The sequence below is a fragment of the Miniopterus natalensis genome, chromosome 7 (genome assembly GCF_054644295.1).
Source record: "Miniopterus natalensis isolate mMinNat1 chromosome 7, mMinNat1.hap1, whole genome shotgun sequence".
NCBI classification, from domain to species: domain Eukaryota; kingdom Metazoa; phylum Chordata; class Mammalia; order Chiroptera; family Miniopteridae; genus Miniopterus; species Miniopterus natalensis.
In genome coordinates, this window is record NC_142087.1 from 80932344 (window position 1) to 81003194 (window position 70851).

Consider the following 70851-nt stretch of genomic DNA (forward strand, 5'->3'; position numbering starts at 1 on the left):
GGTAGGTGCCCTTGACTGGGAATCGAACCCAAGACCCTTTGGTCCACAGGCTGACACTCTAACCATTGAGTCAAACTGGGCAGAGCAGCTCATTTCTTTTTAGTACTGCATAATATTCCATTGTCTGGATGGACCACAGTTTATTTATCCATCACTGACTGAAGGATATCTTGGTTGCTTCCAAGTTTCAGCACTTATGAATACAGCTGCTATAAATATCTGTGTGCAGGAGTTTCTATAAATGTAAGTTTTCAGTTCACTGGGTAATGATATGTTTCCTTCCCTCCCTTTGTTTTACTTTTTAAAAGTTGTAAAATATACATGACATAAACTATCATTTTAACTATGTTTAGGTGGTTGAGTAGTGCTGAGGACATCCACAGTGTAGTGCATAGAAGTCCCTTCTGAAGTGACAACATTTCAGCAAAACAGCCCTCAGGTCCCCAGGGATGCCAGGAAGAAATGGCCTGAGGGACCCCACACGGGCACAACAGGTGCCGGGTACAGGATGGACTAAAGCTTGGGGAACTTGTCACTAAAGCATTTCAGCACCCAAGTTGTTTCTGAGAAATTTTGTTTAATACATTTAAAACATTTCTCCACGGCCACCTCCTTCAGGACCTCAAATGTGAATTTTAAAACCTATTCCTTTCTTTGCCCAGGCCCCTTAATTTATTTTTGAAAATGAGGGCTTTGGAAATACTTGCTTCTGTCCCTCCAGGTTCTTCTGCCTCTCCGTAAGGAGCTGCACACTCACACTCAGAATGTTACTGGCTTGGGGGTCAGGGGAGGTATGATGGAGGAAGCCAGGGGTCCATCAAGCCCCCCACATTGTGGGCCCTCAAGATGGCAAGGAGTGAGCACTTGACAATGAGTCTAGCTGACCAGGTGGTCTCCCAAGAATCTTCCCCGACACGCCTTTCCAACCCTGTCCCTCAGTTTCCCCACCTGTGCAATGCGGACACTCCGATCTGCCACCTCCTTGATTCAGAGCGAGAAGAATAAGCAGCGGCCCTTTGAGGTTTCCCTGAGGAAAGTGCCGTCTCCCCAGAGGAAGGCGTTAGTTGGCTCGTCTTGCCAGCAGGGATCAGCTGCGACTCAAAGGCATCGCTTTTGCTGTGATCACAGAACAGGCTGCAGAGAGAACAAAATAATAACCGTGGCGGGTGTGTCAGCAACGTGCTTCTCTTCCTGGCGCTTCCATTTTCAAGCCCTGTGCCTCCCCCTGAGGCAGTCAGTTCTGGACTTCTTTTCTTTTTCCCCTCAAGGTTGGGCTTATTTCAGGACATGTAGGGTGCAGTTCTCAGCTCCCTGAGCAAGCCCCACACTGAACCCCCTTCTCCTGGTCTCCCTGGGCCCCTCTCTGGTGCTAGGGAACTCATTCTGGGGCTGCCTAACTCTGGGGGCTGAAACCAGTCTGTCCCTCCTGCCTGGACACATGCTGTGACCTGGGCCTCCCCTGGTTGCCCCTGGGATTGGGGTCCAGGTCAGCCCTATACCCAACTCCCCACTGAAGCCAAAGTTAGAGGGTCCTCCCTCCCGCCTCCTCCCTGGGGACTGGGAAGACTGCTCATCCTTGCATTTCCTCCTTAGGGTTTAGGCTGCGGTGTCCAGAAGTCTCTATCCTGTTTCTGCCACAGGAGCTCCAATAGAAGCCTTAGCCATCTCCCTACTTCCACACTTACCTTCTGGAGCCAGCTGCAGGCAACATGGCTGTGCTTGGTGGCTTTCTGGGGTCACCAGGGCTGGCACATGCATCCACTTGACTGGCTGGACCTGCCAGCGGTGGCCCCCAAAGCATGCTGGCTCTCTCCCCTGGGTGGGGTAACTGAGATGCGTTCTGTATGATCTCTGGGTGTTGCCCAGCCCGATGAAGCTCCAGCTGCCCATGGTGGGGCTTGCTTCATAGCTCTGTCACTCTGCTTTCCCACTTCCCTGTGACTGACTCTTGGGGTCACCTCCCAAAATAAGATCCTTGTAATGAAATCCTTTTCTTGGGAACCCATCCTGAGACAGCAACCCTTCCCAGAGGCAGCAGGGGAGCCTGTTGCCCTGATTTCTGGGGGAAGAAAAAGAGGATGATAGGAGGCATGATAAAACAGGGGAGGAATTGCTTGATAATAGTTCAAAATATTATGGAGGATGGTTGAAAACTCAAGTGAGTCAAGCTCTTACTCCATGCCTGGCACTGCATTCTGGGTTGTGACATACATCATTCACCCAGTCCTCCAGGAGCTCTGCCTGGGTGACCTGCTCTCAGAGCTGAGGGAACTGGGTCCAGAGGACTCCCCAGAAAGCTGGATAAGCAGGGTCAGGAACTCAGGTCCGACAGGTCTCAGGGAACATCATGAAATTCCTTGAGGTCAGACACGGTCTTCCACTATGTCAGTGCCACCTACTAATCTTTGAAGATGTGTTATTAAGTCTTTCCTTATGAGATCTCGATTTTTTTTTTTTTGAGGCAAGTGACATGGTACTGTGAGATCCATAATGTTAGATGGGCTTTTGAGGAACAGAGAATAGGAGAGATGGTCTCAGGATAAAAGAAAAGGGAAACCCATTTGACACCTGCCAATTGCAGTGGTGTAAATACTCCCCCTATGGCCAGTTCCAAGCTATGAATAGAACATTACAGAACCAAAAGTTGGGAAGAAGTGCTACACCATTAGATGGCAGTTCCACTATACTGATGCAGTCAAAGTAAATAATCTCAAGAGTGTTGAGAATGGTAAGATGTAATAAAATAATTAGTAAGTGATGAGCTTTGAGTTTCATGCCTTTTTACTGAGGTAAAATTCATATAACATTAAATTCGCCATTTGAATGATTTAAAGTGTACAATTGAGTGGCATTTAGTGCATTCACAGTGTGCCACCACCACTTCTGTCTAGCTCCTGAACATTTAATCACCCCACAGGAAGCCCTGTGCTCAATGGAGCAGCAGTGCCGTATTCTCTCTTTCCACCCCTATCAACCACCAGCACCTATTTTTTGTGTCTATATATTTGCCTGTTTCGGGTTTTTCATATAAGTGGAATTACACAAATGTGGCCTTTTGCGTCTGGCTGCTTTCACTCAGCATAATGTTAGCAAGGTTCATCCATGTTGTAGTGTGTTTTTAAGGTTTATTCCCTTTTTTATGGCAGAATAATATCCCACTCTTTGGATGTACTGGATTTTGTTTATTTATTCATCTGCTGATGGACATTTGGGTTGTTTTCAACTTTTGGCTATTTTGAGTTATGCTGCTGTAAGCATTCATATACAAGTTATTATTTGACTACCTATTTTCAATTATTTTGGGTATATCCCTAAAAGTGGGATTGCTTAGTCATGTAGTAGTTCTATGTTTAACTTCTTCAGGAGCTGCCAAATAGTTTTCATGAGTGTGCACCATTTGCATTCCTGCTAGCAGCATGTGAGGGTTCCCCTTTCTCCACATCCTCCCCAGCGCTTGTTTATTTTCAGTGTATTATCATGGTTACCTCAGCCATGCTAGTTGGTGCAACGTCACAGCTCACTGTGTTTTTGATTCACATTTTTCTAATGACTCGTGACATTGAACATCTTACCTGTGCTTTTGGCCATTTGCATATTTTCCTTGGAGAAATGTCTCTTTAAGTCTTTTGCTCAGTTTTAAATTGAGTTGTCTGTCTTTTTGTTATTGAGTCATAAGAGTTCTTTATATATTTGGATATATCAGATATATGATTCACAAATATTTTTCACTCATTCTGTGGATTTTTTTTTTTTTCATTTTCTTGATGTGTCTTTTGATGCATAGAAGTTTTTAATTTTGATTAAGTCTAATTTATCTTTTTTTTTTTAATTGCTTATTCTTTCCTGGTCATATCTAAGAATTCATTGCAAAACCCAAAGTCATGGATATTTATTCCTGTGCTTTCTTCTAAGAGTTTTGAGGTTTTAGCTCTTACATTTAGGTCTTTGATAAATTTTGAGTTCGTTTTTGTATATGGTGTGAGGTAGGGGTTTAACTTCATTCTTCTGCATGTGATATTGTTGTGGTATTTTTTTAATATGTTATTTAATTGTAAGATTATATAATTTAACTTTTAATTATGGCCATGTTTAACACCTGGCTTGCAAAATTCCTGAAAATTTAACCATCAATTCTCACAAGCCAGTATGAGCTGGTCTGAGCTTGCCACTACCTTTGCCATGTATCAGCTGCATAAGTCACTCCTACTCTATGAGCCTCAGTTTCCTCTTTCCTAACATGAGGATAAGAGTGCTTTTCTTGGGGGACTGTTGTCAGGCTTCAGTGGGGTGATGAATGCCTAGTAGGAGGCAGGAGGAGAGAGTGCTGTGTGATGGAAAGACAGGTGCCCAGGGTAAAGTCTGGCTTTGCATGCAGGTTACCGAGCATCCTGGGACGCCCAGATGATGTAGGATGGAGGTGCCAGAACAGACCTGCCCTGCCTCACATGCCAGGAATCAGCCAGCTCCTGCCCCTGGACTCCCAGGGACTCCAGGTCGGCAGGCATCATCACCACACATGACCCTGGGCCCTGTCATTCTGCCGCCGGAGCAGGGCCTGGCCCCTACCATGTTCTTGAAGGCGCTGCCCATCCCACTGTACCACACTGTGCCTCCCGGGGGCCTCCAGCCACGTGCCCCCCTGGTGACGGGCAGCCTGGACGGGGGCAGTGTGCCCTTCATTCTCAGCCCCCTGCTGCAGCCTGAAGGACCTGGCTGTGCCCAGCTCGGGAAGCCAGCCACCCCAACGCTCACCGTGAACATCGTGGGCACTCTGCCAGTCCTGTCCCCAGGCCTGGGACCTGTGACGGGTGGCCCGGGGAAGGCCCGTAACTCAGGCAAGTACCTGTGCCCACACTGTGGCCGGGACTGCCTGAAACCCAGTGTTTTGGAGAAGCACATTCGGTCCCACACGGGAGAGAGGCCCTTCCCATGCGCCACCTGCGGCATCGCCTTTAAGACCCAGAGCAACCTCTACAAGCACCGCCGCACCCAGACACACCTCAACAACTCTCGGCTGTCCTCGGAGTCTGAAGGCACAGGGGGCAGCCTCCTGGAGGAGGGGGACAAGGCTGGAGAGACCTCCAGAGCGGCTGGCAAGGGGGACAGCTGGAGCCCGGGTGGGGGTGATGGGGCTCCATCAGAGAGATCCCTTTCTCCAGGCCTTCCCACACATCTGTCCCCAACTGCCAAGAACTTAGATCTGAAGTTGGAAGCTGTTTCCTGTCCAGCGTCCACATTAGCTGACAAAGAGGTCCCTGTGTACTCTACTTACACTGCCTCCGCGGGGCTCCCCCTGGCCGGCTCGCAGCCCAGACGTAAGCTGCCGGAGCAGAAGTCCCCGACGGCCAGCAGGGTGTGCTCCCTGCAGCAGCAGGTGACATCCTCAGAGAAGCCCTGGGACACGAAGGCCTCGGAGAGCCGGCTGAGGAAGTGTGAGAGCACTGACTCGGGGTACCTGTCCCGCTCTGACAGCGCGGAGCAGCCGCTTGCCCCGGGCAGCCCCCTGCACAGCCTGTCGGAGCACAGCGCAGGGTCCGAGGGGGAGGGGGTTCTGGGGCCTGGGGGCACCAGGGCCGAGCCAGGAGGGCGGGGGCCCAGCCTGGAGCTGGAGAAGCGGCAGCTGGAGGAACGCATCGCCTGGCTCATCTCACACAACCAGGCCGTGGTGGACGACCCCCAGCTGGACCATGTGCGGCCCCGCAAGACGGTCCTGTCCAAGCAGGGCAGCATTGACCTGCCCATGCCCTACACCTACAAGGACTCCTTCCATTTCGAGATCCGGGCCCCGGAGCCCGTCCGGAGGAGGCACGGGGCCCTCTGCCCCACCCGCTCCACCTGCGTGGGCCTGGACAAGGCTCGGCCTCTCTTCTTCCACTCCGTCCCCACTCAGCTCTCCACCACCGTGGAATGTGTCCCTATCACCAGGAGCAACTCGCTGCCCTTTGTCGAGGGCCCCAGGATGTGGCAGGAGCCGAGGGACCCCCAGGACACCTGTCCTGGGAGGCAGAAGCCTCTAAGCCCCAGGTCTGCCCCTGCCCAACTGGTGGATGTCCCTAGCAGTCACCCCCGGGCCCTGGTCAGACAGGCTGCAGTGGAGGACCTGCCGGGCCCCCCCACTGGAGACACCGTGGCATCTACAGAGGACCCGGATGGAAAGAGAGCTGTGGCGGGGGAAGAGGCAACCATCAAGGGCAAAGCGGCCGGGAGGAAGCCCAGCCAGAGGAAGGCAAAGATGTTCTCCCAGGAGAAGTGGCAGGTGTATGGGAACGAGACCTTTCAGAGAATCTACCAGAAGATGCACGCAAGCCACCAGGGCAGCAGGAAGGCGAGGGAGTGGAGGGTGGGCCATGGCACAGAGCTGGGCCATCCTCTGCAGGAACAGGCAGTGGGGGGTGGGGGCGCAGCTCAGGCACAGATCAGAAGGACCCCTGTCTGTGGGGACACTTCTGTGGGGGCCAAGCCAGGGCCTTGGGGAAGTCCACCGGCCATGGAAGGCATCTTAGTGATCGAGTGTCCCAAGCAGAGGGAGGCAGTGGCCAGAGCAGGAGGCAGTGACCAGCCCAGGGCAGGCAGGGTTACATCACCTCCCACCCTTAGCTGCGGAGCACCCCCGTGTCTGGGCAGCAAGAGCCCTGTGCTTCCTCCAAATGGGAGGCTGGAACTGGGGTGTCAGCTGCCCTCAGCACCTGGTCCCCTCAAAGGTGGGGACCTAGAGGTTCCCAAGTTGGTTTTGCCACACCCCAAGCTGGAAGGAGGCACCCAGGGTGGTGGGGACACAAAGGAACCCTGTCAGCAGGACCAAATCATCCCAAGAAGGCCCAGTGGTAGCTTTGGGGAGCCCCAGTCTGTGGAGGACAAGCTGCCCTCGGAGAGGAAGAAGCTGAGGGTGGAGGAGCTGAGCTGTCCCGAGCATTCGGGGCCTCTGGGAGCAAGAAGCCAGAACCCAGGGGGCCCGGCTCAGGCCACCTCCCTGCCATCCCAGAACCAGGACAGTGACTCTGGGGACAGGCCAGGGGGGCTGTACAGGAGTGCTGACTGCGTGGAGACGTCTGGCGCACCTTTCTCTACTTGCTCGGTGGCTCTGAGGCCGGCAGGGCCAAGGGCCAAGGAGCCTGTACTTGGTCCTGCAGCTGAAGCCCGCGGGGCTCAGGCCCAGCCGGCCGCCCAGCCTCGGGCTCCCGGTGTCCTGGAGGCCCTGACAGACACTGCCTTCCCCCCCAAGTACCTGCTCAGGTTACCGAAGGGAGAGACCCTTCTGCCACGGCAAGGCCAGGACCCTCTCTGCGGGAGCGGGCTGCCTGAGGAACTGGACTCCTCTGCTGGGCCAGGGCTAGGGGCCCTCCTCCCTCCCCACCCAGCCACAGGCCTGGCCCCGGGGAGAGACGACAACTTTGGCGAGGGTCCCAGCTGGTCCAGGCCGTGGGGCAGGAGAAAGGAAGTACCGGGAGAAGGGGAGAGAGCCTTGGACACCAGCACCTCGGCAGCCAAGGAGTCTCACCGCTGGAGCGCTGGGGCCCCCAGGGAGACAGCCTCCGCCCTGCCCACCCCACCCTGTGACTCCTGGAGGAGGGAGACCGGTGGCACGTGGGCGGGGGCCCGGCCCTGTGAGGGTGTCCTGAGTCCCTGGGCACTCAACAGGGACACTGAGGGGCCTCCTGAGAATGCCCAGGAAGACCCTCCTCCAGGATCCCTGGCAGGACACAGTCCCTGCTGCTCCCTTCGGCCCAGCCCCGCCCTCTCGGCCCTCCCGCCCAGGGGCTGGCCCGAGCTCACCGCAAGCACCCATCCAGGGAGTCCCGGCTGCTGCGGGCCCCAGGGCCCCTTCCCCTCGCTGAGGGCCGAGCCCCGGCTCACCTGGTGTTGCCTGAGCCGCAGCGTGCCTCTGCCCACGGAGCAGAAGGAGAAGGCCGCCTCCGTGTACTGGGCGCTGCACGGCCCTGGGGGCAGCGCCCCGGACCAGGGTGCGGGTGCCCAGCCAGTGAGCAAGGCAGTGTCGGGACCATGGACCGGGACCAGCCCAGCAGAAGGAGGGGAGGCGCAGCCATGGAAGGTAACACAGCGCTGCCGGGCCCCGGGCTGAGGGAGCTGGCTCGGCAGGTAGGATGCTCCCTGATGGGTGGGAAGCACGAAACAGTCCCGTGGCGTCTGCTGTGCATTAGAGCATCTTCCCAGCCTGTCCCCCAGGGGAGTGGGGCTGCCACATACAGGGCAGGAGAGATTAAAGGCCCAAAAGGACATCATGAAAACATGTTTCAACGGAGGAATTACTATACCCAAGACTCTGGGTGAGGTATTTTCCTAACTAGACACAGAATTTAACTCTGAGCTTCCTGGTAACAGAGGCAAAAAGTGAAATGAATGCTGCCTAGGAGGCTTCTCTGGGTCATCTGAGATTATAAGCCTGGCAGGCTTGTTCTCCCAGATGGGGGAGGGCCGGAGGGGGCGGTAGCACCGTCTTCATCCGGAGACTGGTGGTTAATAAAGAAGGCACTGGGCCTGAGAGAGGGGTGTTCAAGGTCTGGGGTAGCCCTCCTCCAACAAAGGCAGCAAAGTGTTGAGTGTGGGGGTTCCTGGAGAGGGAGGGTTGGAGGGTGGAGAAGGACTGGCCACGCTGTTCACTAGGCCTCCAGTTAACTCCAAACATCTGGCCTTTCCTCTGTGGATCCAGCCCAGGCAGTTCCAGAAGGTTCCTCCCTGGAATGCTTAGATCGTTTGGCGATGCAGCATTTCCGTGCCTTGATTTCCCCAGATAGCCATCCTGTCTGCAGAGAGAGATCGCTTCTGTGTTGTCCCCACCATGAGGCTTTGAGCAATACGATGCCAACATGCCTGGTATTTTCAGCTCTCCTACCCAACAGCCCCAGGGATGACGTCCCGGGACCCGGGGCCCGAGCCAGGGTGGAAGAGAGGACCGCCTCGGAGGAGGGCGAAGATGCCCCGTGGGAGCAGCAAGCAGAAGAAACTGAGAAGGTAGGCGTCTGGCCACCGCTGTCCTTTCTGCGTGTGCCTGTTGGGTTGGTAACTACAGACCGAGGTCTCACTGAACCCCAGGAAAGGCTTCACACGGGGTTCAAAAGGCATCTCTGTGCTCCAGAGAAAGGGCTCCTGCTTCGGGACCTGGGTCTGGAGTTTCACGGTCAAAGGACTGAGCCTGTCCCCCTGGGTGCACCCTGCATGGCCCCTCTAGCTGTGTAGTTTTCAGTGGCACCTTTCTATGGCCAGGGATCCAGCGAATATTTGAAATAACAGAGTTGGAAACACATCCATCCAGTTTAAGTCCTGAAGAGAGAGTGTGTTAATTATTTACAGCTCTTATTGCTTTTTTAATTATGCAAATGATGCATGTCCTTTGCAGAAAAATTAGAAGAAGCAGATGAGCAAAGAGAAGACAATAAACATCCTAGTAGCCTCCCACCAGAGGTGTCAGCGCTGGCATTAGGTGCGTGCCCTTCCAGACTTTCCTCTGCAGTGTGTGCGCGCACGTAGTATCCGGCGACACGCGGGGGCATTTGGACTTTAATGTCATTCTTTGATTGTCTTGCTCCTGTGCTCATAACTCTTTGGGCTGCCAACGGCATACAAGTTATAAAGCAAGCTCTTTATCCAGCCCCTGCCCTCTCCAGGCCCCCATGAAGATTTCTGTCTCCTTTCCCCACAGTCTCCTCCTTTCCAACTGAGGTGACTTGGTGCTGTGTCCCTGGCCCACTCCCACTCTCTAAGAGGACTCTGGCCCCACGTGTCTGAGACCCTCCAGCTTCCCCGTGCACCCCGGGCCCCCAGCAGCCTCCCCCCACCACAGTCAGTGTCTGATCCGAAGCCTGGATGTGCTTCGAGAGGCAGCGCAGATTCCTGCGCCAACCCTGCAGCTGCCCAGCCCTCGCTGGCTGCAGGTGATGCTCCCCGAGGCCCCGGCCCCTGTGCTAATTGTCCGCCAGGACTGGTGTCCAGAGCTGCCTCCCCCAGGGCTGCTCTGTGGGGCGCCGCACCTGCCTCTCCACCCTTCTCAGGAGGGGACCGAGACGCGAGAGGCAGGCGACCTCCCCAGGGACCGGGCTTTGCACCAAGTCTTGCTCCAGCGCCTCTGTGCCATACAGCGGCTTAGCCCGGGTCCCCCTGCCTGCAGTAGGCATCAGATTTGCCTGGAGTTTTCTGGAGTTTTCCTGTGATGCCGGGTGGAATTCGGTGGGTCTGGGGTGGGCCTGCGAGCCTGCTTTCCTAACATCCTTGGTGAGGCTGAGCTGGGGCGGGCCTGCGAGCCTGCTTTCCTAACATCCTTGGTGAGGCTGAGCTGGGGCGGGCCTGCGAGCCTGCTTTCCTAACATCCTTGGTGAGGCTGAGCTGGGGTGGGCCTGCGAGCCTGCTTTCCTATCATCCTTGGTGAGGCTGAGCTGGGGCGGGCCTGCGAGCCTGCTTTCCTAACATCCTTGGTGAGGCTGAGCTGGGGTGGGCCTGCGAGCCTGCTTTCCTATCATCCTTGGTGAGGCTGAGCTGGGGCGGGCCTGCGAGCCTGCTTTCCTATCATCCTTGGTGAGGCTGAGCTGGGGCGGGCCTGTGAGCCTGCTTTCCTATCATCCTTGGTGAGGCTGAGCTGGGGCGGGCCTGCGAGCCTGCTTTCCTATCATCCTTGGTGAGGCTGAGCTTGCTGGCTCAGGGAGCCTCCTGGAGGAGCGATGCCTTGTTCTGCCCCAAACCGCATCCCATCCTTCCCTCGCCCATCATTGCCCGTCATCTCTCTGACCCAACCCTCCGCGGCTTCTTTCCTTTTTAAAGACTCGGGTGTTACATGGGGCTCACCCCAATAATCTCATCACCTTACCATACCCACAATTACACCTGCGAAGCCCTTTTTGCCATGAAGGTAACATACTCACAAGTTACCTTGGGGATTAGGGGCTGGGCATCACTGCCTGCCACCCTGTCCGTCCACCCTCCATGCACCCACCGAACACACACCACTGTGTACATGCATATGTGTCTTGGCTTAGATGCCCCCCTCCCCGCATCGGTTTGCGGCCTCTCTGCCCCCCTGTCAGCCTGGGCGCCCTCTCCCGGAAAGGAGCCCAACGCTTCTCTTCATTTCCCATTTCACCTGAGTTGTCTTAACGAGCTACAGAAAATGAAATCCTGTAGCCGAGGTGCGCCCCCCCCCCCAGGCCCTAGCTCACAGAGGATGGCGAGATTCATGTATTAGAGTATCCATTCTTTCTCTCTTGTTTTGAAAAATAAAACATTAAAAAATACATGAAAGATCAGAAAATATATAACAGACTTCTGGGTAATGATCCAGAATGAACAAATATTAACATTTTATCTTATTTGCTTCTGAGCCTTTAAAAAATAAAACACATAAACTGTTACTTTTTATATTATGTGTTATGCAAAATAAAATAAATATAACACAAAAAATAATTATGTAGTTTTATGTATTTGGCACTAATTGTTTCAAACCATGCTTTCATACTTTGCAAATCGACGTAACCACTAATAATATATAATAATACTGATTTCTGTCTTTAAAATATGTACGTAAATATCACGCTAAATTTACTCTTCTCCAGTCAGAGTTTTTATTTTTTAATCCTCACTTGAGGATACTTTTTCCATTGCTTCTCAGAGAGAGTGTAAGGGGGGCGGGAGGAGAGAAACATCGATATGAGAGACACGTCGATTGGTTGCCTCCTGCACTCGCCCCAGCTGTGGCCGGGGATCGAGCCTGCAACCAAGGTATGTGCCCTTGGCTGGAATTGAACCCAGGACCCTTCAGTTCTCAGGCTGACACTAACTACTGAGCCAAACCAGCCAGGGCTCCAGTCTGACTTTTAAACTCAATGTCATGTTTCTGAAGACCTGGCCATGTCGTTACATACGGATCAAATTAATTCCCTTCATTGCCGTGGAGTGTTCATCCCACAAGTATAACACAATTTATTTTCTATTCCCTTATTTAGAGTCATTTAATTTATTTCCAAAATTTTTTGCCTTATTTTGCAATGTGCATGGGTATACATGACTCCTTAGGCACGGTGCGAGAGACGTGTTCTAAGAAATACACCTGAAAGTGGACTTGCTAGATAAGATGATGACACTCCGAACCCTCGAGTTATTAGCAAGTCCCCCTGCACAGTGGCCCTGTCTGTCCACATTTCCTCCGCTGGAGCAAGAGGCGGCCCTGCACCCATATTCTCACTGACACGTGTTACGAGCAGGTTTTTAGGTGTTTCGCCCATCCACAGTTTATGGGATTCTGTACATATTCCAGATTCGCCTATATTCTTCGCCTGCTATATCTGCTGCAAATATTTCCAAGTCTGCTGTTTGTGTGTCCGAGCCATTCCCCCCCACGTCCCCCCTCTCTGCAGGCATCTTGCATCGTAATTCTTCCCCACGGCAGCCCTTCCTTCTGGGGTCGCTTTCTTCCGTCTAAGCATATTCTTGAGAATTTCCTTTCGAGACAAGAAATCTCATTTAAAAAAATCAGTCTGATAATACGTTTATTTCTAAAACACCCTGTTGAGAAATGTTTCTGCTGTTATCAGTCCTAGGCCGGCCTCTTCTCCAGCATGTAAAGCTGCTACCTTGCTCTCCTGTGGCCTCTCTGCCTTGTGGTGGGGAAGGCAGCTCTTAGTCCACTTATCTGTCCTCGGAAGGTCTTTTATCTCTGGCTACTTTCCAGGCCTCCTTTTAATCTTTGGTGTTCCGCACTTTTCCTCCGATGTAGAGAGGGATGCGTTACTTTTACTCATTCCGTTAGGAATCCATTGGGTTTTATGACTATGGATTGATGTGTACCTAGAAAATTCTCAGGCCTCACTCCTCGAACAATGCCTCTGCCGTGTCCTCTGTCTTTTCGTTCTGGAAACTGAAGCAATGTATCACAGATGTTCTGGGTCTTCCACTTCCTTAACTTCTATTTTCAATAACTTTGTCTCTCTGTGCTATCATCTCAATACTTTGTTCAGATCTATCATTAAGATTTTACTAATTAACTTAATCCACTGACTTATTTTTTGAAAAGCTCTGTTGAGGTACATTGAATTTCAATACAGTGCACATTTAAAGTATGCAACTTAACAAGTTTTTGACATCTGTGCACAACTGGCTTGTTCTCAGATTTTGGAGGTGAGCTGAGATTTTTGGAACTTTGAGGCTTGGGTTGGAGGTGGGGTTCTTCAGTGGTTTCACATATGTGAAACCAACACCATGAGGGTAATGAATGTCTCCATATCCCCAAAGTTTCCACGTGCCCTATTGTGATTCCTGCCTCTTGCCCATCTGCCGCTCTCCCATCCCCAGGTAACCACTGATGTGCCCTCTGTCACTACAGTTCAGTTCACTTCTTCTAGAATCTTATAGAAATAGAATCATACAATTTGTGTTCTGTTTCTTTTGGGGGGGGGGGTGGATTTTTTCAGTCAGCATGACTATTTCGAGGTCCATTCATGTTGTGTGTATGAATAGTTCATTCCTTTAATTGCTAAGTAGATATATCAGAATTTGGATATCTATTCACTTGTCAATAGACATTTGGTTTGTTTCAGTTTGGGGCTGATACAAATAAAAACGATGATAACTATTTCTCTACATGTCTTTGTATGGATATATGCTTTCAATTTTCTTGGGTACAAACCTAACAGTAGGATGGATGGATCATATGGTAGGTGCATAACTGATTTTTTAAGAAGCTTCCAAACTATTTTCCAAAGTGGCTGTATTGTTTTTCAGCTCTCCTAGCAGGGCAGAGGGCGTCCGTTTCCCACACCCTTGTCAGCACTTAGTGTGGCCATTCTTTTAGATCTTTACTCGGATTTTCATCTTTTCAAAAACTACACTTGCTAGTTTGCATCTGACGACGCCCACCGGGGAGGTGGCGGCGCCGGGCCTGCCGTGTCCCGCGCTGGCCTCGCTAAGGGAGCTGGCGTCCGGGCTTGTTCTCGGGTTTTGGAGGTGAGCTGAGATTCTGGAACTTTGAGGCTTGGGTTGGAGGTGGGGTTCTTCAGTGGTGACATGTTTCACTTCTGCTGGGAGCCTGGGGGCACCCTCTGGTCACTTACTTTAAGTAAAAGCCTTGGTTTTAGGTTTCCTCATGCCACTGAGTAGTGGATTAAAACTGCAAACCCCGGAGAAGATGGTCTGATTGTTAGGAAATCAGCAGGAGAGACTTTTCTGCCTCCTCCCTCAGTGAGAAGGTTGGCGTTCTGAGGGTGCATTCTTTCTGATTCACCCGTATGCTGAGGGCGTGACCGCCTGAGGTGTCAGCTTGTGTGGGAGTGGAGGTTGACCCTCCCACTGGACTCTCACCTGGGACGGGGTCTGGGTTTGAATCCTGCGCCCCACACCCCAGCCCACCATGCAAATGAAAGACCAAACTCACCTCAAATGCCCCCAAAATGAAAAAAGCTCTCTTTCCTTCTCAGGTTTTAGTTTTCACTGTGTTTTTTTTACTTTAAGTGTATCTTACCTTCTAATCAGAACACCAATACATTTCAGTGTGTTAAACATTTTTACATTTTAACTGCATTTGAGTTGCACTCAGGGCGAGGGTGGGTGTGGCGGTCGTCGCTCAGGGAACTGCTGGCGGGAAGGCTTCCGAGTTTCTACCCATGTTTATGATTCTCTTGTAGTCAAGAAGTGATCATTTTGATGTAGGCAAGTGGAGCTCCCTTTTCCTTTATAATGATTACTTTTTGGTCTTGTTTAAGAAATCAATCCTTACTCTCAATCACAAATGCAAAAATATATCCTTTTATGTTCTCCCTGTGTAATGTGAGGAAGGATTTATTTTGTCCCTATAAAAAACTGTGCATGGGTAAATTTGGCTTTTGACCTGTTTTTGTATGCCCTTGTGAGCTAGGCCTTGTGGCATCTTTACATTTTGAAAGGACACACACACACACACACACACACACACACATACACTCATATATGTATACTCATATATATGTATAAAGAATATGTGTCAGAGAGTGTATGAGACTTGCAAAGTCTAAAATATTTATGGTATTTATTATCTGGCCCTTTATACAAAAAGCTGGTGGACTCCTGGATTAAGCACTTTTTTTCCCTGCTTATTTGAGATATTTTAACTCCCCGTTTATACTTGGAGTTTCTTGGGGGGCCCTCCATTCTATTTCATCTGTCTCTTTGTTGTCAACTCCAAATACCACACTGTCATGAAAATGGCTGTTTTCATGAATGAAAGTACCTGAGTCGAAGGAGAGGAGTGGAACACACGCTACATTTTCAGAGGGGACCTGGGAAAATGTGGAAAGCTCAGACTCAGAGGCCCCAGTGCCCTGATGTTAACTGCAGGTGGAGAGATGCAGAGAGCTCATGGATGTGTCTCTGCCATGCCCAGAGCAAGCACTGGACCATGGAATTGGATTTCATTCAATTTGGATTTCATTCTAATTTGCTACTTTTAGCTAGTGCATATCATGGCTTACTTTTTTTTTTTTTTAAACATAAGCTGCCGTTTAAGGTCCAGGTTTTAAGTACAGCTCCTGCACTAGGCCGGCCTCTGCTCCTCGGCCTCTCCCCGCAGGTCTCCAGCTGGGAGCCCCATGACGGACACTGGGGTAAGGCCACTCGGTACCTCTTGATAGACCTCACGGGAGAGCGGGCAGAAAAAAGCCTAAACATACTTTGACCCTAAACATACTTTCGTCATTGAAGAGGAGAGCAGGAGGGAGCGCTGGGTTTGCGGCCACCGTTCTCTGCGTGGAGGGTGTCGCCTCGCAGAGTGATGCTTCTCTGGGTGAGGCGGTGTCTGCTCACTTGGTCATGACACACTCGACTTGTTTGATGAGATCGCAGCCTCGGTAATGAAAGCACAGCTTATGAAGTGAGGTGGAGACACACACCTGGAGATGTGACAGCCACCAGTGTGGGCCCCAGGCTCTGCTTTCAGCAGGATCCCAGGCTCTGCTTAGTGGGATCCGAGGGCCCGCCTCACATCTGCTCCAGTCCTTTGCTTCATGACTCTCTGTGGGGTCAAGAGAGGAGAGAGGGAGATCCGAGAACAGCTTCTTTCCCCAGGATGAGCATGTGAGAGGCTGGCCTGTAACCCCGCGAGACCCTCTACTTGGAGGAGGGCAGGGTGGGTTGAGCAGGGAGGATAGTGGCTTTCAGGGAGCATCAGGGTACTTGATGAAAACCTCTCCCTGCTGCGCCTGTGAGCTTCCCACTGGACTCCAGTCAACACTAGTGTCCCCTGAGCTCTTGACCTTGGCCAACGAGCCATCAGTGTCCTTGCTGGAGCGGACGTGGGGTAGGAAGGCTTTTTTCTGATTGCTCTCCCATGAGGTCTATCAAGAGGTACCGAGTGGCCTTACCCCAGTGTCCATCATGGAGGCTCCCAGCTGGAGACCTGCGGAGAGAGGCCGAGGCACCAGAGGCCGGCCTAGTGCAGGAGCTGTACTTAAAACCTGGACCTTAAATGGCAGCTTATGTTTAAAAAAAAAAAAAAGTAAGCCATGATATGGGCTAGCTAAAAGTAGCCAGTTAGATATAAATACAGAAATCGAGATTGATCTCATAAACATAGCCTCGAGTGAAAATACAGCGAGGAGAAGGCGTCTGTGGTACAAGTGCACCCACAAGAGCGCAGCATTTTCAGAAGGATGCGTGCCTGTTGAAGGGGGCTCCTCCAACATCCCGCGGCGCGCCCGGGAAGCCGGCGAATGGGAGGCAGAAGGGAAGAAGGGAAAACACTCGAATCGTGCCTGAGGCTGGGCTCCCTAGAAGCAGAACCTGAGATGGGGATTGTTGTACAAGTGATTTGTGGAGGGAGGGCCCTCAAGAGGCTGGCGAGTGAGGGCAGCCGACCAGGGCAAGGGAACAACCAAGTGAGGATGTGCTGTGGGGTGTCCTGTCCTGCCTGACTCCAGGGGAGCTCTGGAGTATGAAATGCACCATAGAGACTGTCCTGCTCAGGGGCGAAGGGACTGACCTGTCAGCCTGTGACCAGCAGTCAATGGCTAAGGGCCTTTCCTGGTGACCTGTCAGCCTGTGACCAGCAGTCAATGGCTAAGGGCCTTTCCTGGGTGGGGTGTGTGTGTGTGCACATTCCCCCAGGCTTCTCCAGGCAAGACTGCTCCCATCTGCCAAGGGAGGGAGGGAGTGTGAGTCATTAGTAGCCAACACTGCAGCAGCCAGGCATCGTGTGCAGCCTGGCAAAGGCGAGAGGCATCTGCTAGACTGCAAGAGGTCTGCGCAGCTGGTGATGGCGAGCTTGCAGACCCTGCCTCACCCTGGCTGCTCATTTCTAGGGTGATGCTGCTCCAGGAGCGGCTTCTAGAGAATGTTCTGGAAGAAGCCAGGAGAGAAGGAAACAGACCTTGCCAGTTACTATGCAAAATAGTGTTTGAAGACAATGCCAAGACCCACTTGGGCTCCCCCTAAGGGCAAAGGGCCCACATTCCACCCTAATGAGATCTGAAGTCAGGGGCCGGCCCCTCCCAGCAGGCTCCCAGCTATTTTCATTGAGGGGAGTGCTGCTCCTACATTTTCCAAAAGCAAAACCACCCTGCAGCTCAAGCTGTGCCACTCTTAACACCTGCGAGCTCGAGGCAGCCACCTGTTGACTTGGGAGCAGAGGTGACCGCAGCTCAGCTCAAAGAAGATGAATTCTCCCTGTCACCCCACACCTTCCTTCCTTCCTTTGTCTCTACACTTTGAAATCACGCTTGGCCTCCGGCCAGCTGGAGCCCCCGCTGGTTCAAGGGCTGTGATGATTGAAACCGCAGCCCTGTTGCTTCCCGTCCTGGCTCAGATAGCAATTTCAGCAACTGCAATCTTGACAAGCAGCTCCCCACTGCTGCAAAGAACAAGGCAGGCACCCCTGGGGAATGACGGGTCCTGCCCGAGGCCAGGGAGGCAACTGGGCCCAGCAAGTGACACTTCTCCCAAACCCAGATGCCAGAAAAGATGAACAGAAAGTCCCTCTCTCACTGTCGCTGCCATCAAAATCAGTGCCAGAGGACACCGCATTCACTCTGCAGACCTGATTTAAAATTCTGCCAGCACCCTGGCGCGGGGGACTGCGGCTGGATGCCGGCAGAGGCTCAGACAAATGAGAAAGCGAAATGGCCAAGCAGGTTCCCTAGCCAGGTGGTTCTGAAGAGTGTCATGGGAACAGGATTCTTGTAAACTGAGATTTATAAAGGGAACGAGTCCTTGTGGCTCAATCAGGCAGCTAGAAGCAGAGCGACCACTGATGGTGACCTCTGCAAAACTGTATGGAGCCCTGGGCCAAGAGACTAGCTCCCGACTGGCCACCTCGTCTGTGCTTCCCTGGGCACCTGGCAAGGGCTCTGCATCTTAGTCCTTCCACCTGCAACATGGGGAGCTAGACCAGCTTGCTTTTACTTGCACGTTCCTATTAGTAACGTTTTGAGCCTGCACCCTAAAGAATGCAGAGTTGTTCTGTTCACTTACAAGTGCTACATATGTTTATTCCACAATGTGTCACATCCGTTACAAAGGGCACGCGGCAATAGACGTAAGAATGTCTAGATGAAAAGAACCTTACGGAGAAGCTCTGGGATTCTCCTTCCCTACAGTTCCTGGGCCCTCTCCTCTGTTTTGGAGATTAGCCCAGATGATATGGAAAGAATTCTCTAGATGCAATGTCTGTGATGCCCATTTTTTCAAAGAAGACCCTTTAGACCCTCACTGTCCAATACGGTAGCCAACGAGCCACGTGTGGTTACATAAATTCATTAAAATGAAGTAAAATGTAAAACACAGTTTCTCGGACACACTAACTACACTTCAAATGCACAATGGTTTCGTGGTCAGTGGCTACTGCCTGGGTCAATGCAGGTTCCAGGCTATTTCTGTCACCGAGGGCATTCCTGTTGGGCAGCCTGTTTCCCGAGGAATCAAGACCACACCGGCCAGCCTCTAACCACAGACATGCCGTGCGCTGCGCCGAAGCGAGAGCGCTTTATAAACACTATCTCATTTAGTCCCTGCAATGGCCTCAGGAATTAGGTCCTGTTATTGTCCCCGTCATGGAGAACAAAAGAAAAGAGTGATGAGGAGTTTCCAGGAGCCGACAAACTACTTAGGGGCCCAGCCTCTGTGTCCCCCCAGGCACCCCAGGCACTTGGGTCTGTGGCCTGAGCACCACTGTTCGGGGACGTTGTGCGTATGAGCTTCGGGACACATGCTCCCAAGGCTGGTCACTGCACGTGTGTTTCTCTGCCCACAGGTACAGAGGGAGTTTCTCGCAGGGTCGCGTCCAGCTCAGAGCGAGTAGACTACGCAAGCCACTCTGGGCTCTGAGAAAAGGCTGCCACCCTGCCCCGCTCGAGGGGCTGGGCCCACGCAGGAGCCTCGGGCACGCTTCTTCGGAAACCGAAACCGCAGGTAATGCTCTCCTTGAAGTTGAATCCATATGGGGCACCAAAAGGCACCGAGCTGCTGGGGATGCAGGGTGAGCAGGACACAGCCACCCTTGCCTTCAGGAGCCCAGCGTCCAGCAGGGACACAGATGACGTCACAAAGGTGTGACATCTGCGGGACAGTCGAGACCCTAAACTAGTGGAGGGGATGCTGGGAGAGAACACCCAGTGAGATGGATTGAGAAGCCAATATTGAGAAGTCGGCAGGCTTCCTTGAGCACTGGCCACGCATACTAGGTACAGGTTCCCCTCAGGACCTAGAAAAGGGAGTCAGGTTTTGGTGCATCTATAAGAAAATCCACTTGACTCTTGCCGTGGGACCATTGTGAGGCTGCCACAGGTCAGTGGACGGCCTCGGGCGCCCGTGTGAAATAGAAATGTAAGTAGTTATTATGTGCTGAGAGCTGCAGGGAACAGTGCTTACATGTGAAGTGGTAAGAGGTCCGCTCTTCACGTCCGGAAATAAATGAAGGATGAACGAATGGAGGCCGCTTCCTGGAACATGGGCTATTTTAAGTTGCACTCACTGGGCAACCAGCACAAATTGCTTAACTTCTCTGGACCTCCATTTTCCCTCCTTCCTCCCCTCTCCCCTGCGGTAATGAGCCCGGCCTTAGCCTTGCTCGCAGGGTGTTGACTGGGAAAAATGAAGGCCATCTGTGGAAAGGCTGCAGGGTCCCATCTGGCCAGCAGTGACTGAATTGCCATCCTTTTGTGTCTGATTCGTGTCTGTTTGGCTCAAGGGCCGACCCTGGGCTCTGTCTGGTGGCGGAGGTTTTACTCCCTGGGGAACCGTCCTCTGCCTTTGTGTAGCTCCAGTGCCCCCTACAGGCAGGTGGCACCTTCCCGCTTCCCCCCACTCCCAGCCCCAACCCCAAAGCCCTCTCCAGTGGGCAAGGACAAGATTGGTTTCTCAGTGAGAACTGAAATCTGGGTGGGCATTTGCTCAACTGGATGGCCAATTGCGGAAGGAAAAACGTTGTGTTTGTGCACGTGGAGGGTTAAGATCATGGGAGAGGGGCTGGGAGGAGGTGGGGTGGGGGAGGCAGAAATACGACCAGGGAACCCAGCTTCGCCCTTTCTTCATTGTCTGTGCCCCTTGTCCTCAGCTCCATTCCCTTCCTCTTTCCCCAATAGATATAGCAAATGGAGCTGCCCGTTGGGGTATGCTTGGATGGTACGACCCCCCAAACAACCCAACAGAACCCACCAGTTGTTCCCAATGCCGCAGCTTTCCCGCCAGCCCCCTTCCAAGCACTCGAATGGGGCCGCGCAGGCCGCGCCTGGAAACTCGCCGGGCTTCGGTGTTTCTGTCCCTGAGGTCCGGGCCAGGCGCTGGGGGGAGGGAGAGGAAAAGCCGTGCTCCTGATAGGTGTACAGGGTGCCCACAGGCAGGCTTTGCTCGGGCCTTGTTGGGAAAGGCCTGGCGGGTCGGTCAGCTTCCTCCTGGGGGTCGTCCGTCTGGGTGACTAGGCTGTTGGTGTAGGTCTTCCTGCGCAACGGCTCAGTGTCAGGGTCAAGTGAGCTCCTGTGTGTGGCGAGTGTTTTGCAGACTCTAAGCAGATGGGTGTTGGCTGTTACTATCTAAGGAGCAGGAGTGCATACAAATTGGCATATGCCATATGCCGAGTCCCAGGTGCGTGGGGGACACGTGGTCTCTGTGCTCTAGTGAAGGACAAGGTCAGTGTTAAGGGAGGAGCCCAAAGGGGGAGTGTTCTTGGGAGAGATAGGACTTCTTCTGGAAGTTTGGATGCGGGGAGAATAGAACAGAGGCTTTCTAGACTGGGGAGTGGTGAGTAAAGGCTCAGGGGTGAGAACAGGGCACATTGAGCAGGCTGGTGTGCCCTCCTATCCATGGAGGATGTGGGGAGCCACTGAAGTCACTGTTCCTATTTGGGTAACACTATGCTAATTTCCTGGGGCTGCTGAAGGAATTGCCAGAAACTTGGTGGCTTGAAACAACCAAAACCTATTCTCTTATGGCTCTAGGGGGTCAGGAGTCTCCTACTCCCACCAAAGACGCTGGGGGAGGAGCCTTCCTGCCTCTTCCAGCTTCTGGTAGCTCCAGGCATCCTTGGCTTGTGGTAGCATCACTCCAGTCTCTGCTTCTGTCTTCACATGACTTCTCTTCTGTGTTTCTGTGGATCAGATCTGCCTCTGTCTTTCTAAGGACACTTGTCATGGGATTTAGAGCCAACCCTAAATCCAGGATCATCTTATCTTGAGATTCTTCATTTAATTCCATTTGCAAGGACCCCCTTTTTAAGGTCACAGTCACAGGTTCTGTGGGTTATATATTTTATCTTGGAAATATATTTTGGGGGGCCACAACTCACCCACTACAGCACTTTTACAACTTTTCCCCTATCTGTAAACTGACAGAAGTGATCCCAACATGTGTTTCTAAGTGAGGAGGGCTGAGGCGCACACATTCAGTGGGCAACGATGCATATTATCCGGGCTCTTATTGTGTGCAGTTTGGGTGGGAAAGTGTATTTTAAACCTAAATCAAGATGTAATCATGAAAACGGAATCACTCAGCCACCACCAGCAGGCCATACTCCACACTTAGGGAAAGAGCTGTCCAAGTGGTGCAGGTGGCCCCCATCCTAAGATGGGCGCGCTGGGCCATGGGATGGTTTAGCTTCCTTTATGGAAGAAGGCCCCGGCAGGCTGAATAGGGGCAGGCAGAACCTCCGTGTGTGGTTCTGCGGACTGTGTCCATAGGGGCTGATGTCTAGCCACCAGCCAGTTTGTCTGGCCTTCTGCTTTGGTTGAGGGGTTGCGTCAGCCCAAAGCCAGAGTGCCAGCTCCTCTGCCCTACTCCCACAGGGGGTGCCCTTCCACACATCCTCCAGTGGAAGCGGGCGCCCCTTCCCAAAATGCCTGGGATGCTCACGGGGACCCAGAGAGACTAGTGCAAAACCCTCTGAATTTCACTGCCCCTTCACCCCTGCTTCCCTTTCAAAGCTTCTCTCAGCCTTGGGGAGTGGTCCTGCTCCCCCCCCCCCCCCCCCGCCATGGACCACCCAGACAGATCTTAAGGCTCCCTCCACACTAGGAGAAGCTCCACTTCTGTACACTTCTTACCCTAACACGAGCTTTCATACCGAAGTCCCAAGTGCAAATGGGGGCTCCAATGAATGAGGGATGAAACTGGACCCAAACAGAAGAAGAAAATCAGAAACAAGGTCTGAAGGTGGAGCTAAGAAATGAGAGGCCATCCATAGCTCAAATTCTCCCTGGGAACATAGTCCACCCCCCCACCCCCACCCCAGGGGGAGATGATAATGTCACAGCAGGGCTGGAGTGGTGACAAATGCCTCCACTTTCATGGTGAGTATTTCAGCAGGGGGTTGAGCCAGAGGGTTGGGTCACTGGTGCCCATTTTCAAAGGGCTCCCTCGGCCGCAATTAGGAAGAACACAGAGGACGTCCGCTTCGTGCAGGTGTGAGCCTGCGGGATGTGGCCTGAGCGCTGGCCCATGGAGTATTAATCAGCCCTGCTCCTCATTGAAGTGTCAGGGGGACAGGGATGGCTGGTTGGTAAACCAGCAAGCCCGGTGGACAGGTCAGGATGGACACCATCACTTGGGGGGCGTGTAGAATGCATTAGAATCAGTCCTGCCTTGAAATCAAAGGGGCTTGGGGATTTTATTGCCAGCATCAGCCAATGCCAAAATTTCACAGTGGAGTGACAGGCACCCTGAGAGTGCGGGGTATTTGAAGACAGAGTGCTGTGACTTCAAAGGCCCTGGAAGGTGGGCCTTGGTTGTCGGCCATTTACAAACAACTTTCTTGTCTCCTTTGACCTGGCAGGAGAGATCAGAGCTGGCTTCTCAACGTGGGAGCTGACCTCACCCTGCGTGTGTGCGAGTGTGCTTGTGAGTGCATGCAAGTGTGTATATTTTTCCGGGGGGGAGGGGACTTGCTTCCTATGGCAGGATAATGGTAGGGTGATCTGTTTGGGATGACCTGAGGGGCTGTAACTTGGAGGAACATATTGAAATCCAACAAATAAATTGAGAATGATCTTTTGGGTCGGGAGGATTTTCCAATCAAAAAGTGGGGAAAACTTTTGGCCCTGGTCCTCATAGGTCAACTAAAATCAGTAAAAGATTAAAAAAAAAAAGTAATCAGGAATACTGGTGTCCAGGGGCTGAAATAAGATGTTATAACTGATTCCCTGTCCTCTTTATTTTTGGAGAAACTTCCTGTCACTAACTCATGAGGATGAGAGAGAGGAGATATTATTGAAAAATATTTTTCAAAAAGATGCTTAATTTTCCTCTCTTTTAAACTATTCTGATAACTCGGTACTAATCATCTGCATAACAGATGGCCTGGCAGTGAAGTGATAAGCAAGCAGAAGGCCAGAGGAGTTTCGAACGATGAAGACCTAATTTATAACATTTTAGAGTAGTTGGAGTCTCAGATTCTCCTGAGAACTAGATCTTTTTTTCAAACCTAAATTGAGTTGTCCATCCCATCCAAGTTTCCAGCAAGGGGGTGGGGGAAACTGAAAGCTTCTTTCCAGAGATCACATAGAGTTGACTTACCAGACACCCCAGGATAAGAATAAATGTGGGTGGGCAGGCGTATTGATGTTTCAGAGAACAGCTTTCCTTACCCACATTCCCTTCAGGATCAGGGCTGAGGTATGGCCTTAGGTAGATTTAAACCCAGAAACTCAAGGTTCTTAGATACCAAATACTGAATGTGCCAAGGACAGCAAACATCTACTTGAGGGAAAACCTTATAACCCAAACATTCTTTATGGGACACACCCAGTGAGAGGTTGCCTGGGGACACTATGATTGTCATGAGGTAAGGACCTTCCCTAATAAATTGCTGATAAATTAATAAATTTAGTCTCTCTCCCCTCTCTCTCTCACCCTCTCTTCTCTCTCTCCTATTGGCATCCATCCCTGCCCCTCAAGGTAATTTTCATAATATCATGTACAGTGATTGTCAAGTGAAACTAGAAATCATGCTCAAGATATAGAATTCATGAAGCTGACGGATGTGACAATCAGGTTGATTCACACTCATTGGCAGAATCAGACCAGGTGACCAGTAAACTAGAGAAAATGGGTGAGAATAGCTTCTGGTTTCTTTGTTTTTCAAGATAAAGTCTCAAAGTCCTTCATTCTTCACTATTTACCGTGACATTTCGGCCCTGTTGTGAATGAATTTGTTTTTGGTGGCCTTTCCCTGGTGGCAAAGATTTCAGTTAATAAGGACTCTGTTTACTGAGCTGACAGTCACCTCCACCTTTGTACCAGATCCTGGCACCATGGCAGGTCCTCAGGACCTGTGTTTTTCTTTCATGAACAGCTCAGTGAGCGGAAGTAAGACTCTTACCTTGAACGTCCTTGACAGTCAGCCTCAGATGGAAGGACAGTGACATCAGCCCCCAAACCTGCCTTGGGGATGAAGGAAGGTGTGTGCAACCTGGGAATTTTGTTTCTGTTTGTTATGGAGATGCACTGGTAACAGAAGGGTCCAGAGGTCGTCTAGGTAGGATGGCAATCGGTTAACCAGTGTAAAAGAAACTTCTTATTTCTTCATAAAGGAAACGTTTCACCTAAAAGGAAACTTTCAGCTTCCCCTACCCTGTTGATGGATGCAGTTTTGTGGAACTGCCATCTTCAACCTTAAGGGTTATCTATCTAAGACCACCTCGGTTTTGCAGATGAAAGCTCTGTAAAGACACATAAAGACAGTGACTTTGAACCTGAAGATGTGCATTTGATGTCTTTGAACCTGGATCCTCTCTTATTCTCTAGTGGGACCAAGTCTTAACTGGGGGATTCATTTCCAAAGCCAGCCCTTTAGTCAAAACCACCTGTAGTCAAAATTATCTTTAAAAATCTACAAACCTAAAAGTATAACTGGTGTCTACAGCTCTGAGCAGAAAATCTCATGCACAATATGTTGGAGGACCACTGAGGTAAAGGAAGAAAAAAGACCATCCCTGGAACTGCTTTTAAGATACAGAGCGAATCCTCCCACCGAGGAAGGGGAGGGAGAAACTCTCCCGCGTCCCCAGTTTGCTGCTCAGTGTACAGCCTGTTTTTAGCACGAAGCCTCTAAAACCTGTGTGGCATTTTAATGGATTGGTTCGTTGATGGGGATTAACTAAGATTGGAGCTGTGTCTTCTGGGCAGTGTTGGGGACAGTGTGTTTCAGAAGCCAGGGTTTAGGTTAAATGTGTGAAGGGACCCTGCTGGGGCGGCGTCTCATCTCACCCGAACACCTGTCCTCCTGGTGCCTGCCTGGGCCTGGGGGGCAGGTCTCCGCCTGGCAGCTTCTGCGTGCCAGCCTGCAGGCAGCTTGGGCCAGTGGTGCAGTCAGCCAGGCCGTGTCTTCTAGCTTAAGGGGCAGTTCACTGAGCCTGGTCATGAAACTGGTCTCTGTGATGTTTACTTCCCAAGTCAGGGTCCCGCTTAAGAAGAGAAGCTTTGCAGGTGTGTGCACGAGCGTGTGCACACGTGTTCACGTTCAAGTGTTATTTTTCCATTAGAAAAAGCACTTGAAAAACCCACACGTCCATACAAAGTGGGTGATGCATCCACACACCTGGCGAAAGCCTCCCCCGATTCCCTTTTGTCGTGGTTACACAATTCCTGATGAACTTCTGATGAGGCCCCTGCCCCGGCATGAATACGTACTTTTCTTTTGAGCACGGGGCACGGTGGGCGCTGAACACAATGCCTCTGAATTCTGCTTGCGTTTCAAGTGGGGCTCTCTGGGCTCCGAGAGCCTGAAGCTCAGCAGCATAGAGCCCAGCTACCGGCCTCCTAATATCGCAGCGATTGACCCTGGGCTGCAAAAAAGAACCTTCCTAATTAGATTTGTTCTGTTTTTGTGTTTATAGGCACATCTCTTTCTCTCCAGCCGACGGCATAGCAGTCTTTATTTATTTTTTATTATTGAAATGCTCTGTGTTGAAAGGGCCCGCTCCATTAGCGGAGACCTGCCCCGGCGCCGGCCCGCACTCACACTCCCCGCAGGAAGAGGCCCTCCCGCGTCCTGGAAACGTGCTCGCGGGTCTGAACGCGCCACAGTGATGCGGGTGAGCTTCATTATTCGGCTTTTGCTGGGCACATTGGGACGCGCTGCGTCTGCCGGAACACAGGCCAAAGTTGGAACACTGAAGAGGGGAGAGCCGCCCTGTGCCCGGGTGACACATCCGAAGTCATATTGATCGAGGGAGATGTTTTGTTGGGTGATAGGAACGGTGCCAAGGTGATGGTTCGAGTTCCTGCAGCTGGCAGGGCTCAGAGCAGTGAACGCAGTGAGGTCGGGGCTACAGCTCACAGTGGGGTTCTAGAAAACTCTCAGTAACTGAACTCGGGAGCCACCTTCCATTTAGGAGGTTTGACCCCCGTGAGTCCCCCCCAGACTTGTGATGAGAGAGTCTTACTCTCATTTTCCTCAGGGTGGAATGAGGCTGAGAGAGGCCAGGGGGGCGCGACCTGCCCAGGGCCACGAGGCCATAAGGAGGGGAGTGTCAGGAGCGCCTCCCAAGTTCCAGCAGTTCTTTTACCCCTGCCAGCAACCATCGCCTCTGCCTGTCACCTACGCGGTTATCGGCCTGTGCTAGCCTTTAGGCTCACTCACATAAATGTAAATATGTCTACTTTACTTTATTTTTTATTTTTATAAAACATGGAAATATAATTAAAGAGAAACTGTTTATTGCCACCGAGGACAAGCCGATATCACGCGCCATTAAGAGAAGGCACAGAATAGAAACACTGGGAACAGTGCTTTCTGGTACATACGTCTGACCAGCATCTGCTGTGGGCAGAGGCCGTGGCCCCTGGCTGCTCCCAGTGCTGCAGGAGGTGGGAAGCCGTAGGGGGTGGTAGGGACACACTAGCACCCAGTTGGGACTTCCTTCTTAATGAGAGGGATTATAGGAGAACAGCTTTCTCACTGTGCCGTTCAGTGCTATTTAACTCTAAGCCTGTGAATCACTCCCCCAAGGGGGGGCTGAGACCCTTCCTGGGACCCCCTTTCTGTCAAAAGGATCCCTGCTGGCTTGTATTTTCTAATCTAGTATTTCATCAACTTTGGTAAGACCTTGACCTGTATAGATTTAAACTCTACATTCAACAGAGTTGTTTGCAGAGGCCAAGGGATGGCATTCTGCAAAGATCTCCCCTCCAGACCCTATCTTCTCTGTCTCCCTGGGGTGGGATGAGGGGATGGGGGCTGCCGGGCAGCTTCAAACCCTGGATGTCTAAGATTTGGAGATGTTGACTGGAGCCTGAGCGGCTGGGGGTGTGCTGTCTGGGGTGGAGTGGGTGGTGAGGGACTGGACATCGGCAGGGCTTTGCAGACCTTGGTGGGTGGGTGGCTCATCTTTCTCCCAAGAACAATGGGGAGCCATTGAAGGATTTGGGTGCAGGGGAGGAGGGGAGGAGACACCATTCAATGCAGGCTTAAAAAAGGCCCCTCCAGGTGCAGAGTGGGCAAGGATTGGGGTGGATAGAAGGGATGCAATGCGGGCGCAGGGAGATGGGTTAGAAGGCAGCTGAGACAGGCCCAGCACTTTTGTGTTTAAAAAGGGTTTGGAAAAAAGTGATGCTCCACCTAGAGGAACAAAGAAGCTAATTCATAAAGGTGTAATCATGGGTGGTACTTCTCTTAACACATTAAAATATGTAGAAGAGGCTGATGTTTGCTTTGACCACCACCCCGTTCCCAGTACCCTCCTCAGGTTAAACTATTCATTCCCAGTGCCCTCAGCAGACAAAACTGCAGTTTGGAGTTTGGAGAGCATCTGCCGGGTCGTTATCTTTGCATGTGTGCATGTGTGTGCGTGTGTGCGTGTGTGTGTGCTTGGGTCTAACATGAGTGGTGCCACACTGCACATTTCACTGTACAACTTGCTTTTTTTTTTTTTAATCAACAATATTTCCTAGTTTTTCAGTTAGTACATACAGAACTAGCTCGACCTTGCCATAGGGACAGAGCCTCCGGGTGGGACTACTCAGGTTCAGTGGGCCATTCTCCTCATCCCTGCTATTTCACTATTGCATCTTGCTCCTTGGACCCACTGTCCATAACTCCATCACCCGAGCAGAAGGTTTCTCTAGGGAAGACCCGAGATGAGGAATTGCTGGGCCTTTGAGTCTTATGTTTACATTTAAAAATAGATATTTCCAAAATGCTTCCCAATTCACATTCCCATCAGTAGCATATTAGAGTACTTCTTCCCTTGATCTTCTCAAACTTAAAAAAAATCCTGAAGATGGGTCACAAGTGGTACTTTTAATGCCCTTGGGCAAGAAGGTCTTTCCCCCTGACCTCGCATCCCACGGAGGTCTACTGTCTAAGGCAGACCATCCAGTAGATAAAAACATGGAGGGACGATAGGACTATTTTTTTAAAAATATGTTTTTATTGATTTCAGAGAGAGGAAGGAAGAGAGAGAGAAACATTGATGAGAGAAACATTGATCAGCTGCTTCCCGCACGTCTCCCACTGGGGATCGAACCCACAACCTGGGCATGCGTCCTGACTGGGAATCGAACCAGAGACCTCTTGGTACATGGGATGATGCTTAACCAACTGAGCCACACTGGCCGAGCTAGGACTGTTTTTTAAAAGAAACTTATCTTTATCGTTGAAAGTATTACAGCAGTCTCCCTGCGTCCCCTCTTTGACTGGATAAGAGTTTTTTAAAAAATCACAGAGAAGTGAATTTCTCTTTACCAAACTTTAAGTCCACTGGGTACATTTGATGTTCTGTCTAAATATTAATAGATTTGTCCCTTAGCTGAGGCACGATGTCTTAGTCTGCTCCCAGAGAGCCCCGTCACTGCAAAGGACACAGAGCCACGCAGGACTTCCTCTGTGCCTGGCCAATTCATTAGACCCGCTTAGCAACTTGCAGAAGAGATTAATTGATCTGCAGGCTTCTGAGCGCAGAGCGTTAGTCAGCTAGCTCCCCGAAAGCTCCGGCCGCCTGGGAGCTCGGAGAGCAAACAGGAATCCGTGCGGCTTAGTCAGGGCTGAGCAGTGTCTTCATTCCTCATTAGAAACAGGAGCCAGAGGTGAAGTCTCAGCCTCCTCTTGTTCAGTGTGGGATTTAGGGCCACAGCCCAAGTCCTGGGATAAAAAGAGAAGGCTCACAGGGCTGAGGCTGCCAACGTGAGCAACATCTTCCTTTTATTATCCCCGCAGTGTTGCTCCTGGAGGTGGGACTCGGCTCTGCACGCCTGCCTTAGGGAGGACGCTGAGCTAGGAGGAAAGGACACTCAGTTCTAATTGGCCTGGACAAAAACCTTCATGATCTCATGTGACAGAGACAACGGCTCAGGCTTGGCTGGGCACAGGAGCATCAGTGACGTCACCGGGACTCAGTTTCCCCACCTCTTGGCTCCTCTTTCTTCTGAGTCATCATCTCGGGCCCCCTGGTATCTGCCCAGCCTGCGCACGCTCCTGGTGGCTTCTCTCCTTTTCTAGCCCGGGTCCCCCAACGGAACCTCCTTGGCGGGTCGGGGCCCTGGGTCCCTCCCAGACCCATCGCTGGGCATTTGAGTGGCTAGGTCTGGGTCATGCACCTGGTACGAAGCGAGGGGCTGGGGCCACCTCTGCTCCAGCCGGTGGAGGGGTGATGGCTTCCCAAAGGAAGGGGGGCATGCAGGTAGACACCCAGCTGTCCCAGAGCCTCTGACTCACGCTTGAATGACACTGAGCCTGCGGCTGTGGGCAGCGGGCCCCGCAGGCCCCTGGGGAGGGGCGAGGCAGAAGGTGGTAGGGGCTCCTCTGCGGAGCTCGGGGACTGGGTGGCGATCCGGGACACCTCTGTGCAGCAGATAGAGTCCCAGAGGCCGGGTGCGCACGCGTTCCCCGAGGCCGCGCCTGCCAGGCGGTGTGTGGGAGCAGGAAGCGAGGCAAACGGGAACATGGCATGGCCCCTGTCCTCAGGGAGAGCCCGGCCTGGCGCAGGGAGCGGCGCAGGCTGGTAAACAAGTCATTACAGATGCAGTGCGGTGAGCTCGCTGATATGATTAAGCTTCCAAATGAGGGCTCCTGACGGGCGGCTGGAGGGAGGGGGCCGCGGCGACAGGAACAGGGCAGGAGGGGGCCGAGCCGCCAGCCCCGGCCCCCAGGCCCTCCCTCCGACCCTGCAGAGGGGAGGGCAGCCGCTGCGGACCAGGGCTGGGGCTCTTTAGCCTCTCTTTCCCTCCTTGATCATAAAGAACTTCTTGCCTTACACACGAAACTGCTGGAAATTGAGGCGCATGGCACTTAACCACTATTTACTTATTTATCTGAAATGCTGAGCGCTTCCCCTGGCAACCGCGAACACTCCGGGGAAGCGGCGCGTCCTGGCTTCGGGCTTCTGTGCAGACCGGGGCGGGCAGGCAGGCTGCCCGGGGCCAGCGGCCGTCCGGGTGGGGCGGCGGGAGGGCAGGGCCGTATTTAAAGAGGGGGTGAAATATGGCATTGAAAAGATAAATGTGAGCTTATGGTCGAAGTTAAAGAAAACAGAAAGAGGGGTTCCCTTCAGTCCCAAACCTGAAATGGAGACTGTCTTGCTTCTGGAGGACTTTCTAAAAACCCTTCTCACCTTGGAGTTGGGAGAACCCTTCTCAGCACAGCCCACAGAGGAAGCCTGAGTCTAGTTCTAGAACTTTCTAAGGGAAGTGCTGAAGCCAGGGGCCAAATGGAATCAGAGGATGGAGAAAGATGAGATGTGATGACCTCGGGCTTGGTCAACAGACTTCTGGATGGGGCACAAAACAATGAAAGGGTCGGGGCTCATCTCCCTGGGTGGTCTCCTGCCACCTCCGCCTGGCACCTGGTCCTCAGGAGGGGCAAGGCCTTTTTGGTTTTGGAGACAGGTGAGCCTTTAGGACTAATTCTAGCTAAGGTGTTAGTGGCAAAGTGAGTCAGGATGGTGCCTGATGGCGAAGAAAAAACTTGAGGTGATATACAGACAACATGAAGGTGCCCTGACTCATGCTGAGAAAGTGGCTCTCTTCGCAAGTCCCTGTTAAGCTCTTGCCTGCATCACGGAGAGAGTCCTGTTTCGATGCTAATGCGTCCTTAACGTCTACCCTCTGCCTAATGAACTCTTTACTAATCTCTCCTTTAAACAGAGGGAGCTTAGGTTTCAATATCTAGTTAGAATTTGAGAACAGAGTTCTGTTTTCATTGCATTTATTTTTGCAGGAACCTTCTAATGCCAAAGACCTCACCTTCCCAGCTGCCTCTCACAGTAGACTGCAAAGTCAAATCCCCCGTCTCCCCCATCCTTTCCAGCCTCCTTTAGGCCAAGAGTAGTGCAGGGGAAGGAAGTTTGGTTTGGGATTCAGAAGAACTCCTTTGAGTTCTGACTTTTCCTCTTACTGCTTCCTTGGGCAGGGCCAGCCCTTCTCTACCTCAGAGCCTCACCTGCACAGTGGGGATGTAGTTTCTGAGTCCACAGGTTTCAGAAGCATTTGCCTACACGGATTCTTTCAGCCTGGCCCTTGAGAACCCCGGGAGGCCAGTGCAGGAATGTGTTCCTGGGACTACGGGAAGTCTCGAGCGATGTGAGGTTTAGGGAGGGTGGTTAGCATGGCTAACTGCAGGGGACCGTTGGCTAAATGTAGAGCCCGGGTCCGGAGAAGACATCTGTAAGCCAAAGGAATGAGTAATGAATGGTGAATTTCAGAATGGGGAGCTAGTCTGTATTTGGGAGAGTATTTGGGGGCACTTGAACTTCTGCCCCATGGGTGCTCATGTTGCTTTCCCTGCCAAGGGGAAAGGAGAGGAGACAAGGGATCTAAATAGCCCTCCGCCAGCCCCCATAGCATTGGGATGGTGCCTTCCTCTCCATCAGTTCATTCACCTTGGCCTTGACCCCACCACAGGCGCTGCCTGGGACCCTGGAGAATCTGCTCCAAACAGCACTGCTTCCTGCGAGAGCTTCTGGACGGCTTCCTCCAAATGTTTTTCCTCTGATTTTCAGTATGGCCCCACAGGGTTAGGAGGGGCGTTGTGGCCGGTCTCCATCCTAATTAGGAATCTCGTCCAAGTTCAGGCATTGAGGGGAGAAATGCAAGTTTAATTCCAAGGTTTCTCCTTTGCTAAAACTCTTAAATTTTGGCTTGCTTGTTTTCTTAACTTCCTGAGACATGACAAAGTAATTTTTGTGCCCCCTCCACATCGACATTAATGATTATTTCCAGTCATTTTCTGTGTTCCGTTTTTGCTGTGAGGCACCCGGTGTTCCGGGAATGGACAAAAGCCATTTTTCTAAGTACTAGCATTTGAAATTATTAAGTGTTCATTAAGCACCCCGGGTGCAAAGCACTCTCGGAGATGTTTGTTTCTCAATTTTCTATAATTTCCTTATTTTTTCCCTTAGCTAAAGGCAGATTGAAAAATGAACTCAGCGCGTTTGAGTCTCTGAATCATAGTTAATGTGCGACGCCCCCTCCCTTAACTGCTCTGTTTTGCTTCAGTTTCCCGAGGCTCCTCTGCTATCAACCCGGCAGAGGCCTTGTGCTTTTAACCCTCCCGGGGGCGCGCCCGTCCCTGCCCGCCGCCAGGGGGGGTGCGCGGGAGCCCTGCCCGTGCCGCGCGCCGGGGGCGCGGGGGGGACCCCGCCGCAGAGCAGCCCGGCCGAGCGCGCCCGCCCCGCCGGCGCCAGGGTCGCCCCGAGCGCCCCCCGCCTGGGCCCCGGGAAGGGGCCCGGGGTCCCCCAGCCGCCCGCCCGGCTCCGGGATTCTGCAGCCGAGGGAAAGGCTCTTTTTTTCTTTGCCTTTCTTCTTCCCTTTTTATTTTTTTGACAACAGCCTCATATAACCTCAAAAGTTAGCCATGAATTTACCAAAACTTCTTCTGAAACTATTTTAACCTCTGATGGGGGTGAAAAAACAAGCCTCGCGAATTTATCACCGGGCGAGACGCAGCACGTCTTTTATTTTGCAGGGAGACCGGCTTTCACACTTCAAGGGCGCCCCCTAGCGCCGGCCTGCGAGCAGCGCCTCCCTCCCGGGCTGCGGGCCCGCGGCCGCCGAAGCTGCTGGGCGCCCGGTGCCCGCGGGGACCCGCTCCGAGGCCGGGGGCCCTCGGGCGCCGGTTTATTTAATGTCCCTCGGAGCTCAGGTGGCAGAGCTGACAGGCCAGGCTGCGGCGGGCGGGGGGTGCCAGCCAGCCCCGGGCCCTTTTCCAAACAGGCTGGGCCCTGACGGAGCGACGCCCTGTCCCGGCGCGCAGGGGACCCGGCTTCTCCGGCGGCTTCACTGAGCGCGCACAGACGCCTCCAGCCGTGCGAGAGTGAAACCGCTGCCTTAGGGCGGGCGGGGGCCGCGCGGGCCGGGTTCCACGCCGCGGGCCGGGTTCCACGCCGCGGGCCCAGCCTGCCCCGCCCGGGCCTAGGATCCCTCCGAGCGAGCGGGGAGCGCTCCGTTCCCCGCCAACTTGGAGGCCCGGGCCGTCGTTCAGACCCCAACATGTTTCTTGAAAAGCACCCACAGAAACCCCAAAGCAAGCGCGGGGTGGGACGCCAGAGGCGCAGGGCTGCGCAGCGCGCCCGGGCGGCGGGCAAGGCCGATGCCCCCAGGCCCAAGCCAGGTCTGGCTCCTCGCTCAGCGCCCCCTCGCCGACCCCAGGGCAGGGGCAACACTAACCATTTTGTGGGGCTGGGAGACACCATTTACATCGTCTTACGTAAAGTCTGAACCGGGGCTGAGCTCCCTGCCGAACGCCGAGCCCAGGGCTCACTGTTCGTCATCCCCGCAGAGGAGCCAGAGGCCCAGAATTTTCCATTAAGTAAAATCTCTGTTTTTCACGATAGTAATGAATGCACATGCACACTCACTCTCTCTCCCTGTCTGGACCCCGGACAGAGTCAGATGAGACCCAGCTCGTTGCCGACCGCTCCGGGCGGGGCCCAGCCGCGGGCCGTCCTGTGGTCACCCCGGTGGTCACCCGCCGGCATCCACGCCCTCCCTGGCTGCTTACTGAGCACCTACTGTGCGTTTCAACAGTGTTGTTGGAAGGGCACATCAAGCACGTTTCACTGAGTTCCCCGTCTCCTCAAACCTTTAAAGCTTCTCCCAGTTCAACAGAGAAAACAAGAGCAGAGATTACGCGCTACAGTGACTCCAAAAGGCATCGCCGCGAGGACTGAGCGGGAGAGACGCCGTGTCATTCATCTCCCTTCGCATGGGTTAAACACAATATGTTATTGATTTTTAAAGATGCACACATTAGTGGTTCACGAGAAATTGGGTTTGTATGTTTTAATAGGAAAGCAATCATTTTCCTTCTAAAGGGGCCCCGGGGTCTGCAGGATTTTCCTCCCCGTTCTCCCCGGGGGAGTGGAACGCCGCTGGGGAGGGGGACCCCACTTCTGACTTATTAGTCCCTACCTGCTTTACCCTTTAAATTCTGTGCTGTGTCCTGTCCTGTTTAATTCCAATTAGTTTGGGTTCACGTAAGTACCATTTCATTTTAGATTCAAGGCATAAATATTATTTTTTAAAATTAAGCAATGGGGAACAATTTTAATGAGTTTTCAGCATTTCTTCGTTCAAGCTGAGAAAACCCACTTAACCTGGCCTGCTCTGGCCATCTCCCCGAGGCCGACAGGGCTCCTCCTGAGCTTGTTTGGTTGTGTTCGCCCCTCCCCGCCTCTCCTTGGATTTGCCACAGCTGGTTTAGCAGGACTCGCTTCGGTCCTGACAGCTCGAGGCTCTCGGTGCTTCTGAGGACACAGGACATATTTCTTCTCGGCTTCCGGTTTTGCCACTCAATAAATTGGAGGAGTCGTGAAGCAGTCATCTGGGTAGTTAGATAAGGAGGGAAATGATGATTTCTCTAGTATTTTGCTTAGAAGAATGGGAAACGAGATTAATCAATGTCTTTTGGAAACGCGTCTTTACAGAAAAGACGGGCTTCTTTCATCAAAGTCATGATTGTGTCTCCGAGGCAAACGCATTAGATGATTTTCCAGGGCCTTGGAGCAGACAATCAAGGTTTGAATTTTCAGTCTGTCATTAGGCGACGAGAGATAAGTCCTTAATCCCACCTTTGATATGGCGAGGAGGGTGGTGGGGGTCAGCAGGTATCGGTGCCGCCCACCCACCTTATTCTCTGCGCACAAGGAAATGAGTAATGTCTGTACGAGTCAGGAGGACGTTTGGTATGAGTCACAATTCTTGGTAGCAAGGAACCAAAATCCAACTCAGAAAGGTTTAAGCACAATAGGGAATTTGTTTGCTCACGTAATGAGGAGCCGAGCCTGGATCTACCGACTCAAATGATGTCACCAGGGCTCGGCTGACCTCTCTTCCTGTCTGAGGATGCTTTTCTCTGGGTGGCCTGCGTCCCTAGGTGTGCGTGGTCCCAGCGGCCCCAGCTCACATCCCAGCCACCTAGCGTTTGTGGCACAAAGCGAGGGCTCTAAGTGAAGTCCTGGCACGGACTCTAACTTAGTGGGGTTTGGGTCACATGCTTAGCCTTGACCCTTCTGTGGGCCAGATGTGCAGCATATATCCCCTGCTGGAGGAGGGACAGAGTGATTATAAGCCAGCCAGCAGCTTTGACTGAGCAGGGATGCTCCCCGAGGAGGATCAGGGTGCTGAAGTCACAGAACAACAGAGGCAAATCACGGTCTCCTCGTGGTTCCCGGGCACAGGGATCCCAGGGGTGGGCAGTCAGCCGGGGGCTATGTGCTGCTGGTGCCTGGCCCAGATCTCTACTCAGTCCGGCAACCCACCCATACCCATGTCCTAGCTGTTGAAGGTGACAGCTACTTCTGTTTCTTATCTGTCCCCCTCTCTAAGAGATTGCCCTCAGCTAAAGGGAACCAATTTGCTCCCAACATACACACAGACATGGCGGGGGTGGCCTGCAGCCACTGACGGATTGATGGGGTGTGACTGCTCAGCCCCTCTGGGTGGTACCAATTTTGTGATGCAATTCTTGCTCCAGAGCCCCCTGTGGGCTCCCCATAAGTCATTTCTGCCTACCTTCCTCCCATTCCTCTCACTCCCGTTAGGCTTCTTCCAGGAGCACCCCCTTTAATAAATCACTTATACAAAACCCCAGGATACCAGTTATCTGTAAATCGTGAAATGCAGCTACTTATCACATATGCCCCAGGATAAGACCATCCCTGTTTTATCAACTCAGAGCTTTTGGGGCCAGCCTGAAATATAACATACAAAGATGCAGATGAAGCACGCGAATTTTGATGTAGTTAGGAGGGTGGTTACAGTATTTAACTGATGTATCGAGGTGCAGCTACCCCTTTAAATCACACGTTACATAAAATATTAGTTTGGTGATACTGTGTTTTCTGCTCACATTTCATGGAGCCATCCTAGGTGAACTTGTAGCGTGCGTCTTTGATGTGGCCTTTGTCATCGCCCAGCCACTGTTGAGTCATCTAATAGGGCTTTTAGAGCACTGCACCTTTACTCTCATCCCTGTGCTTTGAGATTTAGGACTTTCAGAAGCCGAGCACAATGCCGTCATAGAAACCTACCGCAGCCACGAGGACCCATTTAGATAACGCCGGGACAGGCGCTTTTATTTCTCTGGTAGGTGCCTGTTCGCAATTTCCACCAAATAAACATGTCCTATTTTGCTTTTAAAAGCAGACTTCAAGAGACTTGTTTACAACATCCAGTGCTTATAATTGTGTCCCAAATGCCCAGGAAGAATGACTAAATTTGTTTGAAAGGTCTCCTTCCCATCATCTTTTTAAAATCAATTTTGCCAGGCGGTGGCGAGGAGCGACCCACACCAGCATTGATTGGCATTTCAGGCTAATGAGTCTTTCTAAACTGTACTTTGTAATTCGCAGCGAAGTAATTGGCAGAGCTTCCACCAAAAAGAGAGTTTGTAAGGATTTTATTATAAGGCAACTGCTTCTTTTCTGAAGAATACATTTTGAGGGTGAAACCTCTTATTCTTAGGCGTATATAGTCCTTAGCACAACATCTCTTCTGAGTGATCAGAAAAGGAGCTTAAGTGGGACTAACTGGTCTGACTTGACTCCAAAAGTAAAATAAAATTTTGGGGGACATGGAGAAGGAACGCCTTCTTCATTCTGTATAAACAGAGGAAGGAAAAGACCTGAAATCCAAGAGAAGATCTAATCACAGGGAGATATTTGGGAGCACTATGTTTCTTCATGCATTATTTTAAATAGTCATTTACTCTAACCTTCTTTATTATGGACATTTTTACTCTCAAACTTCAGTTCTGTCAGTTGCTCAGCCACATTATAATTTGTTTGTAATATCTTATGGCATCTAATGAGAATAATAATAGGAATATCCTTAGCTAACATCAACGGGGACTTACCATGGACTAGTCAGTATTCCCAGCCCTCTATCATCTCCTTGAAACTTTGACGGCAGTACAAGTGCTATAATTATACCCATTTTATAGAGGCGTAGAAGGGTAGAGCGATGAGTGGGGGTAGTGCACAAGCAAGTGCTACGGATCTAGGCAGTCTGACCGCTGGCCGGGTTGTTACATGCTATGCTTCCCGTTCCAGACCTTGCTAGTTATCATTGGAAGCCCCAAAGTATAGGATGTTTACCTCTGTAATTTGTGAAAAAATAATCTGAAAATTTTTAATTAAAAACATACTAATCATCATAAATATGTATTTATATAGGCACATGTCTTATATCAAGGGTAACCACATATGTATTTGCTATACAGCATTGGCTAACTTATAGCAAACATATGTTTACCTGTGATATAAGTCAGCTACTGCTGTGTAACAAAACACCCCCAATCTCAGAGGTTTATCACAATAAGTATTTCTTATTGCCCATGAGTCTTAGGGTTAGCTGGGCCTTCTGCTGATTTAAGCCAGGCTCGACTGCTCTTACTATTCGCGCTTGTGTCTGTGGGGTCAGCTGGCAGGTGGGCAGGGCCTGGCTGGTCTAGGATGGCCTCATCCACATGCATTAGGTTGGTTGGCTGCCAGCAGAGGAATGGGGATGATGCAGTGGGTGTGTCTCCCAGCCTCTCTTGGGTTCAGAGAGCGAGAGCAGAGCACACAGAACTCTTGAGACCTAGGTTGGGAACCAACACAACATCCCTTCTGTTGCATCCTCCTGGCCCAGGAGAGTCACAGGACCTGCCCAGATCCAGGGATGGGAAATGACATCACCTTGGCTGCAGAAAAGCTGGGAAATACAGCTTTTAACCGCACAGCAATGTGCCTCAGCTGGAGAGTCGGTTCTTGTCACTACGGAAAAGCATTGGAACCAGGAAGGCAATGGGTTGGAGATAGAGACAGGGCAGAAGTCCCCCGTTTTTCCCTAAATAGAAACATTTCTATTCACAGTCATGCCAGAAATGTTGCTTTTCCAGGTACTGCTCGCGTGCTAGCATAACCCTCTCTGCCTGAACCGTGAGTCTCTGTGAGCGGCGCTAAAGTCATTCCTTTAATCTTTTTAAAATTTTTATTGATTGATTTTAGAGAGAGAGAAAGGGAAAAAGAGAGGGGGAGGGAGAGAGAGACACTGATTTGTTGTTCAACTCATTCATTCATTCGTCGGCTGCTTTTTGCGTGAGCCCTGGCTGGAGATGGAATCCGCCACCTTGCGTGTAGCAACAGTGCTCTGGCCAACTGCGCCAGCTGGCCAGGGCCAACTCCTGTTCCTTACTGAACCCCTGGCACGGGAGGAAAGCCAGGTTAACAACAACAGAAAGTTAGAGCTAGAACTTTGAAATTCTAGTTCTAGAAAAACCCGTTTCTGTTTGTTGCTGTGCAGAGACCAAGTGGTACCACTTCAGGCACCTGGGTACTAAACTCAGCGGGTGTTCCAGCCGGGGGTGTGCGCTCCCTTCTGAGTGCTCCACTTCCCGTGCTCCGTCCTGAGCAAAGCCCTTTGGCATGCTCGCCCCCTCCCACATTGTACAAGGAGGAACGCAGGGTCTCAGAGTATTGGTGAGCTACGCCAATAACAGTAGTAAACGTATCTTGCTGTTATTTACTCAGAACAAGACACAAGACTGTCATCACTGATATATGGACATCGCATCGTTCCTTCTTGTAGCCCTGGGAGCTCATGGACATACCCGTATATGTCCCCTAACGGGAAATTAGTCTCGCATGTAACGGAGCATAGTCTGTGGAACACTGGGACGTGCGTGGGCTTGTAGCTGGGATGCTCCTGCTGCCCCCACGGCCAGGCTCCCTGCAGAATCGGGGCTGAAGATCACGGCCGCCTGCCCCCTCCTCCTCCCCCTCCCCCCCTTCCAGTCATCTTCAGGTTTAAGGCCCACTCCTTCCAAAATTCATATTTAACATTTAAAGAGAACTGCCCCTTTAAAACACACCCCCCCCTTGCTGAATGCTAGTCAACCTGAAATGGAGTTTAAAATAACGATCAGGGTTTGATTATGATTATAATCAGCGAGAACAGCGGAGCAGAGCCAGATCGCCACTGATCTGTCTCTCGGGGGCCGGTCGGAGTGCCAGCTGCGAATTCATCAGGAAGGAGGTTTCCTGCGCGGCCGGTCCAGCCGCGAGCCCTCCTGGGGTCCGCCTGCACCCCGAGACCCCGAGACCGGCCGGCTTGATGGTTAACCCTTTGACCGGCCAGGAGCTGCAGCCACATAGGTGCAACATCTCTGGGTAGGGATCCGAGTTACGGTTTTGAGGAGCGAAGTGGACAAGCAGCGGATGGTCTGAGTCTTGGAGTCATACTAACGTCACTAGGCAAGCTCGTGCAGCAGGTCTTTCCTGAGCACCTATTATGTGCTACTTAGAGTGTTTTAGGCTCCGGAAAAATATTTATGGTGATCAAGACAGAGCAGGCCTCCTCCCTTATGGAGCTGCTGTTCTAGCAAAAGGTAGACGGGCCACAAACCACACGTGAGTGACTAAGACAGGAGCGTGTCCTAAAGGCGGCCCTAACAAGCAATGGCCCCGCATCCTGCGGGCACTAGGTCTCAGGTCCCGAGTGTGGTGCTTGTGGCATCAACTCACATCGTCTGTCAACCACTGTCGCAGGAGGTGCTGCTGCTTCCCATTGCACAGATGAGGCCACTGAGGCCCGGGGAGGGCCGCCTGCCTCGGGTCGCATGACCTCGGCAGGGGGGTGAGACTCGATGATTTTCTTTACAACTCTGAGGTGCAGAGCTCACCGCGCAGAGGGAGGACACGCTCACGGGCATTTCTCAGAGGCGCCGCACAGCCCTACACAGGGAATGGGGGAGGGAATGCGAACCTCAGGAGGTGTTTGGATTTCGTGTGGGGTTTGAGACACTCAGAGCAGTGGGCGTGAAAGGCCACCCCCTTCCCCACAGAGCGCTGCCCAGGAGAAAGAAGTGTGCACAGTCCTTCAAAGAGCACCCAGCACATTGCTTCTTTTGGTTTAAATAAACTTTTTATTTTAAAACAGTTTTACACACAGGAGACACACCTGTCAGCATCTCACATTAGTGTGACATTTGTTACAATGGGTCATACATCAACATGGATACATTGTGATGAGGCCCACCCCATCACGGATCCGGGGTTCCCTAGCTTTTTCCTAGTGTCTTTTCCTGGTCCAGGGTCCCACCCATGACACCCCCTGACCTTCGGTCCTTGTGTCTCCTTCGGCTCCTCTTGGCTGTGGTGGTCTCTCAGGTCTTCCTTGTTTTGGGTGACCTTGACCATTTAAAGGAGTCCTGCTCAGGTATTTTGTAGGATGCTCCTCTACTGGGGTTTGATGTTTTTCTCACGGTTAGACTGGGGCGATGGATTCGGGAGGAAGACCCCAGAGGGGAAGTGTCCTCATCACGTCATATCAAAGGTCCACGCTGTCAACATGACTCCGCACTTTAAGTGTTGACCTTGACCTTTGGTGAGGGGGTACGTGTCAAGTTCTCCACTGTAAAGTGGTCCCAGCCCTCCTGCCGCCCTCAGACTGGTTACCCGCAGGGATTCCACTTCTCTCTGCCAGAAATTTCTGGCGCCTGCCTCCACGCCCTGCTCCCCGCAGGTCGCCTTCGCTTGCAGACTCTGCCTCTGCCCTGCAGTCGCCCCACTTGCCCTCTTCTGTCTCCCAGGATGCTTGGTATAATTAGTGTTTCTGCAGCAAAGATAACCCAGAGCTGCTACATGACACCAAGTTCACCATCGTGTTTACCTGAACCAGAACATTATTGGAAAAGTAAATTACTTTTATCTTCCTTGAAAATATTTGATAGGAACTGCATTAGAATCCTTGCTGAGAAAACATACCCAGACTCTATAATTGGAGGAGGGATGTTACCATAAAAAGAGAAAGAACCATAGGGTACATTTCCACACTGAAACCTATTTTACATTTTATTATTTATCCCACACTATGCCATCGAGTCCCATCACCTCTCCCTGGATTTACTGGCAGGTGGGCATAGCCTCATTCTTCCAGCCAGTGCCGAGGGGCAGAGTCCGGTGTTGGGTCCTCATATATAGGGGAGAAATATTTCTGAGATAAATAGACTAATAACTTTTTAAAAATAAAATTTTTAAAGGCTGCTTTTGCATAGTGAGGCTAAAACTGTCTCAAACTGACAGGAAAGATATACGAAGGGGTTTTCAGCCTGTCAGTCAGTCCCTCCCTCTCCGGCTATGTCCTGTAGCCTCCTGGGCCATTTGAAGTCCTTGGGACTTCACCCTCCTCTGGGCCTGGCTGAGATCCCTCCAAAGCGAGACGTTTTCATGCGGAGTCACACCCTTTCCTGCCTGTATGCAGCCAGGCAGCGAGCACAAACTGAGTACGTGTGTCTGTCTGTCCCTGGCCCAGCCTTCGGGCCGCATGGACCAGGCATCCCATAGTGTCCTCCAGGTGCAGAAGCGGGAGAGGAACGCACAGCATCCTCGTGGTGCATCGAGCCATCCTTCAGGATTGGGGGTCCTTTTTTTAAAAAAATATGTCTTTATTGATTTCAGAGAGAGGAGGGAGAGGGAGAGAGAGAGAAACATCAATGAGAGAGTCACGGATCGGCCGCCTCCTGCACGCCCCCTACTGGGGATGGAGCCCACAACCCGGGCGTGTGCCCCGACCGGGACCCGAACCCCGGTAGCCTGGATCCTGGGTGGACGCTCAGCCGCTGAGCCACGCCCGGCCGGGCGAGAGAAATATTCTGAGATCACAAACACTAATGTGCTTTCAGAATCAACTTTCTGTGTTTTCACTATGGTGTTAAATTTTTTTTTTAAGTGGTAGGAGGGCTCTGGGCTACTGCTTCTCCCTGCTTAGCTTTTTCCTGGGGGCTGCACTCCTGGGTTTTTTGAGAGCCCCCCCCCAGAAGTTATTTCTCCATCAAGGGCTGTCAGGGCCACCTCCAACTCCGTGTTTGTGAGGTGCTCTCCTCCAGAAGACATCCCAAAGTGTTGATAAAAACTGCTCATCTCAAATCCATCCAGACCCCACTGCTGTCCCTGGATTAAACAGGGGACAGAGCCTGGAGCCAGGGAAGAGGTGGCTGCCCAGCCCAGGGCTTCAGCCAGACTTTTCCGAGCATGGCCAGCCCCAGCCTGCTACTCTCTCCCTACACCCAAGGCAGGGTGGCACGAGTTAGCAAACGCAAACGCGCAGCACCCAGTTCAACTTGAGCCTCAGGTCAGCAGTGAGTAAGTATCTCTTTCTCAGCATGAGTGTGCCCCAAGTATTGCACAGGACACACGATGCCAACAGTGATTCACCGCTGGCCTGAAATTCACACTGAACAGGGGCGTCCACATTGTATGTGGCAGCCCTGCCGTCAGGCCCTCCGACCCCCCTTCCTGGCACTGACCTTTCTGGGGACTCCATGTGTTTGAAAATGTCCCCGGAACTTGCTTTCAAATCCAATTTCACCTCTGAATCCCGGTCAGTTTGAGATTCCCGCTCATCTCTGTCCTGCTTGCTCGGGACCCTTCCTCGGCTGGGTTGCTTCTGGGATGTTTGTGTTTCAAATTCTTCATCGGTTATCTCCTGAGAGGTGGGGGGCTGGTCCCGGTCGCTGAGCTCCCGAACCCCTTCTGATTCCCCTGTAATCAGTCCGTTTGGATCCCCCCCCCCGTCTCTTTTTACTTTGTGTCCCTTTCTTTTCCCTTTGGGCTGCTTGGCTCAAGTGAGGTGTTCACTTCACAGGACCTGAGGCCTCTCAGCTGAAACCCTGGGACCTGGACCAGAGGAGGGAGAGGTGTTGGGGCTGGGCTCAGAGGCCCCCCATCACCATTCCTTCATCAGTAAGGCCACCTTCACTTTCGGTTCAGGGCCAAACCGCGGGAGGAGAGGGGTCAAGCCTTCCCTGGAAGTCAGGAGGGGAAGCTCCAGAGCCGCGCCTTCGGGCTCAGAAACTCCTCTGGGCAGGCGGCCCCCGGGGAGCCTCACGCCCAGGGCCGTCCCGCGCTGAAGCCCGGTTTCCATCTTACTCCCTGCCCCGCGCTAGCCCCCGTCCCCCGTCCTCTCCCGCGTTTATCGGAGCGTGGGATGGACGCCTTTCCCGGGTTCACGATAACGAGGGGTGTGCCGAGTCCGTCCTGGTGAATCCGGGATGCGGGATATTCGGCCAGAAACACGGCGAGCCTTGTTTTCCCGTCTGAGAAATATTGGACGTAAAATAGACCATTGGCGCTCAAAATAGAAGTTTGGGAAGTTGCTTTTGCGCAGAGAGGTTGAAAGCTCCTTGAGGAGAGGGAGCAGGGGCAGCCTGTCACTGTTGCTCACCTCCCGCGGCTGCGCTGTCCCCTGCCTGCCACGGGGGCCCTGGGGGTCCTGGGGGCCCTGGGGGCCCAGGTCCACTGCACCCTTTCCTCCTGCTCCCTCCACACTGACTTTTCTCCCGCGCTCCGGAGGCCCGACCGGGAAACCCACCGGAGCCCACTTCCCTCCGCGGGCCTCCCTCTCTGACGGACGTCCTCACAACCGTCTCATTTTTCTGTCACTATCCTCAGAACAGTACAAATGACTTTATTTCAAAGCCATTATGTTAGTCTACTCCATGATCATTTGCGCTGTGTGCTTTTTTTCTGATTTGAATTTAGTAATAACATATTTTTAAACAGAAGTCAAGAAGAATTCCCAAATACAGCGTCAATGACAACTGCTTACGGTTCAGTTTTTTCTCTCTCTGTAATCTCCTTTTATCGGACCTTAGTTTTCCATACTTGATGTAGTTGTCATTTCTTTCTACTCACACTTTAAACAGACACTGGGACTGCTATCAGGAGAACATTTCGAAGAGGTAATCGTACGGACCCCGCTGCCTTTCATTCCAGAAAAAGGCCACGTGGGCGGCTCTGCAGAATCACAGTCTATCACCTGGACGCATGTCCCACTGCGTCTCCCCCCAGGTGAACCTCCCGCGCCTGCGCTCGATAGCACTCTTTTCCAGATAGACCTGAGGGGCACCTGCCCATTTTCTGTCAGGCTATAGGTTTCTTTCCCCTATTGCGTTAGCATTACAATACGGGCTCCTACTGTGGGTGGTGAACTAGAAATCTTCGGAGAAGATGCAAAGATTTTTAAAATGCCTCAAAGCACGGACTTTCTAGAGGATTCTAATATGTCCATTATTGCCTTTTTTTTTTTTTTTTTTTTTTAGAAATAAGATTTCTTAATTAGTTTGGTAGGATTAAAAATGACTTCTGGGGCAATAACCAAGCTGATTAAATTTAGAGGAAGCGAAAGCATACCACTCGAGGATGGTTTCTGAAGTTCAAAAAGTCCTGTCATTGAAGTTGCACATCATAAAAGGTAGACTTCCTCAAGCTGGTGTGAGGGCAAAGAGCATCTTCAGAGAATTCTGGAAGAGTCTGGTCTGTCTCCTCCCATGATTAATCAATCCTTCCCCTTTGTTCCGCCTCTCAGCTTGCAGGGGCCTGGCGGCCTTGAGGTTCGCGCCTTCGTGATGGCTTCATGGCAGGTGCAGCCTTCCTTCCCGCTTTTGGTCATGACCATCTATTTTCTGTCAGGATCCATAGAAACCAGAGAGAGGCTTTTGCTCAAAAAACACTACTTGAGCGGCGCTGCTGCGGGGTGGAGGCACAGAAGCGCCCTCTCTCTCTTTTGAGATGGAAATCTTCAGCCGAGATGGAGCCAAGTTGAAAGTATTTCAATCGCCGCGTGGTCTGCCCTGTCGAGTTCCTTTCATTATTAAGAAAAGCCACGCTTATAAAATAAGCCTGAAAGCATACATTCCTGAGTAAGTTTGGGTATGAAAATTTCTAATGAGAATTGGGGGCCTCTTCTATTCTCGCCCTTTTTATATCAGTCCCCTGGCTCTTGGGTTGTTTCCAGAAATGCTATTGACTGCTGTACCTGTTCACAAAATATTTTGAACTCGCTCTTCCAATAATGTTGTTTAGAAGAAATATCTGATTGGGAGAGAGCATTCGACTCTCCAAGCACTTGCCTCCCCTCAAAAAAAGCCAAGAGGCTGGAAGGGCAGGTGCCCTGCGTGAGGAAAGCACCCAGCACGGTGCGAGCGAGAGGAAGCGTGTTGGGAAAGCAGACAAGCCCTCCCGCCCTCTTCCCTGCTGTTCCTGCCCAGTTAGGTTTGGTTCACCTGCGACTCAGGTTTGAGGGGAGGTCTGGGCTCAGAGGCTTCTTTTCCTAAGGTGGTGGGAAACCCAAGTCGGCGAGGCCAACCCACTCCTCTACTTTCTTTCCTCCCTTTGCTTCTGTCTGAAATGAGTCTACTTCCCCTCATCAGGATTCATGAAGGCGGAAAGGGAAGATCTTTCTTTCCAGCTATTATCATTGAAATGGATCAATTTCTTCTTTTTAAGGATGCAAATCTTCAGGAAAAATGAACCCTCTCCAATACCTCCATTATATTTCGAAAAGGAGACTGGCTTTTCCAGACCCATTTAGTTATGAGAAACACTGAGAAAGAATCAGTGCGGAGCAGGGACCGTTGATTCCCACCCTGGCATCGTGGATTTTAAACGGCATTTCCAATAACTGCTTCTTTTCCCTTGACCTCATGTCTGCTTTGCTCTCTAAACTTTAGGGGCATGGTCTAGGCACAAGCTTTTAACTGAAGGGTTGATTTTTTGAACATGCTTTTGCACTAAATACCTTTCAGGGGCAAGGCCAATGTCTGTGAGGGAAATCTCAGAGTGATTGCCTTTCATCAGAGAAATAGGAAAGAAATGAGGTACCGGTAAGAAGTCGTTTCTGACATAAACACACGATTACTCAGAAGAGAGAAACTTTTCAGAATTGCCTCAGGAGAGAGAAATACCCTGTTCTGTAGTTAGGCTTCGATCAGTGCGACTTTCTGTCCCTCTGGTGGGTTGTTCAACTTGCTTTTCTCCGAAGAACAGGGCTGGGGCCTCTGAGTCACCCTCCTTCTCCTGGGCTGGTTTCGTGAGGTGACATTTAGGGATTACTCAGGCTGGTCACAGCCGACCCTTGAGCCAGATTACCTGAGGTGTGATTCATAGCTCAGCTCCTTGGTGGCACTTAGCACAGTGCTAATCACTGTGCAATTATGTCCTAATCTCTGTGTCTGCAGCTCTGGACTCGCCTGCAGCCAGCAGCCGGGTAGAAGCAACTGATTGTCACGGAGGAGCCGGGACTTAGCCCGAGGCCGAGCACGGCCCTCTCTCCCATCTCACTTGCTTCCTTTCTCGCCGGCATCTCTTCTCTTAAATTCTGCACATGACTAAACTTTCATGTGACTGAAACATGCTACCTGGGTCCTCCCCTGCAGCATTGCTGGGGGAGAATCCCCCGGGGTGGCACCATCCAGGCCCCTGTCTCTCACTGAAGAAATGGCGTGTCACACGAACTGACAGGCCCTTTCTGAGAGGAAGGGTCACCCGATGTGTTGAAGACATAGAATCGCTGAACGCCCGGGGGGGCTGATGCCATCCTCCGAAATGAAGCAGGTGGGAGTCCTGAGTGAGCTGGGGCAGGTGGGCTGGGGACGGTCCCTCTGCATTTCTCCCGCCCTGTTCTCTGTCACAGATCCCCTGTGATGTCTTCCGCAGAGAAACGAAAATGGCAGCCTGAACTCCAGGGTCCCCCCAGCCACCTGCTCGCGGCGGTGGCTCTGTCCCATGCCTGTCCCTGTCAGAGTTAATGGGGAGAGCCATCAGTTAGTAACGCTGCCGTCGGGGCTGCTGAAACAGGCTAACACCTCCTTCTCGGGGTGTAAGTCTTAAGAAATGATGAGGCAATTGCTTAAACACATCAATTATATCCCGAAGCCTGAACTTCTCTGCTCTGTAATTTTCATTTAGAGTTAAGAAAGTTTGAAAGTAATGATCCATAAAGCAGGCTATCTGGCTTCAATTTGGGCACTAAATCATTCAAGCGGCAGGAGCGATTCATGTTGTTTTCTGTGGTTCTGTAGTTTCCCTGCCCCCCCCCTCCAACCCCCAACGTGTCCTCTCTCTTTTTCAGGGCACCCTCTTAATGTCAGAACATGATTAGAGTTTCAACTTACCAAAAGATTTTAAGCATACTCTCCCACTAAGTATGTTTTTTTGGAGAAAATGGTAAGTGGACTGTTCTCAAACTGATTGCCTTTCATTAGAGAAAGAGCAGAGAAAGAAGCGCGGAGAAAAGTGCTTTCTGAGAAAAGAGATGGGCCGTGATTACTTGGAAGAGGCAAAATTTCAGAAAAAAATCAGGATGGTACAGAGATGCTTCAGATCTGGTTAGAGATGGAAAAATACACTTTCCTCTTTCTTTTGTGAGTCAACTTTTCTCTTCCTGAGAAACTGAACTTTTGTTACAAAAATGGGAGGTTTTACGTCCGTCTCCCCGCGGCGGGGGCTCGCCGGACTGCGCGGACCGTGGCTCTGCCCGCGCGCCCGGGCGCTCGGGCTCTGCCTCCTCCCTTCCCGTCTTAATTTTAGAGCCTTTGTCAATATTTATCTCTTATTTGTCTTTCAAACCCATAAAGCAACACCATACTCGTTGGAACGAAGGAAGCAGTAGGGATGTATCCAAGGCAACGTGACAATTCTCAGCCTCATGGCCTCGAGGCCGCCAGGGTCAGGTTGCTGACGTCTCCCCACCTTTCTACATGGACATACAAGTACCAACAGACACTTATTTTATTTTTTTACACAAGTAGATCATACCATACTTGGTAATCTACAACACTTTCCTTTTTTTAAAATTATATTTTTAAAAAATATGTTTTTATTGGTTTTAGAGAGAAAGGAAGGGAGAGGGGGAGAGAGAGAGAAACACCAATGAGAGAGAAACATCAACATGGACTCGCTGCCTCCTGCCTCCTGGGGGCCGAGCCCGCTACCTGGGCACGTGCCCCGACCGGGAGTTGAATAGACGGCCTTTTGGTGCCTGAGATGAGGCTCAACCACTGAGCACACAGGCCGGGCAACTCTTTCCTTCTTCATGCACCTTATATATACAACGCTAGGCCTAGGTGATAAATAGATAAACGGATGGTTTTAGTAATGGCTTAAAATCGCCCAGGACAGCTGATCCATCATTTCCTTATCTAATCCTTCCCCTCCTGATGGGCATTTGAGTGATGGCTGCTGGTTTTCCTACCGCTGCTCCTGCTACAGGAAACATTTTTGCTCAGTTTCCCAATAAAGCAATTGCTGGGTCCACTCACATGCTGGGTCATTACAGCTTTCATTTTATAAGATACTACCAAAGTACTTTTGAAAAATAGCTTTACTCTCCCATAAATACTTTTAAGCAGTATTTTAAAAAAAGAAACGTTGTTTCAGCAAAAGAGCAGAGCCTGGATGAACCCCAAAGTCTCCCCTTCAGGGTCCTTCACTTGAGCTTCCTAACTAACAAGGGGTCACCTGCCCCCAGCCTCTCCTTGACCACATTCAGGCAAGAGACATGCTGGTCAGCAGTGTCATTGTTTGAAAATTAGTTTTTCATCAGTGTTTAAAAGCACCTGGAATCCAAATTTGGGTTTCTTGTGGAAGACGGACAGTTCTGGAAAACTGGACCCTTGGTCTGTCACGGTCTCACTCCCGGGAGCTGAGAGTCAGTTGCGCCCTTAAGCGTGGCCACCCCTGCATTCTTGGCAGCCCCTGCTCCGGGCATCTTCCCTCATTTGTGTTTTCTGTCTCACCCTGTAGCCTCGAGCTGGGACTCTTAGTTTAAACCGGGTTTCTCAACTGCAGCCCTGATGACCTTTGCTGCTGGGTCACTGTCAGCGGTGGGTCGTCCTGAGCACTGTAGGGTGCCAAGCAGCATCCCTGGCCCCAGCCACAAGGTGCACCCCTCTCTCCAAGTCAGGACAACCTGAAAGCCTGTAGGATCACCTTGGTTGAGAACCTCCGGTATAAACACATGCATAAAACCCATCTTCTTGACTCAATTTTGAGAAACTTTCCCAAGAGTGTTCCTGACCCTTTTCATTGCGTCTCTTTATTCTAGAGGCCTCCGTTCTGTTTTATGAAGGAACGTGTTGAATTCCGTACACGACCAAGCTCTAAAGTCACTGAAATGTTTCAAATCAGCCCCATTCACCGCGTTCGGGGGAGTATCTGAGAGGAGAAAGTTATCAAAACACTTTCATCTCAGGGACAGAGACGGGGAGCAGGCAGATTACAGGTGGTTTCAAGCAAAGGCGGGACCTAATTACACGCAGAGGAAGGCAGGCTTCTAAGGACGCCTGAGGCGCCCCCGGGCCCGGGACGGAGGGGATGCGGCCCTGGTTCAGGAGTTATCTCTGTGTTTCCTCCGGGCTTCGGGCGCGCTAAGCTCGGCCCACTGTTCTCATCAGAAGGTTCCTGAGTCGGGGGTCGGGGAGGGGTCTCTCCGGGGCCCCCTCCCCCTTGGCCTGCTCTCTCCTGTGACAGGAGCTGCATCTGCTCTCATTAGAATTAATAGAGAAGTATTCATTCTTTCCCTAAAGCTATTAGTTGAGTCACAGGGCTCTGAAATTGCCGAAACAGAATCATTTCTCCTTCATTCTTGAGGAAAGGTGAGACACCGTTGCGAGTCTATCAGTTACTTCCCGGGAAGAGACCCGCACACATGGTTTTCATTCAGCAGTAAGAAACTTTTCAATAATGATGCGTGAGGTGGACGGGCTGGGAGCAGCCTGGGCCTTGGACCTCTGGCGTTTCCTTTACTCTCTTGTGTTTACCTCCCAAGATCCCATCATCTTGTTTCTCCTCTGTCTTTTAAAGTCACCCTCGTGTTGCCTGAACACAATAACAACTGTAACTCGAGGCGAGATTTTAAGCGCCCCTTCCCTCCAGGTCGCTTAGGTGAAGGTCTGTGTGGGGGAGTCCGCATCCTGGCTGCCTGTCATCAAAGAGAGAAAAGAGATGAAAACCACAAAGAAAATCAGTTTCCAAAAAAAAAAGGATTTGTTCCTGGTTACTTGGAGGCAAACTTTCAGAAGATCACATTAGGGTAGTGCTAATACCCGAGGCTGCATGCGATAAATGTGTTTTTCTGCTCTTCTCTCGAGTCCCCTCCATCTGTGGAACTCAAGTCTGAGGCCCCCCACGGAGGTGGGATCATTTTCTGATTGGAATCGATGAGCCCCAGCTCCTGCTGGAGAGGAATAAAGCCTGTTTCTTCCATCCTTCTAAGGAAGTTTTGTGAACAAAAACTGTAATAGGATTGCAGAAACAAATGAATTTACTTTCAAAACAGTTTAGTACAATGTCTAGCATGCAACAGAAACTCAAAAAAATATGTCGCTTGAATAATGACATGAATGAATGATTCGAACTTATTAGAAAACCAGCCCCAGCGGGGACAGTGTCTGCGCGATTTTACAATGTGTGTGGTTTCACTCTTTCCCATCGATACGGGTGGGGTCAGGGCCCTGCGTCAGCATCTCATTGCCCACTCTGCTTTCTTTCACAGTATTTACCTCGTGTGCTTGGTGAAAAAAATTTTCAAAATATTTTTATTGATTTTTAGAGAGAGAGGGAAGGAGAGGGGAGAGAAACATCAATGTGAGAGTGAAACTTCGATCAGCTGCATGCCCCCACCCGGGATCAAACCCCAGCCTGGGCATGAGCCCTGACCAGGAATTGAGCCTTTCGGTGCACAGACAGAGTATTGGCTGTGCTCAATACTCGATAAATACGAGATCAAGAAATACTTAGGTGCAATAATATGGGCTCCAAAAATATAGATAAAAAAAAAGGGCTTGACAAACTTTTGAATAAACGAGCAAGTCACTACCCTCACAGCGATGCCTTTGAGGGTTCTGCTCAGCTCTCCTTAAGTAATCACAAATTATATTTGCCAGCACTAGGTACACCCTTCAGCGCCTGGGACGCCTCTAAACAGTCTCGTCTCGGGCCAGTTAACAGGAGGTTGTGCTCCAGTCTTGCTGGCGCCCATCACTTGCTTCAGAGGCCAATGTGGCAGGTTCATCTTTACTCAGCCTTACAGTTCAGCCTTTGGATCCAGATTAACGGCGTGCTCGGTGCACTGGGGCAACCAAAAGAAATGTTTCAAGTTACTTACGTTTTCCGATGATGATATTAGAGTAACGTGTCTGTTAGCATTGTCATCGGGCCTGAGGGTTAGACGGCCGGGAGCAGGCTTGTCAGGAATGGCGTCTCTGTCACACTGGAGGTTTCGCCATGTCGTTGCCTCACCCCCCTTCCTTGCCAGTTATTTTACAGTTTCTTATACGCCTTTTCAAGATGCTAAATTTAAATTTGCTATGATGTTTTAAGCAGTCTCTTCCTCTCTAAACATGGTCGGGCAATTATTTCTAAGGAAAATTATTAAAAACGCAGCTTTAACCGGGGGAGGGCAGGATGGGAGCAGAGCTGTGATGGGCCGGTTGTTCTAGTAAGATCCGCAGAGTAGCGGGAGCACGCTGTCCCGGAGGCCCGCACGGTGCTGAGAGAATCCGGAATCTCTGCAGACGTAGGAAGTGACTCTTGAATGACGCGGGGACCCAGATGCCTTAACATTTGGCCAGGGTGCGACCTGCTTCTGGGAAAGGGCCATTCATTTCAAAGCAAGTCAGCAGCCTTCTCCAATAACCCAAATTCATTTAACACACTCCGGTGACATTATTTGGGTGTTTTTTCCCACAATTATTAAAGATAACTCACTTTTCTCTGTAGACGGTAGGTCAGAAGCAAATTAAATCAATGGATTCGGCCCCCTCACTTCTCAGGTGAGTCAGAAGTTATTGGCCAAATGCGTACATGGCCTTTCCGAGCGGCTGAAAAATCCAAACCCCCTGCCGAGAAGACATTTGGACAATCTGATTATTGCCTCTGTACTAATTGGTTTTACTTCATTGGATTGAATGAATTGTCTGGTTGTTTTGTCACTGTGGGGACACGGCTTAATCCACTTAGCAGGAGGGGAGGCACTTGGTAAACTATGGGGCCGTGAAAACCTTTATCATCATTATTATCTTTTGGTGATTTTTCGAGGGTGGCCATGAGAATGTCTTCAACGCATCCATTTTCATCCATCTGACTTCCACCACCCTAGCCACGCCATCTCACCTGGCCCGCAGACCTCCCTGGTCACCGGGTACCTGGTTTTCCCTTCTCTATTCCCTCCCCCTGGAAATATAGCCTCTGGATGGAGGCACCTGCATCTTTAACAGATGCATTCTGCGGAAACGCTGGTTTCTTTACAGTGACTAAGACCTGACCCCTTCCCACCACCTGCCTGTGCCTGCAAGATCGGAGCCCTGTGGACTTCCCCACCTTCCTCGGGCCCGCCCTGCTCAGCACCTCCCTTCCCTATGGTTTCCCTGATCCCCAAGCTCCTTCCCGCCTCGGGGCCTGGCACCTGCTGCTCCCTGGTCTGGAAGGCCCTTTGTGGGTGGATCCTGCTCCTCCTCAAGATCTCATTTCGATGTCAGGTGCCTCCTTCTCCGAGAGGCCTTCCTCAGTTAGGTGAAACTCTCACCCCCATTACCCTCTGTAAAGCCGTGTCGCGCTCGGACATGCCCTGCGTATCATGCTCTGTGACACGGCCTCATTCCCTGCTCATGGCCATAGCCTCATCACAGCCTCACAGTCATTGTGACTCTCTGATGTTTCTTTCCTTCACGGCCCCTCTCAGATTCCAGGTGGGTGGATTTGTTTCTCTCCCCCGTTGGAACAGAAGCTCCTGAGGGCCAGGGCACCTTTGGCTGGTTCGTCTGGCTCAGGCAGGACCCAGGGTGTGTTTGTTGAGTCAGTGGCTGGAATGACAAAGGCCTGGTCTGTTCATCAGGCAACCCCAATAACAGGAGCTCAAAGGAAGATTGTGCTAAAAGGAAAGTTATTGCTTCCGTCCCCAAACCGTTGCACTTTTCTCTAGATTTTCCAAGCTGACTTGCCTGGATTAGTGCGCTTGGGAATCCAGTAACCAACTCCTGAGCTATGAGAAGTAGGTCTGTCTTTCTGGTTCAAGATGGAGGACAGACCACATTAATTTAGCTCCGCTTTCCTCTAAAAATCCAGGAAGGGTCAGTAAAGAAATGTGTCTATGAGGACACAAGGACAAAATGGCAGAGGAAACGGTGCCACGGCTGTGGGGACTGGTGCAGGGCCGAGAGCCACCCCGTTAGCAGACCCAAGAGAACACAGTCCCCATTCCCCAGCGGGTAAAACCTAAAAACTCCAAAATTCATGGTGCCTGGCGGGGCTGAGAACAAGAAGACCCCCCAGATCTCTACCCATCTCTCTGCTCACAGTGTGGTCACTTCCCTTCCCCTCTACCCCCCAGCAGAATACTGGGGGCTCACTCCTGGAGCAGGTACAAAATGCTGGGGGACACCAGGCACAGTCAGTGGAACAGGGAGTGAGGGGATTTTATTGAAAACTGAATGGTTGATAGCACATGTTGGGTTCCCCAACCCTCGCCCCCGATTTCAACTCCAGCGGGCTGGCAGCCTGGCTTGCACCCTCCAGGCAGGAGGTTGGAGGTTGGTGTGGGAGCCGACCAGCCCATGTAGAGCGCCAAAGAAAATGACCTCAGAGTTTGCCACTTAAACAGGGAGGCCAGATAACCAAGCCGGGTGGCCCACAGTGGACAAGTTGCGCTTGTAAGGAGCTCCCAACCAGCTTCTTTGTGCCTATTTTTTAAACATGGATGAATAGTTAGGATTGCTGAATATCTCAGGAAGGTCTTTAATATGAAAGAAAAAAGATAAAAACAAACAGAAACAATGGGACTTGGAAGAAAGAGAGACTATGTAGGGAGAGACAAACCAGCAAGAACAACAGACCATTATTCATGTTAACAGAGATGTCACGGAAGGTGTTGGGGCCATGAAATAACAGTGGGTGCTACAAAGAAGGAAAGTAGTGATTATTAATAACAATAGTGGGCTCTTAGGAATGAAAACATGATCGTAGAAATAGACACGCATGAGTTGGAATAGAAAATTGAAAGAATTCTCCCAAGAGGAAAATTAAAGAAAACAAAGAAATAGAAAATAGAGAAGATAAGAAAGTAGAGGATTTGACAAGGAGGCCCAATAACCTTGTAGAGAGAGTGAGAAGAGAAAACGGGAAATCAAAGACTTGTATTTTTCTAAAACTGAAGGACATGATTCAGATCAAAAGGCTGTACCAAGTGCCCAGGCAATGCTGGAAAATAGACGAGGACCGCGGTGACACCGAGACAAAGAAGCAGCTAGGGATTTCCAGAGCGAGCAGCAGACGGGGTCGGTCCCCAGGCTCCCGGCCATCGCCGCCGGCTGCAGGCTTCTCAGCAGCGAGAGCGGAGCGGGGCGCGGCCCCTTGCGGAGCAAGACTCGCCGGCTCGGTGCTCTCCTCACATCAGCGGCCGGCTCAAGTCTGAACAACTTTGTTTCACGCTCCCTGTCTCATGAAGCTGCCAGGAGTTTGAGTTAGGAAAGAAGAGAGTAAACCAAGGGGGCTGTGAGGGTCCGGGGACCAAAGACAGCGGGTGGAGGGAGGTACAGGGACACAGCCTCGCCTGGGGCCCCCGAGCAGCAGTCAGGGAGGAGGTCAGACTGGAGCAGGTGAACCCCACTCGTGACACTTTCTCACCTGTATGGTGATGACCAGACGGAAAGAGGGTGGGGAGGTAGAAGAGGGGACAGGGGGGTAAACGGTGACAGAAGGAGACTTGACTTGGGGTGGTGAACACAATACAATACACAGATGATTATCGGAATTGTACTCCTGACACCTATATAATTTTATTAACCAACGTCAACCCAATACATTCAATAAATTTTTTTTAAAAGCTTTAATAAAAGAACATTTCACAAGAGATCTTTCTAAGAGAATGAAACCTTAGACCACTGGGAAGGAGGCTGGCCATAGAAAACGAAGCAGAAGAAAAAACACAAGGGAACGACTAACTCCAGGGGAGGCCTGTCAGTCGGCAAGAAGGGCAGTGTCCTCCCAGCACAGCAGGGCGCAGGCGCGAGGAGCACAGCAAGGGACACAGGGACCCGGTCAATGTTCTGACAGATGGGACAGCAGTTGGTTAACTGTTGAGAAGAGGCAGGGCTGGGAAGTGCGCCTGCCGGTGGGGTGGCCAGGGTCGTGGGTAAGGGGCACTCGTCCTAAGCCCTCCTCTCCCCTGTAGAAGTCATAGGCTGTCCTCCAAACCGGAAAACAACAAAGCCCCCAAAACAAAACAAGAAACCAAGAACTAGTGCTGTGAGCATGTCTCCAGGAGGACAGGAGGTGCATGTTAAAAGGACTCAAAGTGGGGAAAGAGGAGGGAAGTGGTGGACAGGTGTTGCCGTTTTCCTTAATAAGTAGAAAGGTTGGATTTTTTAAAAGTCTGTGCATTTCTAACTTTCATCAACATAAAAACAACTTTAAAAGGGGTCTAATGCTTTTCCTGGTGACACAGAGATTCTAGAATGTTTTTCTGATCTGCCCTCTCTGAAACTCTGGTGCCTCGGGCCTGCCTTCCTGGGACAGGCTGTTGTGTGGATGTTGTTAAGGTCACACCTTCGTCTCCCCTCCCTCCTCCCCCAAATCAAACAATAACCATCACAACACAATGGCAACACAAAACCAGCCTCCCCTCCCGCTGCCCAGGGCCGGAGGACATCGTCCGAGATGCAGGGGGCATTTCCACTCTCCACCTCCGGTTCTGTGGGCAGAGAATCCCAAGCCGATCCAAACTCACAAACGTGGCCAGGGAGACTCCGAAGGAAAAGAGCTACATGAAACATTTTTAAAAAATATATGTAATTTAGGGATTTTTCTGCCTTTGGGAACTGGTTCTGCCCCTTCTTTCCTCATCTGAGCAGAAGGGGAGACATTTTATTTGACCGTGGGAATTGGTTCAAGAGAAAGTGATTCCCGTACAGCGTGGGAGCTGACGGCTGACTTAGAGCTCACAGAGGGTCATGACGACACAGGTAAAGTGCTAGGGAATTACTGCTTGCTGATTTTATAACTTCAGGTGTATATAAATGTGCCTCCCCACTTTCAGGGCTAAGTCTGCGCGGGGAGCCACCTTGCACTGCCTCCGCATCGGCTCCCAGCTGTGGGAATGGAGAGGAGCAGGGAGACCGAAGACCAGCCTCGGGGAGCGGCTCTCCCAGCACAGGTCCCAGGACTGTCGGGGAGCGAGACACCTCGACCGTGACGGTGGGCATTGCGGTTCTGCTCCGCCTCTGTGGGTCTGTCGTCTGGGCTCGTGGCCCTCCTCTCCCTGTCGGTGCTCAGTGTGCCCGGGATGGTGGGGCAGCGAGGGGTCCGCTTGGTCACAGAGCCAGATGCAAACACAGGGCAGTCTCGCCAGCCTGCTTTATGTCACCAGGGAACTTGCCTTGCCTTAATGCCCCAATTAGTTGTTAGTGGAAACCGATTGAGAATGTGATATTGAAGTTCGCACTCGGTAAAAAGTGATTAAGAACTCAAGGCCTTGTTTTCACTCAGGACCGTGTTTCTGACCACAAGGTTTGTGCCAATTAACCTCTGCCCCCATATATTTCCCTTTGTACTTTGTTATAGGATATTATTCCATCTGCCGGTGAGCGTGGTGACTGCTGTCCTCAGAACACTGTGGTCGGGTCAGAACTCTCTCTGCCACCCGACTTGGGCACGCACGTGGCTAGTGGCCTCCCGTCCTGCGGCAAAGGTCTCAACCAGGGGTTGCCTGAGACTCAGCCGCCCTCCCAGGAGCAAGTGGCGGCAGATCCCACCCCGTGTGCGTTCTCAGACGCTCAAGAACCTTCAACCTTTGAGTCTGAAGGAAACTCTCCCTGCCACGACATTGCTACCTCTGTGGCTGCAGTTAGTACTTCTCTGGGGGCAGGAGGAGGTCCTACAGCCCCAAGCACTCCCAGTGCAGAGCCACAAGGCCGTGGCCGAGCTGCAGGGGAGACTCCGACACCGAGCTCCCTGGACAGAAAAGCTATAGCCCAGGGCACGTCACGGTCACTCTTGCCAGGGAAACCTTCGCCTGGGTGCAGACTCTCAGGTTCGGTTGCATTGAGGTCACCAGGAAAAACTCATCTTGACATACCGGCTTCAGGACCAAGTTCAACTAGTTCACACCAAGAGACAGGGAGACCCAAGACACCTTTTCCTCCCGGGGAGCAACATGTGTGTGGGGAAAGGCTTGTCCCCTGCCTTCCTGGGGAGGACACTGAGAAAACGCAAGAGTCTGGATCAATCGCTCGGAAGGACGGGGTGGTTCCCTGTAAACCAGCGCAGCCCCCTGCAGTCCCGGAGGCCCCTTCGAAAGCCACCAAGAAGAGGAGTTTGGAGGGCATGAGGAAGCAAACTCGAGTGGAGTTCAGCGACACCAGCAGCGATGACGAAGACCGTCTAGTGATAGAGCTCTGAGCTCCCAGGGACAGATGGCCCCTACCGTCCAAGACTGGCGATGCTTCCCAGTCAATGCCACCGAGCAGGTGGGACCCCTGAATTCTCATCGTGAAGCACCTAAAGACTGGGAAAGCCACATTGGGTTCTTTCCAAGACATCCCCAACCAACTCCAAACCCCTGACTCAGCCTCACCCTTCCCCAGACCCCCTGAGGCCCGTCTGGCTGGTTCACGGGTGCCACAGGGCAGGGTGGCTGTGCAGCAAAGCCTAAGAATGCTGGGCCCACGGCGACTGTGGCTGGACTCCAGCGGTGTCCTCCGCCTCTGCTCTCCACTGCCTCCTCCCTAAAGTGGCATTAACCACGAGAGCCACGTCACCAACAAGCACACCCCACAGAGTCAAGGCAGCCGACGTCCTCATTAGTAAACGGAGGGTAAGCACGTGTGGGGCAACTGGGGGATGGGCCATGGATTGGGCACCAAATTAACTTCTGTTCATTCTGGAGACAAAATTCAGATTCAGTAAAAAACTGAAGTTTGGTCAGAATAATTTTCCTCCTTCACAGAAGTTGTAAATATCCCTCAAAATGTGTGTGATGCAGCGAAATGCTGATTATTTTTCACCGTTGCACAAATGGCTAATGCTTACGTGTGGTCAAGGACACGCGCATGCGCTGTCTGCCGGTGCCTCTCCTGTCGAGACCTCGGAAACCCTGGGTTTTTCCAGCTCTTGCGAAGGAACGTTGTGTGGAAAGTTAATAGAACAGTCTCTGTAATGAGTCATTATTTTGAGGGGGAAATTCACTTATTTCCCTCTGATTCTCTATGTCATATTGTGCTCTGAGCAATTTCAATTAGAGGGTTACATTTTAGTAATCTCTGCAGCTTAAATGGATGCCTGCTCATCGCGACGGAGCCTTGGGTTTCCTCCCAAGGCTTCAAGGATACAAAACTAATTGGAGTTTTGACGCTGTTGTACATCTCAGTAATTTTATTTTGGGGGCTTGGTGTTACTTTGCTGTCAAATTAAATCAGTCTCTGTATTGTGCAAGTCAGAACAGCGCAGGAAACATCGCCCATAGTCAAGCCAGCGCCCCAGCGCGAGCAGAGAGCTGGGCCCGTCGCGACTGGCGCAGCCGCAGGCGTCCTGTCCTGCCTTCCCCTCCTTACCCGGGAGAGGAAGCACTTACAGGGACACACTGCTGCGTTTCCGTGACATTTTATACTTGTTTGGGGTACGATTTTGTACAATCTGAAATTTATAGCTCAGCTCTTTAGCTTAACTTCGATGTAAGAATGTTCCTACGCGATCTTGCACTTCAGACACAGTGGTGCACAGCACCTCACGCCTACGGACACCCCGCAGCACGTCCTTGCCTGTGACTCAGGACGGTCACACTGCGAGGAACTTCATGAGAATTTGCCAATTGTAGGATTATTGATAGAAAACTTTCATGAGGGACCAGCTTCCCCTGGTGACTTAGCATGTGTCTGTGGTCATCTCATAGGAGCTCATAAATACCCAGGTGATTTTAAGCCCAGCCAAGGAAAACATGAGAAGTGTGGTGAAAGGAGGTTAGGTATTTACTGTCTGTGCTTTTTGAGCCAAACGAAAGTGACGTGATTATCTACTCTTTGACTTATCCGTGCTCTCTAATGAGAGAGGCCGTCTAGGAAAATGGTCTGAGTGCGGGGGGAGGAAGAGCAAAGGCCTGACTTTCCCTCAACCATCTGGGAAATCTTGGTGAAGGCACATAGCCTCTCTGTGCCTCAGTTTCCCCGGCTGAGAATGAGAGTTGGACAAGGTGAGCTGAATTCAGCTCTGGGCTCCTATCCGATGAGGATGCTTGAGCTGCCCTCTGCTTCACATAGGCGGTCTTGCTGGGTCCAGGGTGGTCCCAATGGGGAGAGGTCTTGCACCCAAGAAGTTTGGGAGGGGACCCAAAGCCACAACATCTTCCACCAGCTGTGCCCATGAAGAACTCGAGCTCAGAGACGCACCACCTGTTTTCCCCCCAGAGTTCCAGATTTGGGGGTGTGGTCATCCAGTTTATCAATATTGGTTCATCATTCAGGGATGCAAAGCCAGCCCGCAGCCCTGCTGTGTGGGTGGGAGACCGCGCCTGTGGCTGCGCTGGCTACCTTGTCTGGGGGGCACTGGCCGGGGGAGAAACCATCTTCCAGGTCCTTGGCTCCTGGGTGGCTGCGAGCCGTCAGCTGCTCTTCCGGACCTAGGCCAGCAGGCCCTGGCTCCGGGTCGCGCTGGCCCCGCGTGGTGGGGGGCGCTCCCTCCTCCACGAGCCGCCCCCTGGAGTGAACACGGCGGGACCCTGGGCTCACTCTAACTCCCTGTCTCTCTCACGGAGGTGAGCCGGTTGGCAAGCCATCCTGTCTCAGCCGGCCAGCTAGCTGGTGACTGATAAAGCAAGATGTTCCTAACTTTACATCAACAGGAACTTGTGCAAAACTGTATTTCAGTGTCTTTAAAACAAACAAACAAAAAATGTATCTTGAATGACCCTAGAGGAGTTGGCTATTGAAAATCATCCTGAGGTAAAGATTTTCTTTTTTTTAGTGAAGAATCCTTTTATAAAGCAACAAGGAGTCTCTGAGTTTTATAAATCTTATTCTCCTATGGGTTTTCTTAAAGCATAATGCAATTCTAGGGATACATTTTTAAGGATAATCACTGAAAATAAAATTTCAATGTAATCAATTGATAATTGCTACAGCTTTATACTCTATAAGCACATGCTATGTACTGGTTAAGGGAAAACTAATCTATTTTAGAACAGGGCCAACCAGACTTTAAAGACCAGGGCCCCTCTCTTCCCAGTGCTATTAATTTTATTGTACCTTCAGGTGAGGGTCATAACCACTGGTGCCTCAGCTTCTTCCACAGGGAGGAGACCCAGGGATGCCGCACGAACTAAGACAAGGGGCACTTTGAACCTCCTGGCAAAGTATACAAGTACCGTGACCCAAGATGCTCAAGACTCGCCACCAGGTATATGGCTTCCGCTGTACCTGCCCCTGGCAGATCTCACTTAGGGGTGCACGGAGGGAAGAGGTCCTGTGTCCCCCTTGGCAACCTGTGCTGTTCCGGGAGCTTAAAGTCACGCGGTTTTGATGGGCCGCCTGACTCCTCCTGTGAGAAGGCACGGTGGAATACGACTCAGCCGTCATGTCAGGCAAAACCTTCGAGATTCTAGGTGAAGCCAGCGCCCCTTTAATTCACAGTCAGCAGGACCTATGGCTGCTGTGTGGGGGTTGCCTCTGGATTCGAATCGAGACCCTGCTCATAGCATGGGGGGCGTCTGAGGGCAAGGTGAATGCTCCCTTCCGAAAGCCCCTCCTCTATCGCCCCGACGGGAGGAGCAGCCTTGCAGAAATGCAGGGTGACCCGGTTCCCGGCACGCGAGATGAACCGTCCGCAGCCCCACACCACAGAGCTGCCCTGACCTTACATTCCTTACTTAGAATGACCGCATCCCTCGTTTGCCCCCAGCAGAGAGATTTGCATTTTGCACAAATATGCCTGGTGCAGCAGATTTTTATAGTTCGGGGAACTCAGGATCATCGGCGTGTGGGCTCACCTCCCCAGGCGTCCTTTAACACGCTGAGGCGAAGGTGGCCTGCCCGGCCGGGGGTCCTGCTCCTGCCGCTGCGGCACAGGGCGTGGGGGCTTTTGCTCACTTCGGGTGTGATTCCCACAGCTTGTGAGGAGGCTTGTGAGGAGGCCTTGTATTTGGCTTTCAATACACTACATTTCTCCACACTTAAGCACAATTTCTTGTCCTGATCTCTCAGAACTCATTCTGTATCGGTATCGGACCCAGCGAACCTTGTGTGCTAGGTTTGTACCCTGGCACTCTTTTCACCCAGGCTTTGTGCTTATGTGGGAACTGCGATAATTCCATCTGAGGAAGTATAGGAACGTTCGAGCATAACGTAGTGTAAGGCTTCACCATGGGAAGAGAAGGAGCCAGGGAAAATAGTCAGTCTCTGTCACCGGAGCCCTAGAGGGTGACTCAACATCTTGCGTGCAGTCAACCGTTCAGAACTTGCTACTCTATCAATGGTTCATAATCAGGGAAGCAATTGGCTTGATTGTTTGTTGAAACTTCTTTCCTTCTTTATATGGTTAAATTATTTTGTTTTGATAAAAATAAAGCTGAAAATGAAAATACCTGTGTGGTTTGTGAACATTCTAACCAAACATACCACCAGCAACATCCTGTAGAACTGGCTGTCTGATCACTCCCAAGGATTTGCCATCCTCTCTGCCACACTGTGACCCATTCCCTCAACTGAAGGATTGGGTAGCAGCAAATGATCACATTTTCTTGTGCTGTTTCCGTATCCCATGTGTCCCATTTGTCACTGTCTGCCATATTTTAGAGTTCATAACTTGGGAATGGAGCTCAGTTTTGCAGCCACATGAGGGCACTAGCCACAGTGCAGTATCCGAAAACTCCTCCCCTTTGAGTGGGTGTTTCTTGGATATTTAATATTATTCATTAACAGAAAAATATCCTTAATTCAAAATAATATCTCCTTATGAAGATAACTCATGTACTCTTTTTAAAAAAATATTTTTATTGATTTCAGAGAGAGGAAGGGAGATGGAGAGAGAGAGAAACATCAATGATGAGAGAGTCATCGATGGGCTGCCCCCTGCATGTGCCCTGACTGGGAATTGAACTGATGACCTCCTGGTTCATAGGTCGATGCTCAACCACTGAGCCATACCAGCGGGGCACTCATGTACTCTTTGTGAGGATAAGTAGACTTATTTTACATACCAGCACAATATTCTTCTTCTCTGTCTATACCTCTGGAAGCCACTTGAAATAAATGGAGACACAATGCATAGGGAGAAAAAGTAGGGACGGGAACATGGAAGGAACAGATACATTAATTCATAAATCTTAATAACATTTTTGCGAACTCATAAAACTCTAATACTATTAAATTAATCCATTATTTCCAAACTTCAGCTGTTCGAGAACCATTTTAATGCTTTTTGCCATATATGTCAACATGTGGGTCTATTATTTGCTTAATACTTTTATTTAAATCATCTCCGCTTTTTTTTAAAAAAATCTTTATTGATTTCAGAGAGAGGAAGGAAGAGGAGGAAAGAGAGAAAGAGAGAGAGAAACATCAATGATGAGAGAGTCATTGATCGGCTGCCTCCTGCACGTCAAGCCAGGAACCCGGGCATGTGCCCTGACCAGGAACCGAACCTCGATCTCCTGGATCCTAGGTCGATGCTCAGCCGCTGAGCCACGCCCAGCCTGGCAAATCAGCTCTGTCTTAAAGAAGCTATTATTACCTTAAATAGTATCTGTGAAATGTCAGCCTTAATTTAGTAGTTATGTATATTTTCTGATATGCATTAAAATAAAATTATTAAGACTTGTTCATCCATGTACCAGTCAGACATCATCTTTACACTACCAGTAGTACGTCCCCACACTTGGGGAAACCTTGAGTCAACCTAAAAGGTACATGCCTTATTAGTTTCTCTAGTTATTCCAATTTATGTTAAGCACAGCTCTCTCTCCATTTTTCCTCTGAAGCAATAGAATGGGTGACGACAAGTAGAGTTGTAGATTTATGAAATCAGTTTCTTCAGCCAAACATCACAGTTGAGTTAATAACATTCCAAGTCAAAGGACTGTTGCATGTTTTAGTCTCAAAGGACTAATCATATAATGTCTTGTTGCATGAATATCTGCATTTTTGTTTTGGTGTTTTGTTGACTGGTTGGTGTGTACAAAGTGATGTAGAGGAAAGCATCATTCGGGATTCATGCTCAGCCATAAGCAGTACCCGAAATTCTACTGAAAGACCTGCTTCCATACTTTTGAATGCACAGCAAATGGTTTTGGCTGTACTAATAACCACAGAGAGCGACTTTCCAGTCTGCCGCTTGGTGACAGCCTATTGGTTTTTGGGCTGTGAACACAGAAGGACTTGCTCTGTGGTGCAAGACCTTTGTCTCCAGCTGTCACAAACATCTGCTTTCAGTCTCCCTCATCTTCCAGAGACAGATTCAATACCTTTTGTCATTGAGCGTCCTGGCGTTAGTCCATGCGATTTCTGCTCAGAAGTAGGTGGACTGTTTTTTGCATAAATGCACCAGTGAACGGGAATTTGTGGTTTTGTCAGGGCAGCATCAGGGACAGAGTGGCCCGCCCTGTCTCTGGCCATGCTGGAGATCTGGCTGTCTTCTGTGTACGTTGTGTGAAATGGGGTTTAATTCAGCAGAAACGAGGCCTCATGACTCCATTATAAATGAAAAGCCTAATAGGCAGGCTTGTTTTTTCTACATAGTAGTGTTCCAGTCAGACACGTATACTCTAAGGACTGCTCCCCCTACACACACAAACACATATGCACACATGTACGCACATACACATGCGTGCATGCACACATGCACACACACGCCATATATTGAAGACCTACTCAAAAAGTTCGCTTGTTAAAATACAGAACTGGGTGGAGTGGGGCCAACGAGAGACACATATATGACCCAAAAGGGATCTGCTTGGGGGTAGGGCCCATGGTGTCTTCATCTTGGTGTTCTTAGCGGCTAGAACAGTGCCTGGTTCACAGCAGGTATGAATGCACATTTGCTAAATAATTGAATGGAAATGGCCTGCTGGGAGTCAAGGAGAGAAAAGGAAGATTCTCAGATGAGGAATGTGGCCCAATCCCTGTTCTCATGGAGGTCCACTTCATTATCAGAGATAAGCAAAGACATCTAGGGAACTTTCCATTTACCAATTTCTGAATTTAGCAAAGATTTTTCCTTTGCTTACCATTCCATTCGTTCAACCAATATTTATTGAGTGCTTAAGTATGCAGTAGGCACATGAAGACACAGGAGTAAAAAAAGACCTACAGGATTCATGGGGCTTTTATTTGAGGGAGTGTCGGTTTGTGAACCAAGCAGGCAAACAAATATGTAAAGAATAAAATATCAGATGCTGCCAAGAGCTAAGAAGCTGAGAGGATGTTAGAAAGATGCCTAATTCAAAACATTGAATGAAAATAAACACTTCTTTTACTGGCATCAGTAGAGAAGGAGAAATCATCCTATCCATTACGATCCACCTCCTCCACTCATCCAATGACCTGAATTCTTCTTGCACAAAGCAGAGAACGCATTGCAGGGTGATGTCTCACTGCTCTTCTACCTACAGACTTTCTTACTTTCTTGGTAGCTTCAATGAGCAACCGTAAGCGTTTCCTTTACCTGAACATGGTAACCTGGGTCTACCTGCACTAACATGCTGATTTCCAGGCGCCTCAGCATATCGGGAATGAATGCCTCTTGGATCCCACAGTAGCAAAGAAACCCAGGCAGTGATTCTCACAAAGGGGCGATTTTACCTCCCAGGTGACCTTAGGCAATATCTGAAGACAGTTTTGATATCACAACTTGGGTGAAGGGTGCTATTGTAGGCAGAGGCCAAGGATATTGTTCAACATCCTACAATGCACAGGACGGCTCCCAAAAAGCAGTATCCAGTCCACAGTGCCAATAGTGCTGAGGCTGGGAAGCCCCGGACTAAGGAGATGAGGTCACTGTGTATTAGAGACCTTGGAACAGTTCAGTTCTCAGACCAATGACGAGACTGGAGTGGGGAGAAAGACTTGCTGGGCAGGACCAGAAGTAGAGCCCATATCCCAGGCCAGTATTGTCTGCACAACATAACATCTGAACTTTCACACTGAGGACATGCTTCTAGAGTCTACACACAATGGGCCATTTATTGGTTATGGTTCAATGAACCCAAATCTCACTTTCTCACTCGAATCAAGCTTGAAAAAACCAGGACATGGGAAGGTAAGTTCATGTGCATAGATTCATGACTATGCAGTAGACATTCAAGAAATATTTATAGGTCAGAAGATCAGATTTGACTGTAGGGACAAACACAACCCACAGTCCCATGTAGTTTCCCTTGACTCCAGAGCCAAATGGTATGAATGAGGGTGAACGTGATGTTGGGCACCAGGAAGCTCTCAGATTTGATTGGGGCGTCCCAGTTTGTTGGTTTGTGCCTAGGTTTTTTTTTTTAGGGGAATCTGAGAACCAGAGGATTTTTTCCTGGCTTGAGTCAGGACACAGCTGTGACTGACACCAGGGTTTTAGCCCTAAAGTCCAACATTCTTGCCATGCCATGACTACATTCTGTCTCTGAAATTTTCCATTACGTTATACTTTTCTTGGAAAGGGTGTAAAAGGGGATACTACATTGTATAAGGATTTTCTGCATCAGGCTTTGAAATAATCAATGGATTTCTGGTTAACTGGAGATTACCCAGAAAATGAAATTATCCAGACTATCCTATTCCCCAAATGTTCTAGTTAATCAAGGTTTGATTGTGTTTGTTTTGAAAAAAGAAAACTTCTCTCCTAAGACATTTAGACTCAAATAGATGTGAGCAGCGACTATGTGGTCTCATAATTTATACGCTTGAGTTTCTGTTCCGTGGGCAATTTGGCAGGATCACAGCGTAGACAAAGGAGATGTTAACAGCAAAGAAGGCATCACCAGAAAGCCTCTGGAAGACAAACACTTCACATCTTCAATTATAAGACAACCTGATGCAGACAGAATACATTAATTTAAAAACCTCCTGCACAAAGAAAGTAATGGAAAAATACACCCCAACTAGTCATCCCTTTTGTGCTAAAAACAAGTGGCTTGGAGGAGCGGCACGGGCTGAATGTGTTAGTCTTATTGCCTTTTTCTGGTTTTGAATTTTTAGGGGGAGGAAGAGAGAACAAGAAAAACCAGAAGCTTTCACTGATTAACAAACATTTACTGGGCATTGAGTTTGTTGCCAGGCACCACACTATACTTTCCCTACTTTAAAAATTACTTTCAATCATGGGAAAGAAACTTCAGATATCGCATTGCTGATTCCAACAGTGGTTCCAGAAAGGCCATTTCTTCTAAGGCTTTGGCCAAAACTTGGAAGTACAGCTGAGAATGTCACTGGGTGTTTCCCCCGGGAACCTGAGTTTTAGGGGCTGGTTCATCTGGGCTTTGGGGAGCACCCATGTGTGAAGAGAGGGCCTTGGGTGAGTAGGGGTGATGAGAGTGTCCCGCTGGCTTTTCTGGAAGCTGACTCTGAAACGCAGCGCAGTGGGCCAGAAGCTCATCTGGAAGGCCCTTGGGGTCCACACCTGTGCGGAGGAGAAGAGGGAAGCAGGAGGGGGGACGCCCAGCTCTAATACAGACGATGGCAGCCTTGGCCAGCCCAGGGGATACACTGGGGAAGGGGCTGACCTCGGAGGAGGCAGCTCGGCGGCTGAGGCACCCGCTGAAGGGACCAGTGGCAAAGGCTGCCTGCCAACAGCACTCCAGCAGCTGGGGCCAGCCCTTCACCAAGGGGGAGCTGGGGGCACTTCACAGAATCCACTACAATGGGGCTCCACTGTGGGCACATCCGTTCTCCCTCCCGCCCGCCTTCCTTTATGCATTCAACCAATATTTATCTAGTATCTGCCATCTGCCAGATACTACACATTATTTACTTACAATTTGATAAATTGTGAAAAGGAACCATATGAGGGAGAAAAGAGAAAATAATTGGGGGACCCAATAGAATCAGGGACTCATTAGTCTGAGCTCTGAAGGGTGAATTAGGGCCGGAGAGAAACAGGTGTTCCCAGCGGAGGGGCTCGGACTGGAGGCAATGAAAGGACTGCGCGGCCCCGGGTGTGGGACGGTGAGTCTGCGGCGGGTAACGGCAGATCCGGGGGATTTTGTGGGCAGGGTCAAGGAGTATGCTTTTACCTAAAACACCATGACCAAGAAATCCACACTGCGCTTGGGAGCCAGGAAGGAGGCTCTGCTGGGACTGGAAAACTGGACACTGGCTTAAATTCAATACTCCCGCCTGCCGGGCTGTATTGTTCTTGGGAATGGGTGGTACTTAGGATTAAAATAGCTTCCGTCCACTCGCCTCAAGGGGGGAGCAGCTCAGAGCTTCGAAAATTTCCCTGCGATGAGTGCTGTGTCTTGTCTCAGCTCCGCGTTTAACCTAACCGTTGTCGTTTTCACAAGCGCTCATCCACATGGGATGATCTAAGCTATAAAATGCAATATTAAGGGGTGGGTCAGCCGTGAGGCTTGAGAACTGCCTCCATAAACCTTCTGATGAAGGAGGAGACTGCTCGAATCGCCTGTCAAGTTTTGCATTCATCTGGACAAAAAGATGAAAGAAAAAAGTCACTGTAACACCCAGAATATTCCAGATGTCTGATGTTACTGTGGAGTCTCAAGGGACTCGTGGATTAAGAAGTTTCTCTTCTGACTTATGTAAGAACGGAGTTGAGATGAATTCGGATCTGAGAAAATTCCAGAAGGTTAGGTTCAGATTTGGCCTCCCTTTCTTTCCCTCCCTCCCTCTCCCTTCATTCAGAGACAGCAGTGGAGAAGCGTTGGAAAACAAGACGGGTTTTGGCTGGAGGCCCTGACGACTGTGGCCCTGCTCAGGGTTCGCTCGGACCCCTCCCCAACCTGGCGGCTTTCTTTTCTTGTGAAATCTCAGCTCTTATTTAGCATAGATTTTTGAGAAGCTTAACCTTTTCAACTAGTAGCCGAGCTCTCCTCCATGGAGACCATCCAATTAAGAAACCACTCCCAGGGTCAGCACAGACCAGTTGTCTTTTATTTGGCACTTATAAAAGTGGCCCCACGCGACAGGGACAGCGTCAGAGCCCTTCAGCGCGTGCTTGCCGCAGTGTCAGGAGGCAGCAGGGCGGGCTGGGGGCCTGGGCCCGAGGTGCGGGTTGGTCTCTGATTAAGGCAGCGCTGGGAGTGAAGAACATTGAACTTCTTAAACCAGCGGTGGCCTACAGGCCGGTGGCATGAAGCCCCAGACGGCGAGGATGGGCTTACTGTCCCAGCCATCCTGGTACCTGCCATGTCCTGTGCAGTTGACCCAAAGCTCAGTGCTTCCCAGTGGTGGGGGAAGGGGGCAGATTAGACATAATGCCCGACTCCCTGAGCTGTGACAGCTCAACTTTCACAAGTGGCCACAAGAGTCAAGGTATGGTCCCCTCCTGTAGGACATGTCTGCCACCAACATGAATAGAGAGCTGGGGAAGTAGCAGTCCTTTGCCAGGAGAAACCCGTGGGCATGGGAACATGCAAGGACAACCTACGACAAGGGATCAGGACCTCACTGTGTGCATTTCATCACCATTTCATCTGGGTGGGGGAATGCCTGGGGGAGGGCGGACGGAGGAGAAAGCCCACAGAATGTACTTTGATTGTATAACCAGATTGTTGGAAATGACTGACAGGCTGAATAAAATAATACGCTTTGGAGCAGCAGGGGACGCAAAGGTGGAAATCTAATTGACTTCTCCCCTGCACCCAGGAGCCGGGGTAGGGAAGGTAGATTATTAATCACCACTGTGGTCACTGCTTGGTGGCCGCGTGCAGGGCAGGAGAAAATGTAACTTTAATTACATATGAATTTCCAGTGACCACCTGGCTACCAGAGAGAAGGGTTCGTGTGGACAGGGCCCTGCCACCCCCGTGTGGACGCACTTGAGAGGAGGCGCCGCCCCATAAATCTATCAGCTAGAGTATTGGGGGCTGGCACAGTGGGGGTAAGGCGGCCGGGCACGAGGGACCCACCGTGATGGCCCTGGAAGCACAGTCCCGCGCTCGCCCGGCCTGGAGAGGGCTCGGACCTGCCCGGACAGGCCATTCCTCTGGGGCACTCAGCCATTTTCTACTCTGTTCCAGGAGTTCACGCAACATCGAGGTGACGACGGGCGACCCAGGAAGGCCCTTGGGAATTAATATGAATGCTTTAGCATCCAAGTTTGGAAGATTCTCTCTGTCGGGCTTCCAGAGGTTTCCTAAATGAAAGATGAGGTTTTTGTAATGAGGTTGATTTATAAGAAGAGGTGATGGTTTTCTTTACTGAGCAAGTCTGTTGCTGTCTCGGAGAAGAGACCCCACACTCCGTGGCCTTGCTGGTTTGCATATTGAGCAGCTAATGGGAGTCCAGTCTGTGCGGGACCCCAGACTCCGAGGCTGAGACGGGCTTGGTCCCGCTCTGGGGAAGCATATTTCAGCCCCAGGCTCCAAATAAGATGTGTAATTTATTGTGTGCAAGCTGGACCGCTCATTCTCTCATTCCTTCATCCCAGAAGCCTGTCCCAGGCGCCTGATCCACGCGGTCATACCCGCCCCGGCCCTGCATAGAGAGAAGGATTGAGTGAGTGAGCTCGATGTCTGGCTGAACCACAGGAGCCAGGTGCACTGGGCTTAAGCCTGGCTCTGCTCTGAATGGCTGTCTGGCTTTGAGTCTTCTCCATACCTCAGTTTCTCCTTCTGTGCAATGGGGCCAGGAAGAAACACCTCTCAGGTTTACTGCATTAAATGAGGGCTTCTTGTCTGTTGGTCAGCATCTCTGGTCTCAGGACTCCTTGCTACCCTTAAAAATAATTGAGAGCCCTAAAGAGTTCGTGTTACAGAATCCCTATTACAAAATAACAATTAATATTTATCATATCATAAATTAAGACTGAAACACTTAACGTTATTTATTAATTTGTTTAAATAGCAGTAATAAACCTATTGCATATCTCTATATTTTTTACGATAAACAGTGATATTTTCCAAACCAAGAATTTAGTGAAAAGAAGGGCTCGTTTCCCATTTCACCCTCTCTTTAAGGCCTGTTGCCACCTCCCACTCGTGCAGCCTCTGGAAAACGCCGTG

General features: G+C 50.9%; 1 protein-coding gene across 1 annotated transcript; it reads left to right on the forward strand.

The window, feature by feature from the left end:
• The first annotated feature begins 4411 nt into the window (after window positions 1-4411).
• Window positions 4412-58097, forward strand: ZNF831 (zinc finger protein 831). The gene is made up of 5 exons (XM_087818646.1): window positions 4412-8050; window positions 8843-8970; window positions 19214-19371; window positions 56737-56894; window positions 57261-58097. The coding sequence occupies exons 1-5, from the start codon at window positions 4412-4414 to the stop codon at window positions 58095-58097; spliced, it is 4920 nt and encodes a 1639-aa protein (XP_087674772.1).
• Window positions 58098-70851: the final 12754 nt, after the last annotated feature.

What these genes read in the sequence shown, in the direction of transcription:
- ZNF831 (XM_087818646.1), top strand. Translation starts at nt 4,412, where the DNA reads ATGGAGGTGCCAGAACAGACCTGCCCTGCCTCACATGCCAGGAATCAG. An exon ending in TTCGGAAACCGAAACCGCAG is followed by an intron (nt 19,372 to 56,736) that starts GTAATGCTCTCC and finishes CCCCACTTTCAG; the next exon opens with GGCTAAGTCTGCGCGGGGAG. An exon ending in GAGACACCTCGACCGTGACG is followed by an intron (nt 56,895 to 57,260) that starts GTGGGCATTGCG and finishes ACTTTGTTATAG; the next exon opens with GATATTATTCCATCTGCCGG.